The sequence below is a fragment of the Sceloporus occidentalis genome, unplaced genomic scaffold, assembly GCF_023333645.1.
Source record: "Sceloporus occidentalis isolate IW3139 unplaced genomic scaffold, rSceOcc1.0.p SCAF_64, whole genome shotgun sequence".
Taxonomy (NCBI): Eukaryota; Metazoa; Chordata; class Lepidosauria; order Squamata; family Phrynosomatidae; genus Sceloporus; species Sceloporus occidentalis.
The window spans coordinates 5,176,037-5,248,125 of NW_028317044.1; the positions used below are offsets into that span (position 1 = coordinate 5,176,037).

Below are 72,089 nucleotides of genomic sequence, written 5' to 3' on the forward strand. Positions count from 1 at the left end.
CCAGAACGCATTCACGTGAATTTGCTAATTCAGCGGATTTACGTGAATTCGAATTGCGTTCAAACTGACTTCCCATTGCCCGGAAATAGCTTGCCATTGCCCGAAATTGCATGTGATCACCTCTCACGCAATAACGTGAAACCTCATGATTGCGTTCGGACTGACTTCCCATTGCCTGAAATTGCGTGTGGTAGTCTATCACGCAATAATATTAAACCCTATGATTGCATTTGGACTGACTTCCCATTGCCCGAAATTGCGTGTGGTAGTCTATCACGCAATAACGTTAAACCCCATGGTCCTGCCATTTGTAATGTGTAGGACATGTAGCCACCTTACAGAGCAGCCACAGTCCCATGCGCATGCGCACACAAACACAGAAACAAACAAACAAAAAAGTATGCAAATTTTTCAGTGATTTTGATGGCAAAACATTTATTATCACTCTGTGCTGTTGTGTTGGACTACAACTCTGGAGACCAGGGTTCAATTTACAGCTCAGCCAGGAAATTCATTTGGTGTCGTGATAGGTTCGGCTTCGGGTCACCATGAGTAAAAAAAAACAAACCTGGAAGGTACACAACAGCAACAACAAACTGTATCCACAGAAGTAGGTTTCCATCCATGAAAGCTCATGTGAAAATAAAACCTAATTAGACTTAAAGGTGCTTCCACATTTCTATTTCTTTTTCCGCTCCCCTTCCTTCCTCCTTGACAGCAGAGAAGGCTTTCTACTGCAGTTCTGTTAACTCTGCAAAGCCAGTTTTAAATGCATTTTCTTTGCACTATTCATCCTTATCACTGTCCTCTTTTAAAATAGTGCCACCGTCTGCATGTCTTTCACTAGCAGCAATATCTTGTCACATGTTTTAATGTTTTTGTTTAAATTTAAGAAAGAAAAAGCCAACAAGTATAGTGCAAACCAGCATTTTCCAGTCTGAACAGGCAGTTCCAACGTGCTTTGGGACAGAGACCATCATCTCCAGCTTCACTGATTTTGGCTGGGACTGTCCCAACTAATCCTTTGGTCATTCCACTTTTTCAACTGCTTATAAAATGTTTCCGTTTGTCTCTCCTTCTCCCATTTCTCGTCTAGAGTTTGGCTTACTTCAGTTGTTACAAACGTAGTTCAAAGTGCAAAAGTAGTTTGCTCTCCATTAACTCAGCAGCAGGGAGAGGAGAGGAAGGGATCCTCTTGTCCTTCCCAGTGGGCTAAGGCAAAAGCAAACTGCAGCAACCTCTCCTAGTTTAGGTATTTTGCCTCATTATAAGCATTGCCATCGTTCCTTCGTCACGTGCAATTTTAATTTGTGAAATATTGGAAGGTATGAAATACAGGGAATGGTTCTTTGAATCCTTTGTGCCTCCTTTCTCTCACTTCTGGCTGTCTCTTTGTATCGCCTGCTAAATCTCTTGCAAGTGTGAGATCACAACTCTATCTTGCAACATTTCCATTGTGGACTTTCAGAGGTTCTGGGAGACTGAGGCCCGTTACAGACTGCCAAAATAAAGCTGCTTCGGGTCTCTTTGGAGGCATGCTATTTAAATGATGCATGAGTCCTAAGAGTCCAGAGGTCGCGCCAAAGCCACACTCCTTTCCTAAGCCCTGGAGTGCAGCTTTGGTGCAGCTTCCAGATTCTTAGGATGCATGCATCATTTAAATAGCATGCATCCAAAGAGACCTGAAGCAGCTTTATTTTGGCAGTCTGTAACAGGCCTCAGGTCAGTACCTGGAGGGCTGGCAATTTTCCTAGTGACCAATATGGCAGGACTTGAGGAAGGGGCCCAGACTTTGTAAAGACGGGGGGGGGGGGAATTAGCTTGGACTATCTCAACACAGTTCTGCTGTTTTGACACACATACCAGGGGCTTGTCTGCACAACTAAAATACTCCTCATTCAAAGTGAATAGACTGTGATCCGGCCACTTGCAATTCAGAGGTATTGAAGTGGAAGGGACTCCATTAAAACCACTGAAACACTGCTTCATGTTTTTTGCTGGAGTATCAGTGGGTATCCATGAGGATGTGCCTTACTGAATGAGTGGCCATCCACCCGTTTCCCATGGATCTGCATGGATTTGCATGGCTGCACATTTTCTGCAGAGGGAGGGAGTTGGGAATGTTTAGCCTGGAGGAGAGAAGATTAAGAGGTGATATGATAGCCCTATTTAAATATTTGAAGGGATGTCATGTTGAGGAGGGATCAAGCTTGTTTTCTGCTGCTCTAGAGACTAGAACATGGAACAATGGATGCAAGCTGCAGGAAAAGAGATTCCAGCTCAACATTAGGAGGAACTTCCTGACAGTGAGGGCTGTTCGACAGTGGAACAAACTCCCCCGGATTGTAGTGGAGTCTCCTTCCTTGGAGGTCTTCAAGCAGAGGCTGGATGGCCATCTGTCAATGGGGATGCTTTGATTGTGATTTCCTGCATGGCAGGGGGTTGGACTGGATGGCCCTTGCGGTCTTTTCCAACTCTACGATTCTATGATTCTATGAGAGTGAATAGATGAGGATTTGCACAGAAAAGTGAAGACAAGTGTCAATGCAAATGTGCAAAAATCTGCAGCAATGTGCATAATACACTTATGTATAGACTAGCTCTAGGATATACATGCACTCACATGTGCCATAAACAGGGTGCTGTGGCTGACCATGCAGTCCAGAGACTACTCTCCTCCAGCGCATAATATAGCCAGCAATGTCACTCGCACACAGCTGTTGTGTAGGGAGCTTGGGCACTGCAGTTGACAAGTTTTTTCTCAAGATAAGAGAAAAGCAAACAAAACTTTTAATGAGCTGCCACAATCCTGAGAACGGAGAAGCAAAAGCTATTATCCACCCTGATTATCCACCAAATTGGATCTGCTGGCGTTAAGGAACAAAGGCTCCGTTAAACAGCTCACGTTGTGAGTTTTGTCAGCAGGCCAAATCCAACACTGCGGCAGCTTCCTTGGCTTAAGAGACAGTTACCCCAGGGATGAAACCGTCCTGGCATCCAAAGCCTTGTTACACTTCCTAATGCAGTGTATGGACTTACACACACCTTCGTGAGTGTTTTCATTGCCCCACTCCCACATTTCCATCTATGTGCTCTGCTAGGGGTGTGGAAAATTCTCTGTTTTGCTGTGTTTCCCAACATATTGTGTGTTTATGTGTGTGTGTGTGTGCTTTAATGTGTGTGTTATAATTTCATTGTGTTTTTCCAAACTCCACCTCTATTCCTTTCCCATGTGTTGTCCGTACCACATTGTAAATCTTTGCTTTATTCTTCTTGCAGACAAATTAATGTGCATTTTCTGTGATAAATGAATATATACGTGTACTTTCCCCAATGCGCACAGGTTTTGTACACACATTCCCCTTTGACTGAAGCATATTTGCACATATTTTTTTCAATTTTGCACATTTTAAAAGTATGCATGGTTTTGTAGGGTGGAGGGAAGAGTTGGTTGTTCAAAAAAGTACTGCAAGCCTCACAAATTGCATTTTTTTTCCTGAAAAGAGGGGTACTGTGACAAAAAAAGTACCAGCCACAGGAAGAAACCCTTCTAGATCATGGCCACATAGCCCAAAAAATCTACAAAAAAACCTATGGATGCCAGCCATGAAAACCTTTGACTTCACCACCAACTTTCTTTTCCATCTCTACATTCCACAAGCTTGCAGTTCCTTTAAAAGGGCTCATCTATCCATTTTGCAGATAAGAAGCTCTTATCAGTGATGAGGGATTCAGAACTAATGGCAAACTGCCCACAAGCAAAGCATGATCTTAGAAGTTGCAAAAGGAAGAGGATTCATCATCTCAGTACAAAGTGGCAACTTCAGACACTGTGGCCCTTTACAAATGGGCACCCTAGTAGGTACTCTGTATGTACTAGGGTTGCCTGGGGGCATCTCTTCTAGACGCCCCCAACCCTAGTACGTACTCTGTATGTACTAGGGTTGCCTGGGGGCATCTCTTCTAGACGCCCCCAACCCTAGTACGTACTCTGTATGTACTAGGGTTGCCTGGGGGCATCTCTTCTAGGTGCCCCCAACCCTAGTGCATACAGAGTACATACAAAATGGCAGTGCCCTGTCCACATGGGCGCCACCATTACGACGTCACGGCCGTGCCGCCTCCAAACGGAGCGGTGCAGATGTGATGTCCTGGTGGCACGGAAGGGCGCCTGTGGCACCTTTTCCGCAGCACCAGAAGGAGCTCCATTTTGGAGCTCCTTGTTGGTTTTGTGTCGCTGGCACAGCCTTTACACGGGTGGCCCCTTTCTCCCTTTCCCCACAGCTGTTGGGGTGTCCTTGGGGCTTGAAGCCTTTTGCCACTTCCCTGCGGCCTGGAAAAGCAGCGGATTGGGGCCTCAGGGCTGCCGCAGTGGCAGCTGAGGCCCTGATCCGTCAGGGAAAGGGGCGGGTACAGGCCGCCCCACAGAGACGTAGCCAGGATTTTAGGAAGGGGGGGTCCAGACTAAGTGCCAACATTATAATGAGGCTTGGGCGCGGCGGCACAGCAACACGCACCATTCATTTTTCTAATGGAAGGGGGGGTCCGGACCCCAAGAACCCCCCCTTGGCTACGTCCCTGCGCCCCAAAGGAGTGGTCTGTAAACCGCCTGTATTCATTTCTCTTATTCTCTTCCCTGAAGCACCTTGCTCCTGACTTAAGGAAGTTTTTATTAAATTGTTGGTTGTTTTCTTATTTAACAAACGCTCAAATTTACATGAGATACCTTTCATTCCAGATAAAAACCCCAATGCACGCTTTCACATCCAAAGCCGAAAAGGGGGAGGCATAATCAGCTTTCTCTCTGCCGGCTTTAGTCAATTCTGATTTAAGATTAAGGGGACATAATGGAATTTAAGGCTATTGTTCACATCAAAAGTGGTTTCTATCCTCATCTCCCCTGCTGCCAACCCAAATGTTCAGGCAAGAGTCTTTCTTAGTTTATGCTGCTTTGTGGACTTTCAGCCACTCGACTGAGTTAATCTCTCTCTTCTATTATTGCAAGCCATCCTATAAAAAGGGTCTCGGAGTACAGTGTAATGTTCTATGTTGCAATGTGCGAAGTAGATGGTGAGATGAAGTTGTCTCTGACACCCATTGGCAGAACGAGTACTTGCAAACATTCAGTCTGGTAGGAAAATTTACGTGAATTCAAATTGCGTTTGAACTGACTTCCCATTGCCTGAAAATAACTTGCCTTTGCCCTAAATTGCATGTGATCACCTCTCATGCAATAACATGAAACCCCATGATTGTGTTCAGACTGACTTCCCTTTGCCCAAAATTGTGTGTGGTAGTCTATCACGCAATAACGTTAAACCCCATGATTGCATTCGGATTGCCGCAAAATTTAAAACTCTTAAAAAAAAAAAAAAAACAGCATCCATGTCATGCAATTTGAACCGTGGTCCAGGTTGTCCTCCAGAACAAAGTTTGGGATAAGGGGGTATATAATAATGACCACAGAAGATCTACATGAAGTCATCCTAGATGATGCAGAAACATGAAATAGAGATTTTCCCATACCTTGGATCAAACATGGACCAGAAGACTAGGAATGGGAAGGACAGATCTGAAAGAACGAGACAAGATCCTGAAGTGGAAAGATATAAAACTGATATAAAACTTTGGATCATCCAAGCCATTGTATTCCCAGTCACCAGGTGTGGATGTGAAAGGTGGGCAGTGAAGGAAACGAACAGAAAGAACGTTGATTCGTTTGAGATGTAGTGCTGGATACTGTGGATGGCCAAAAAGACAAATAAATGGATCCTAGAGCAAAGCAAAACTGAATCTCTTCTAGAAGTCAGGATGACTAGATTGAGGCCGTCATACTTTGGCCACATCATGAGAAGGCATGCGTCATTAGAAAAGGCAATAATGCCAGGAAAGGTAGAAGGCGGTAGGAAGAGAGGAAGACCACATGTCAGACTTAATGAGGGAGGTCTTCAAACAGAGGCTGGATGGCCATCTGTCGGGGATGCTTTGATTGAGAGTTCATGCATGGCAGGGGATTGGACTGGATGGCCCTTGCGCTCTCTTCTAACTCTATGATTCTATGAATTTGTGGGACCTGAGCTGAGAGGTTGAGGATAGGGGGTCTAGGAGGTGTCTCATTCAGAAGGTTAAAACTAACTTGAAGGCTTTAGGTAACAACAACAATAATGCTCAAGGATATTAACCAATTGGAGATCTTAGACAGATGGCTGCATGTTGTTTGAGCCCTTAGTCCAACATGCAGGCATCTGACTAACATGTCCAATTGGTTTTTCCTTCCTCTCCTGGTTGGTTTGTAACATCTTGCCTGATGAAGAAGCCCATGGAGCTTTGAAAGCTTGCAGCAAGTCTATCATGCATTTCGGTTGGTCAGTAAAGGTATCACTCAGGCAGGGACATAGCCAGGGTTTTAGGAAGGGAGGGGGGTCCAGACTGAATGCCACCATTATAATGGGGCTTGGGCACGGTGACGCAGCAACACGCACTATTCATTTTTCTAATGGAAGGGGGGTCCGGACCCCAAGAACCCCCCCCCCTTGGCTACGTCCCTGACTCAGGGATTTTTGTTTGTTTTTTGTTAAATGGCCAACACAGCTGCCCCTGAATGCGTTGTCAGTATATACAGTAATTCATCCCCTTTTGGGGTATAAAAAGAACATTTAGGAAAGTCTGTGGGGGTTTGGGAGCTGTAAAAACAGTCTTGGGGAGCTGTACACAATCCTCTGTTCACCCCAGGCTTTAAAAAGTAGCCCAGATGGGAAGGACTGGAGACGTAGAGACTTCTTGTCAGGATGCCGAGCCAGAAGATCCAGAATACGGAGCCAAATGCTCAGTATTGGGCGAGACAAGCCTATTGTGCGAAGCAGGCTGGATGGAGCAGCTTCTGCGTAGCAGCCAACAAAGCATTTCCTCCACAGGAACAAGTCATTTGACCGACACAATCGATACAGTGTGAGAATGGCCTATAAATATGCTGCAGCCGTGAAATGAATGTTTCCTGTGTCAAAAAGATTTCAAAAGACACCAGTAATTAGACTTGAAAGCTGGGGCACGGCTAACAAAATGGACTTCAACAGGGAGAAATGTAAGGTACTGCACTTAGGGAGGAAAAATGAAATGCACAGATATAGGATGAGGGACACATGGCTGAATGAGATTTATACATGTAAAAGGGATCTCAGAGTCCAAGTAGACCACAAGTTGAACATGTGTCAACAGTGCAATGCAGCAGCCAACAAGGCCAATGCGATTTTAGGCTGCATCAATAGAATTATAGTGTCTAGGTCAAGGGAAGTAATAGTGCCACTCTATTCTGCTCTGGTCAGGCCTCACCTGGAATATTGTGTCCAGTTCTGGGCGCCACAATTCAAAAATGATGTGGAGAAACTGGAGCGTGTCCAAAGGAGGGCGACTAAAATGGTGAAGGGTCTGGAAACCATGCCCTGTTAAGAGGTGATATGATAGCCCTGTTTAAGTATTTGAAGGGATGTCATATTGAGGAGGGAGCAAGCTTGTTTTCTGCTGCTCCAGAGAATAGGACCCGGAACAATGGATGCAAGCTACAGGAAAAGAGATTCCAGCTCAGCATTAGGAGGACCTTCCTGACAGTAAGGGCTGTCCAACAGTGGAACAAACTCCCGCGGAGTGTAGTGGAGTCTCCCTCCTTGGAGGTCTTCAAACGGAGGCTGGATGGCCATCTGTCGGGGATGCTTTGATTTGGATTTCCTGCATGGCAGAATGGGGTTGGACTGGATGGTCCTTGGTGTCTCTTCCAACTCTATGATTCTGTGATTCTATGATTAAAGGAAGTTGGAGAAGAGAAATAAAACGCTTGCTTCCTTTTGCTGGGTGGACATGGGCAACCACCTGGACAACTAAAACATTAATAAAATGTTTTTTTTATTATTGAAAACATTAAAAATATAAATGACAATCCAATTACTTTCACTTTTTCCAACATGTCCAGAAATAACACTATGTTATTAAACTTATGTAAATGTCTTTAAATAAACTTCCTGGTTCCCCAGATCTCTCCAAAAATAAATCCATTTTAATCTAACTGAACTCTTATCTCATTACTATCTACCACTGGCTTCTTAATACTTCTAAATAAAGGCTTGTAAACCCATTATCACATCACTTTTCTATATTTATTTTTCGCTCCACCATATACCATACATTATATGTTATCTATATCGCCACCTGCGTGGCTTATATATTTTCCTTCACTCATTTACCTTCATATATTCTATATTCCGTACATTCCAGTATCATTTCAACTTTCTATCTTTTGGGATATTCTTCATTCCTCCTCCCAAACTATATGTATTTCATTCCCATTTTCATTATTAACATGTTCCTCCGAGTTGCTTACAGTGACTAGCAGCATTTCTCTGGTCTCCTGGTTAGAGGTATTTCCTGCTACTTGCTACTATCAGACTTTCTACATGCAAGGTGAGTGTAACAAAAAATTGGACATGAAGGTGACTGATGGGAGACGGAGTCCAATGACACCTGGAGGACTCCCACATGAAAACATCAACACCTGTATTTTGGCTGAATTTCTGGGGAGTGGGTGGCTGTGTTAGTCTATCACAGCAAAAGCCGCAACAAACATTATAGTGGAACCTTAAATATGTTCATTTGGCGTACGCCTTTGTGGACAGAGGGTAACATATGCCCTTTTCCTCCATGAATTTCAGAGGGTTGGAAGGATATTGAGCAGAACTCTTGAAGACCGTTGGACTGATGGGTACTATTTTACCCCAAAAAAAGCCCCTTTTAAGAATATTAAGAATATCAGATTTGATACATGGGCTAATAAAATTAGAATCATACAATCATAGAGTTGGAAGAGACCGCAAGGGCCATCCAGTCCAACCCCATTCTGGCATGCAGGAAATCACAATCAAAGCATCCCCAACCAGCTTTAGTCCAAGATCATCTGGTGCCTCTCAAGACATCTTGGACAACAGCAGCAACAGCATGGCCAATGGTCATGGGTTGTACAGTGGTAGACCAAAACACCCATAAGATACTACATTGGTAAAGGCTGCCCTAAATGTTTGGTTTGCAATTTAAATGGCCATTTTGCAGACCTGGTGCTGAGGTCACTCAGTGGCAAGTGCTGCTGATGATCATGATGATAATGAGTTTTTTTCCTTTATCGAGGGAAAGATGTTTGGTGACAAGCCATGAATTCATCCCTACAGATTCAAAGGCGCGTTACAGACCGCCCAAAAGCGGGCGGTCTGCCGCCGCCGTCATTAGCTATGCCAAGAAGCCCCAGCGGCCAGACTGTGAGGCTTCCAGGCGCAGCTAAAAAGGAGCGCCGAAATGACGCTCCTTTTTGGCCCCTGGAAGTGGCGCTGCGAGGCGCGCACGTCCGGACACTGTGCTCAGAGACGTAAATATGGCAGCGCCCGTGTGGATGGGCGCCGCCATTTACTACGCGCTCCACGCGTATTAGGAATGGGGCCGGTTAGGAAGGTAAGACCCTTCCTAAACCTAGCACGCCCCTTTCTAATCCTAGTATGCGCGGAGCGCATAGTAAATGGCGGTTTGTAACGCGCCAAAGTCGACCAAAATAATTACTCCACGGAAGATGACACTGGCAGAAGGCGGGGGGAGCTCCCGGCGTGTGCAATTTCCTAAGCAAATCCATTAACTGATGCTTGCATTTTCTACAGATTCCTGTTTTAATGATATTCTTAAAACTGTAGAGGCAGCAATAATAAAAAAAGGCAGCATCATTTGCAGGAATAAAGCCAAGCTCATTAAACTAATAAAGGGAACGTAATGGGTATGAGGTCTGTACTTTCTGCATGACACCAAACTCTTGTACCAGCTCATCAGTATAAGATATGTGGGCTTAATTCGACTAAAAAAGATAATAATAGGAAATGCAGAATCTATTTTAGATCTTACCAATTCAGGTCCTAGGTCTGTATATTTAGTTAAACCACAAGTGAGACGTACAACCAAAGGTTACAGTGTGAGGTGGTCCTGTCCAAGGTTGCAGCCTTGTCCTCTTCCACAGGTCTCCAATCCACCCTCTCTCTTAATGGTATTCTCTCTTAATGGGTAAGTTTGGCCTGATGAAAACAACAACAACAACAACAACAACAACAACAACAACAACAACAATGTACTGATCTCGCAATTGCCACATACTGGGCACATGGCATTCCTGCACGGAAACCTTGTGAATTTGCAGGGAGTGCTACTCAGAGGGCTTTAATGCAATTTCATTTTTATACCACCTTTCTCCCAAAAAGAAACCCAAAGTGGCTCACAAATTTTAAAGAGATTTTAAAAGAGAACAGTGGAGAAGGCTAGTTTGGGTTACCTGCTATATTCCTTCCATTCAAGAGTCATGTTTGCTTTTATTCCTCTTATGCATTTGTTGTAGATGTTAGCTGACTTTGGAATTTATAAGACAAGGGAAATTGGAAGTATAATCCGATGGCAATCCGAACACAATCATGGGGTTTCACGTTATTGCGTGATAGACTACCACACGCAATTTCGGTCAATGGGAAGTCAGTCCGAATGCAATCATGGGGTTTCACGTTATTGCGTGAGAGGTGATCACACGCAATTTCAGGCAATGGCAAGCTATTTTCGGGCAATGGGAAGCCAGTTCGAACGCAATTCGAATTCACGTAAATTCGCTTCCTCTTCACTATTCCAGAACAGCCTGTTTTTGTTTATTTAACTTTGTTGAAATTTATTTTGTTGTTGTTGTTGTTGTTGTTGTTAAACCATACTAACATAACTCCAGGTTGTATTAAAAACATGCCAACACACATGCAAAAAATAAAATACACAATGACCATATAACTTGCCTTGTCCTCCAAACCCAAGACTCAAGCAGGCTTACATATTAAAACAGTTACAATATCAATAAATGTACAATAGGTACATATTAAAACGTAAATAAAGCTGTAACGTTAAAACAATTAAAAATTTATCCTGATTTGAACACTGCAGGACTAACCTGGGATTTAAAAAAAAAACAGTTTTAAAACACTACAAAAATGTGCAAAAGTAGTATGCATGTACAAACATGTACATTTGTGCATACAAATATATACATACGTATGTGTGTGTGTGTTGTGTGCCTATGAGCCGTTTCTGGTTTATGGCAACCCTAAGTCAAACCTATCATGGGATTTTATTGGCAGCAGACTGGCTCTCCTATACATAAATATCCTCTCCTCAGACCTTAGATGTTGTTGCTGCTGCTGAGGTAGCACCATTCAGATACAGCTTTACCAGCTCAGTGCGAATTTAGGTCTCTTGGCAATTGGGGATAATAAATTAGGATGTCTCTGACACCTAGTTAATGATATAACATTTTTCCAATCTAGCTAACTGTGGCCATGAGGCTAAATGGCTGCAATGCACAGGGGGAGAGAAAAGTCTAGCAAGGAGTTTCTATCCGTATTTGCAGTTACAGAGGTTCCTGAGAAAAAGCCGAATTAAACATTTCCGGTAGTTTTAGACCCAGGGCTGGAATTGTGCAGCCTAAGATGCGGTCCGTTAGAAAAATGAATGGTGCGTGCTGCTGCGCCACCGCACCCAAGCCCCAATATAATAGTGGCACTTAGTCCGGACCCCCCCTTCCCAAAATCCTGGCTATGTCCCTGGTGGGAATTGTCCACTGTTATAGGAATGCAAAACACTGCTTTATACTGAGTTCAGGGTTGTTAGCTCTGCCCGTTGGCAAAGGCATTCCAGAGTTTGAGGCAGCCTTCTTCCTAGAGATCCATAAGATAGCCTGATTGCCTCCATTCAAATATTAATCAGGTCCAACCCTATTTAGATTCCAAAATCAGACAAGATCAGGGGTATTTAGGATGGTATGGAAGTAAGGATGAGCCTTCATGGTATAGTGGTTTGAGTGCTGGACTACGACTGGAGTCCAGGGTTCAAATCCCAACTTGGCCATGAAACCCACTGGGTGATCTTGAGCAAGTCACACTCTCTCGGCATCAGAGAGCGGCAACGACAAACCCCCTCTGAAGAAGCTTGCCAAGAAAACCCTTATGTCTTAGGGTCGCCATAAATTTGAAATGACTTGAAGGCACACAACAACAGCAACGGCAATAAGGATAGAAGAGGGCTGTTCTCTGTGCCCCTCTCATACCCATTTTACATTGCTGTCATCAGTGATTCGAACTGCAGTTCTTTCCCTTCCCAAACCCAATAACTGTAGCTGATAAAACAATCCCATCCACCCTTGTTATAAAATACGCAGGAGCCTTGCTTCTGCTGGTACTGCACACATTTCCTTCCCCAGCAGGAAATCAAGCATGCACAGTAAAAAAACAACAACAACACACATCTGACAAAAATAGCAAGGCATCCTGCAGTTCCATTCCCAAAGCTCATTGAAGCTGCTGCATTTTCTCCAGACCTTGAACCCCTCCTGCTTTTAAAGGGAAAACAAACAAACAGATGTCCTTGATTCAAGGAAGCTGTGCAAGAGAACCAACTTAATTTTCGCCTCCTAGCAAGCGGATCATGACGCCATTGAAAAGATGCACGAAAACACAGCAGCATAGCAAAGGGAGCCAACATAAAAGCCTTCTCTGAAATCACCCTTAAACAAGGAGATGAAATTCAGTCCTCACACCACTGTGGATCAGTCCATGCTTTTAAATCTAGTTTAGTGGCACCATCTGCAGTCCAAGCTGGTTATTATCGAAGCCTCTGGATCTCAGGGACCCTGGCGTTCACCTCACTCCAGACCATTCCAGAAATGTACATTGCAAAAGATGTATCGGTCTGTAGTGTGGAAAGCCATGGGTTTAAATTATCCATTGTATATAATTCAGAGGGGGAAATTGTTATTGGAAATGAATATCTGTTTGGATGGGTTATCAGTGAAATACTTATAGAATCATAGAGTTGGAAGATACCGCAAGGGCCATCCAGTCCAACCCCATTCTGCCATGCAGGAAATCTCAATCAAAGCATCACCGACAGATGGCCATCCAGCCTCCATTGGAAGACCTCCAAGGAAGGAGACTCTACTGCACTCTAAGGAAGGAGTGTGTTCCACTGTCAAACAGCCTTTACTGTCAGGACGTTCCTCCTAATGTTGAGGTGGAATTTCTTTTCCTGGAGCTTGCATCCATTGCTCCGAGTCCAGAAAACAAGCTTGCTCCCTCCTCAATATGGCATCCCTTCAAGTATTTAAACAGGGCTATCATATCGCCTCTTAACCTCCTCTTCTCCAGGCTAAACATTCCCAGCTCCTTAAGTTGTTCCTCATAGGGCATGGTTTCCAGACCTTTCACCATTTTAGTCGCCCTCCTTTGGACACATGGCTCCAGTTTTTCAACATCCTTTTTAAATTGTGGTGCCCAGAACTGGACACAATATTCCAGGTGGGGCCTGACCAAAGCAGAAAAGAGTGGCACTATTACTTCCCTTGATCTAGATACTATTACTGATGCAGCCTAAAATCGCATTGGCCTTGTTAGCTGCCACATTGCACTGTTGACTCATGTTCAACTTGTAATGTACTTGGACTCCTAGATCCCTTTCACATGTAGTTTCATTCAGCCAGGTGTCCCCCATAATCCTATATCTGTTCATTTTATTTTTCCGCCCTAAGTGCAGTACCTTACATTTCTCCCTGTTGAAGTTCAATTTGTTAGCTGTGACCCAACTTTCTAGTTTATTCGGGTCGTTTTGAATTTTGATCCTGTCCTCTGGGGTGAACATGAGTCAACAGTGTGATGCGGCAGCTAAAAAGGCCAATGCAATTTTAGGCTGCATCAACAAAAGCATAGTGTCTAGATCAAGAGAGGTAATAGTGCCACTCTATTCTGCTTTGGTCAGGCCCCACCTGGAATATTGTGTCCAGTTCTGGGCACCACAATTTTAAAAGGACATTGAGAAACTGGAGCTGTTTCACTGCAGATTCACATTTGCACACACACACACACACACACACACACATACACACACACACACATATATATATAATTTGCAAAATGGATGCCTGGTGCCTCTGCACTGGGAAATAAAGCCGTTTGACCCCACTTTAATTGCCACCTCATCTCCAATGGGAGATGGGAGCCCGAGGTTTGAATGGGGTGCATGCCCATGCGTGCACCCTCCACAGATTTCCAAAGGCATGGATCCGGGTTCCTCATGTTAGAAGGGGTGACTGTACTGTACTTTACCTCTTAGAATTGAATAGAAGTTTATTATCAAAAGAGAAACCATGCCCTGGTGAAAGGTGAGAGCATAATCTCTCCATGGAGCACCTAAAAGAAACTTCAACCCCTCTACTCTCTCATCCATCCTGCCTTTAGGGTGAGCACAAGCATTTCCCTTTGCTTCATCCTTTACAACCTTTGCACATGCTGCTAAGTTTTACCCTCAACTTATCCATGGGTCATATCAAAATCCATCCATTTTGGCCCCAAAACCTATCCTCAACTTATAGTCGAGTCTATATGGTAGTTTTGTGAGATATTTAGCCTTACGTTTCGGAGAGCTCTGGGGCCACAACAAACTACCAATCTCAGGACTCTTTACGTCGGAGCCTGAGAAAGTAAAGCAGCGTCAAAGTGCATTAATTCTGCAGCCAAAATTTCGACTCCGTTTGTAACAGAAAAGTAATTTAGCATCACCCACTAAATCTGGTTTCCTTCCTCTCCACTTCTCTTTGCCTCAAAGGACGATGCTTCCTCTTCTTGCTGGAACAGAGAAACATGGCACTTTTGTACCCACAGAACCCATTCTCTGCAAACACCCCTTTCCCCCTCCCCAAGGTATTAATCTTCCCAGTGGGAAACAAAGCTGTGAAATGTAATCACCCCCATAATAGGAATTATTAGCTATTTATCTTTGCAGAAGCCCGCCAAGAAGTATAAATGGGCTTCCTGTCGCCTGGGTTATTTATGCAACTGCTTTGCAGAGACAAATTAGAGCTGTCATATTGGGGGACTTCTCTTTTCTTTCTCGCACAACCACGCTTCCCAAAGCGTGATTAAGTGGGAAAGAACGGCACATTGTCCAAGGAACAGATGTCAAAGCATTTGTAAGGGTGCAAATTAGACTCGCTTCCTAGAAAATCAAAGATAAATGAGGGTTTGGTTTAGGCTTTGTTTTCCAGACTGTGAGTTGTTGTTTTGCACCTGAGGGACTTTACATGCCCTTCAAGATTTCACAGATGAAAAGGGGGACCCATGCGGCCAAGTTACATCAGAGTGTGGTCAAGATGGGGAAAGGTATGAATGAGGAAGAACAGACAAGCTAAAATTCGAAGATATAGTAATAATAATAATAATAATAATAATAATAAATTAATTTATATTCTGCTTTTTTGCAAAGGAATCAAAGCAGATTACAACAGTCTAAAATCACACAGCATACAGTAAAAATTCCAATTAAAAGAAATAATCCCAGAACCCAGCCCGCCCCCCAAAAACTTAGATGCAAACATAGCTGCAAACCATAAAATGAGAGTAAACAGCAAAAGATATAAAAACATGCCAAGGCAAGCATAATAAAATAATAAAATTGTGGGTGGATTGTACAGAAAGGTTATCCTATAAGGGGGGCGAATGGGGGGGATAGGGATGGTGACAACAATATCGATGACAATATCAATATTAGGAGCTTTAAGAGTAATAGCTGTAGCAGTCATAGTAATAGGAGGAGGCCGATCAAGGACATGGCCCTGTTAGTCTGTAGAACCAGAGACTGGTCTTTGTGCATGGAGATGAACTGACAGATCCATAACATAGCATAGCATAATGTAGCATAGCATAACATAACATAGCATAACATAGCATAGCATAATAAAACATAGCATAGCATAACATAGCATAGAATAACATAACATAGCATAACATAGTGTAGCAACATAACGTAGCATAGCATAACATAGCATAACATAACATAGCAACATAACATAGCATAGCATAGCAACATAACATAGCATAACATAGCATAACATAATATGTTATGTTATGTTATGCTATGCTATGCTATGCTATGTTATGTTGCTATGCTATGCTATGCTATGCTATGCTATGCTATGCTATGTTATATTATGCTCCGCTTTCAGATCATGGCAGCCAAGGAGCATCTCCCATAACGCCTTTCCGTTAGGGTCATAAGGAGACAAACCTTCACCCTATAGATGCAGGACTTGCTTAGAGGCCTCTATGATCAAACAATGCCAGGGAAGAAGGGGCAGCTGATTGCCGATGCATTTTGGGATAGGTATTTGTGAGGGTATTTTTATAAAATTTCAGGCTTGATAACACTCCTTCCTTCCTTCCTTCCTTCCTTCCTTCCTTCCTTCCTTCCTTCCTTCCCTTCTTTTAACATACATCCCTTCAAGGGGGTCCAATCCCCTTTCAGCATTTTTCCAGAACGGGGAGGGGGTGGTGGTAATCTTTCTGGGGCTGAGAGTCTTTTTGCTGGTCCTCCTTCGCAGACTGGTTGTGAAGGAAAATGCAGATCTTGTGGGCCTCTAAGCCTAGATCCCAGGTTGCCAGGGGGGGGTGTCCCTCTCCCCAGAAGGGGCTTTGGGTCCCCTCCGTCTGCCTTCTCTTGGCTGTGTCTTCAATTGGGGCTCTTCTCTCCCGCCCAGACAGAGCCCCTTCCCCAAGACCCAGGGAAAACTCCTCCCACCTGAAAAATGTTGTTTCTGATGCTATCCTGTGTGATGCCCTTTATTTGGCACAAAAAATATTCTCCAAATGAGGCATCAGAATGGAGGGTCTCTCCTCTGCCCCACTTTCCAGGAGGGAGGGGGCTCCTCAAAGCCCTTTTTACCTTTGGATCCTGATCCCCTCCATGGCCATGCCTCTATACAAGGGTCCCTTCTGCTCTCTTTTCTGATAATAACCCCCCCCCCCCCAAGTACCTGGTCCCCAGGGAATCCCCCGAGGAGGAGGCAGGGAAGGAAAGAGGGAGAGGAAGCCTGGCAGGGCCCCTGCCTTTAAAGAAGAGGGGCTCATAGAAGAGGGGCTTCCTTCCTTCTTATAACCTCCCAAGAGCCCCGCGGAAAACCCTCCAGCCATTCCTCCAAAGGAACGAGGGCTCTCCCCACTTCCCTCCCTCCCTCAGAACAGACTGTGAAAGCAGCAATGGCTTCAGGTCTGAGATGGCACATGCGCACATACATACAAAGGCCCCTTCTGATCATGTACAGGGATCACCAGGGCCTTAGTGCTGCTGCTGTTTATTCCACTAGCGGCCTTTGAAGGAAGGAAAGGAGTGCGCCGGGGGTTCAGCAGCCTCCCCTTCCTTCCTTCCTTCCTTCCTTCCTTCCTTCCTTCCTTCCTTCCTTCCTTCGAGGAGATATTGAAGAGGCCACAATGGAGCCCAGGAAAGGCAGGAAAGGAAGGCTCTGCTTTGGAAATAGTCTCTCTGTGTATACTGTATGTGTATAGATAGATAGATAGATAGATAGATAGATAGATAGATAGATATAAATAGATATATGTGTGTTTGCCTCTGCTGTTCTTATGGCTAGGAATGGAGCTGAGGACTGAGGAGAGAAGAAAGGGTCAGTTTTGTGCAAATTCACAAGTTCTCTGTTCTCTGATGTCTCACTAAGTCTCCCTTCAAATAAAAACATTTTCCACATTGCTGGCATTTGTATGGCTTCTCTCTTGTGTGGATTCTTTTGTGTGTCACTAGGTAGGACTGCTGAGAAAAACATGTTCCACAATGCTGGCATTTGTATGGCTTCTCTCCTGTGTGGACTCTCTGATGTCTCACTAGGTTTGACCTCCGAGAATAACATTTCCCACAATGCTGGCATTTGTATGGCTTCTCTCCGGTGTGGACTCTCTGATGTCTCGCTAAGTCTCCCTTCAAAGAAAAACAGTTCCCACAATGATGGCATTTGTATGGCTTCTCTCCTGTGTGGACTCTCTGATGTGCCACTAGGACTGACTTCAAACGAAAACATTTCCCACAGTGTTGGCATTTGTATGGCTTCTCTCCTGTGTGGACTCTCCGATGCATGAGAAGGATCGACTTGTATGCAAAATGTTTCCCACAATGCTGGCAGTTGTATGGCTTCTCTGATGTGTGGACTCTCTCATGACTGACAAGTTCTTCTGTAAAGAAGGAAAATAATACTGAATATCAGAGTTAAGAGAGGAAAGTGTTAGCCCAAGATTTAGCCCTACGTTCACACCTCCCTATTTGATATTAAATTAATAAAGTTGGGGTGGGTGACCTGAGCAGGACCCTGTTGCAGATGCCCCAAATCCATGAAACGATTATATCCTTATCCACAGGAGCTGGCAAAGAAGAGATTGTGGGGGAACTACCTTGAGGTAATCAGTTGAAGCAGATAGTCATACAGACTGTTGAAAAAAGATTCCTTTAAACATGTGTAAAATATTTTGATTCAAAAGTGGCATCATATCCTGTGAGACGGCCAGAGAGTCCTGAGTCTGAGCACATGGCATGATGCAAGCCAACTGCAGAGGACGCTTCATGCTGTGTGGCACCAGGAGATGGATCACAACCAATACACAATACAGGACACATGTGGATTGCTGTGGATAGGATTGGATTGGAGTTGTGTACAGAAGAGATGGTGAACATGATGGAAGTCAGAGAGGAGAGCTTGCAAATATTTTGATTATATTGCAACTCAAGATAGAGAACCTCCAAAGATTCGGATGAAATCAACTGTGTCTGTGACTTATTTTTAAGTGTGAAATGTGGCCAGTGCATTGCCAATACCTGTATCTGGAACGTTGTTTCCATACTGTGCTATGTTATTGTTGAGCTGCATCTGGGAGCATCATGCTCACATTGCGCTGTATATTGGCTTGTGAACGGGACTGGAATTCAGAGCCAACAAGTACCTGAGGACCGGTGTGGTAATCCCTTATGTCTGAGGTATTGGCACCAAGCACCCATTGCATTCAATTTGATTTTGGACCATATTTTCCCCACCCAGGAAACTTTCTAAAACGATTTAAACCTTATAGAAAACTCGGGTTCTGCCCACTAGCAACCATTTCAGTATAAATATTGCAGTCCAGTTGCAGACAGACACTCTGTTGGTTTACATTGCTAAACGCCTCACTACACTCGCCAGCTCCACTTGCCATGGGAGTTACTGACTTCTCTCCCCATTGTGGACCCTCAGCAATTGGAATCAAGTTCCGTCTAGGTTATGTATTACCATTAGCAAAGCCTAACATCTATTCACCACTCCCACCTTTGTTACCTAGTTCCTGTGTGTTTGTGTGAACACCTATATGTGTGTGCATGCGTGTACAGTGCACCTGCGTCATACGCGGGCACGCCTTACGCGGATTTCAGCATACACTAAAAGCCACACTGGGAAAAGGGGCGGCATGCCCCATAAGGGTTAATGCCGCCTGTGCGGAGCCCCATTCATTTAAATAGGGCTCGAGAATAGATGGGATCCCCCTAACACCGGTGGGGGGGGGGGAGATCAGGAATGGGATGAGTCCCAAGGCCACTGTTGCCCCAATCTCTCCTTTGAGCTAAGTATGAAATTCCCCTGAAAGCATAGCACTTGGGAGTGTCCTCCCCAGACTCCAGCATTTCGGGTAACAAAGGGCCTCTGGAATCACCCATGGAGCTAAGCAAGCTCAGGTTGGAAAAGAAAAATTAGACAAAAAGGCATTTTTGTGTTGCCCTTTCTTCTCTTCATAGACATTGCTCATAATTTCTAAATGGAACCCCTTAATATGTTCGAAAACAAGGACAAGGCTGGTTCTCACAGGTTCGGTTCTTAAAATCTGTCAGGTTGGTGGCTGCCTCCCAATCCCCAAGGCCCCTCTCCTGGCCCTTCCCAGAGGTCCCTTCCTCTCCGCACAGAGCTAGGAGATCCTGGCTTTGCTCCAGCCTTCCCCTCCTGGCTCCCATCTGCCAGATCCCCTTCCCTTTCTCCGTCCGCTCTCCAACCTTCCCTCTTGCCCATCTGCACTGCTTCAGCATCTCATTTTCAGCCTCTCTTCCCTGCCTTTCTATTTTTCACTTTCCCTCCGTCTCTCTGTTACAGACACAAACCCACAGAGTGTGATGCATAAAAGGGATCATAGAGTCATAGAGCTGGAAGAAACCGCAAGGGCCATCTAGTCCAACCGCCTGCCATGCAGGAACTCTCAATCGAAGCATCCCAGACCATCCAGCCTCTGTTTAAAGACCTCCAAGGAAGGAGCCTCCACTACACTCCGAGGAAGGAGTGTGTTCCACTGTCGAACAGCCCTTACTCTCAAGAGGTTCTCTCAAATGTTGAGGTGGAATCTCTTTTCCTGTAGCTTGCATCCACTGCTCTGGGTCCTAGTCTCTGGAGCAGCTGAAAACAAGTCAGCTCCCTCCTCAGTATGACATCCCTTTTAGGCCCATTTGTTGAGAAAGGCAGGATGATCAATATACAAATAATTCATTGGCAAAGGCAGAGCAAGGGGGCTGGGACCTGGACTCCAATTTTGGTGAGGGTGAAATGCCAGGGAGCAGCCTTAAAACAGCCTTAAAACATCTATAAGACAGGCATGGACTACTGATGGGGTTTGGAGGAGATCTCAGGGGCAACCCCACATTGTATTGCCGGGGGGTGGGGGGGTGGGAGATGAAATAATATTTTTCCCCTCAACATCCCGAAACATCCCTTTGGGGAAGTGGAGGCCATTTTGCCACTGTTGGGCCCTCTCTGAGCCATTGCAGGCCCAAGGGGGGCTTTCCCCTAAGAAGACTCTCCAGAGCCTTAAAAGGATGGAAGAGGGGCCAAAAGAGGTAGGAAACTTGCTCAGGGATGTGCTGAGTACTATTTGGGTGAGAAAAGCATTAATCTCCATGGCTTCTTCCCATAAAATCCTAGAATTGGCAGTTTAGGATGGGGTTATTAGAATCCTTAGAGCCTGGAGAGCAATAGTGCCTCACTGAACTACAGATTCAAATATTCTACAGGATGTTGCTATCACAATTAATCTAGGCTTGAAAGGGATCTAGGACTCCTAGTAGACCGCAAGTTGAACATGGGCCAACAGTGTGATGAGGCAGCTACAAAGGCCAATGTGATTCTAGGCTGCCTCTATACAAGAATAGTTTCTAGATCAAGAGAAGTAATAATGCCACTCTATTCTGCTTTGGTCAAGGCTCATTTGGAATAATCCTGTGTCCAATTCTGGGCCCCACAATTCAAAAAGGATATTGACAAATTGGAGCATGTCCAAAGGAGTGCAACCAAAGTGGTGAAGGGTCTGGAAACCATCAAGCTCTATGAGGAGCAGCTTAGAGAGCTGGTTATGTTTAGCCTGGAGAAAAGAAGATAAAGAGTGGATATGATCTCCATGTTTAAACATTTGAAAGGGTGTCCTGTTGCGCAAGGAGCAGGCTTGCTTTTTGCTGACACCGAGAAAAGGAGACACCGCAATGAATGCCAGACACATTGAAAGAGGTTCCACCTAAACCTTAGGAGGAACTTTGTGACAGTAAGAGCACTTTGACAGTGGAATATATTCCCTTAGAGTTTGGTGGAGTCCTCTTCTTTGGAGGTCATTAAAGAGAGACTGGATGGCCATCTCTTGGGCGTGATTTGAATGTGTATTCCTGCATGGCAGAAGGGGGTTGAACTGGATGGCCCTTGTGGTCTATTCCAACTCTATGAGTCTATAATTCTAGTGGAACCTTAGCAACATGATAATATAGTATGAAAGGGCCCTCAGTCTTTATAGAAAGAGCCATGGATTCAGGTTCCTTACCTACAGAAGCCACATTTTCATAATTGTCCATCATTACAGAATTGTACAAAAGTTTCTGTTTCGCCGTCAACAGATTCCATTCATCCTTGGAGAAATATACTGCCACATCGGCAAAGGTCACCTGAAATAGAAAATAGCCCTCATCCAGAGAGTGACAAAGAAAAGGGGAGGAAAGCACATGGTGCTTCCCAAATGTTATTTCATCACTTCAGAAATAAACTTTAAATTCTGTTAGCAAGCAAAAAGCTACTGCCTTTCAGATCAGTTTGTCTTGAATCCTTTCAATATAACATACAATGTAATAAACAATATAATTTAGGCCATGGCTGGGATATTGAGGATGGATTAGGATACTGACTATCCCAACACATAGAGTACATTTAGCCACAAAAGAATTATGGTGCATTAGCCATTTCTTGCCACATTTCAGAGGCAAATGTCATTTTAAAAAACAGTTCTGGAAAGCATTCTGTACTTGAAGGCCACTGGGCCACCCCCAATTTAGATCCAGAGATGGTCTCCCATATCCCCAACATTTCACAGACAGGAAAAGCAAGGCACATGTGGACAAGCAACACCAGAAGGTGCTGAGGATGGCCAAGGTTGTTTAGGAGGAAGATCACACAAGCTAGGAAGGGCACAGCAGTTTGCTTTTGCTTCAGCCTCCTGGCAAGGGAAGACCCTTGCAACTTATATCCTCTCCTGTCCCCATTTTTGAGTTGATGGGATGCAAACTCCTTGGAAGTCACTTTGCAGCAACCCAAGGCAGCTGAGGAGAAGGGGCAAAGTGGGAGGAGGAGAGAGAAACCAGGACATTTTTGAAAGCCCCTGAAAAAGTGGGGTGACAGAGGATTAACCAGGACTTTCTCTGCCAAATTGGAACAATCTGTTCTCCGCTCACTTTCATGAACAGCCCCAGCAGTGACACAAAGGAAACTAATAGTCAGGATGTCAACTCACCAAAGAGTTGTTGTACTTCGACAGCCTCTTCCTCTTGGAGCCCAACTCCCTCCGCTTGGCCTCTGTGTTGGCCATTAGGTTGTCCTGGTGGCCCTGTACCTGTGTCTCTTTCAGCAAAATATGGCCCAAGGCTGTGTAGAAGGAGACTGAGATGAAGTTCCTGAGAAAAGAGACTAGGGTTAGGCTTGATTTGTCAAGACACAGAGAACAGCATGCTGCTAGTGAGATACGCAGGTGACATATGCCTTTGGGCCAATGCCGAGGTGGGTATCCCCTTCCTCCCTCTTCACCAAACAAAGCCCTCTGGACCTAGCAGGGATTCACTGCAGCTCGCCTACACAACAGATACTCCATGTTAAACACTTTTGACATTGCTGTGTTGCGCAGCACGTGAGGCAACACGTTAACGTATGGCGCCAGATTCTCCACCTTGACTGTAGTCAGTAGCTTGTGAGCTGAAGAAACACCTGTCGCTTTCTCAATGAGCAGAGACACTGTAATCTTCTCTCAGATCAGGCTTTTATTCATATAAGAAGTTCCACTGTGTACAACACTATATACATCGACACCATCCACCATCCACACCAGTAACAACCCACTCTGAGGCTCACACTGTCTGACTCTTCCTCAGTGACAGTTGAGAATGACAGTTGGCAGTTGCATCAACATTCCAATGATGCACTGTTTAAATGCTGCCACTAGAGCTGTCAATGACTTCCACAACAGCTCCACCTAGTGGCCACATGCCTGTCATTTCCTCAGACCTGTTCACCATGGTCCTGACACTCCATGCCTTGTGAGAGTGGAGGGGGGTCAGGGGATGGGAATTGGAGAGGACCCTGGCTATGTCCCTGTCGCTAGATGTGAAATGAGCGCATCCTCTGCTGAAACCTCCTGACCTCCCCAGTGGCCCTCAGAGGAGAATGCCTTCCTTTTGCTTCTGGCTAGAGAAACACAGCTGCATGCTTCTCCAACACTCTCATCAGGCATGGAATGAACATGGAGCATGGCTTCCACAATTCCCACTTTTCATTTTGTATTCCTTCTCATTTCACATCTATTTTAAACCTCTCCCTCATTCGACGATAAAGACACCATTGAAAAATCTAGGCCAGATTCTTTAAGTTTGATCTCTAGTTTTCCTTGCGATTCTTTCAGTACATCCTTGTATCTTAACCATAGAGTTTTCTGGATACTGTTCCTCCCAAAAAGTGCCTCATGTGATGAACACCATGAAGGTAGTTTCGGACATATTCTACACTTGTTTTCCCCCCAGATCTTCAACAGAGCTTTTCTTACGTAATGATTTCTGCTTTCTTTATGAACTTTCTCTTTGCCGTAAATTCGGGATCCATTCCGCCCAAATCTTAAATGTTCACCCTCCAGACATAACAATTGTTCATTCTCTAACATAAACCATTCTCTAATCCAAACTAAACAACAAGCAGCATCATAAAGTTTTCTTTTTGGTAAACCCAGCCCTCCTCTACTTTTGTCATCACAAAGTAGTTCTGTTTTTATCCTGGCTCTTTTTTTATTCCTTTTGCCATAGAGTCAATGGTTTTTCATTCTGGATGATGGGTATCGCTTGAAGCAGAAGCAGTATTTCAGGAATGAAACTCATTTGGGACTTCCGGTGGTATGGCCGATCGCGGTGGCCGCTTGTGAGTGAGGCTCATCACTCAAAGCGACAGCTGCTGGGGACCAGGCTTTGTGCGAGGCATCCAAGCAAAGCTGAAGTAGCCCCTCGATAAGGGGAACCAGAGGCGCCCACTTTGCATCCCTGTGAACTCCTGACATCCGATCCCCAAGGCTGAAAGGAGGAGAGGACGGAGAGAAGTCTGGATGAGATCTGGGAGACCGGTATGGAAAGGAGCCCAGGGGTGCGCGGGTGAGCTCGGAACCAGCAGCCAGCCTTTTGGTGTAAGCGAACCTACCACTTTATTACTCTTAAGCAACAAGAAGAAAGAAACTGAAAGAAAACGCTCTCCTCTTTGAAATAATCTCTACACCATCCTTCATTGTGACAGTTTAATTGCAACTTCGCTGAGGAGTGTGAGGGAGATAAGAAAGGAGTGTCTTTCTGAGAAGGAGTGGAGGGGAAGAGCGGAGATTGCAGGAAAGAACTCCGAAAAAGTAGGACAAAATACCTCAGGGGTTTGGAAGATCTGATACACTGGAAGATAGGCATCTCATGGATACATAAATGTACTTATTGACTCTATTACGCTAAGGATTACAAGAGAAAATCCACTTAGCTAGCTACAAAAATAAGCTGCATCCTAAAACCATTTCCTTATACCTGTGTGATTTCAAGCCCCTTGTGAAGTGAAAGAATACAGTGGAGACACCAGTGCTGGAGTTTGAAATATATCTTGACAACAAGTTGTGACTGAAACGTGCTAAACTCGGGGTTTGGGGTTTATTATTACTGTCATTGTTTTGGTTGGTGTGATGAAGAGGACAATTTTGTGCTTTGTCTCTATGGTCTCTCTATTATTTCCTTTGCCTTACTGACTTTGTCTGGGGTATAAACTTCTTGGCTTAATAGTTGGTTATTAAGGGGGATTAAAACATATATTCAGAGTAAGTTTGTAAGAAGCCTACGGGTAGCAACTGGCACTTTGTAAATGTCCGTGAGAACACCTGTAAAGTATAGATAAGAACTTGCTGGTGCAAGACTAAACTAACTTCCTGGAGATAGAGAAAGAAGGGGAAAAAAAAAGGAAAGTCAACAAGGCATAGGCTAACAAAGTGCTTTAAAAAGGGTAAGAGTGCCATCTGCTGTCATTAAGGAGAACCAGGGAAGGAAAGTGAGGAATTAATTAAATTGTAACAACATTGTATAATAATTTAAAAGGCAATAATTGGGTATATCTTCTTTTTTTTTGTTTTTTCTCCTTCCCTGTTAAAGATTAGTATAATTGAATCTATTTGAGTATGTATTAGATTAGGAAGCTGTGTATGTTTGGTTGTATTCCAGTGGATTTCATTTTTGTGTGGCCAAGCTTTGGAAAAGAAATGTCAGCAAATAAAAAAGTAACAGCACTTCCCTTATTTCCACCCCAAAAAAGACCATCTGTGGAATTAATTAATAAACCTAATGAAATTAGTGACTTAACAATGCTGGATGAAATAAGGAATTTGAGAGCTGATTTAAAAGGAGATAACCAACGATTGAAAGATGAACTGTAGGATGATAATAAAAAATTGAGAGATGATTTGAAACTGGAGATAAGGAATGAGATCCATAGAGAAATGGGAGAAATTAAAGACTCTTTGGAAAAGATTAATAAGGACATGGAGAAAATTGCTAACAAAGTAGAAGATCTGGAACTCAATGTGAAGCAAATGGAAAGCAATGCTACACAGATGGAAGAAAAGGTCAAAAAGATGGAAGAAGAGAGAAAGATTGATAAACAAACAATAATAAGACTAGAAACGAAAGTGAGACAAAATTGTATCAAACTTCGTGGAGTACCAGAGCAGGAGGAGGAGAACCTTCATCGATTTTTGATCCCACTACTAGCTGACTTTGTTGAAGAACCAGCGGAACAGTTCCCTTGGGAGATAGAGACGATGTATCGCATCAGTTCGAAAGCAGCAAGACAGAAGAAACTTCCCAGGGACATTGTGGTGTACTGTGTACGAAAACAGACTCGGGACCTAATTATACAGCAAAGTTTCAAAAAAGAATTGATAATAGGAGGACGTTTGATCCAGATCTTTAAAGACATTCCAGCTGCTGTCTTAAAATCGAGGAGAGACTATAGTTTTTTATCAGATCAGCTAAAGATTTATGGAATACCATTCAGATGGGATGAGGTTGAAGGACTGACATTAACGTGGAAACAAAAAAGATACAAGATTGACTCAATGGACAAAGCAACTGATTTTTGGAAAAGAAATAGGAAAGAAATTGAAAAGGCAAGAGACCAAAACCATTCAGAAGACGAACAAGGGGTGCGAAGAAGAGGGATGGCGGCAAGGCTGCTGGATTTAGAACAAAACAAGAAGGAACAAGTAAAGACATTGGGGGGAAATAAAAATCCAGACAAAGGAAAGGATCCAGACCTTGATAAGATGCTGGGTTAAGGAAGATTGAGTGGAGAAGTCATGGAAAGAGTGAATATTTACTTGGCTGTACTGTTTTCCTTTTGTATTGTGGGGTGATTTCAAATTGTTTCCTCATTTATTCGATTATACTGATTAAATAAAGGCGTAAGCTAATAAATAATGAAAATTTTAAGTTGGAATGTAAATGGCTTGAACTCAGCAGGTAAAAGAAGGAAAGTATTCCACTTTTTGGCAAAACAAAAATGTGAAATAATATGCTTACAAGAGTCTCATATAAAAAAGGGAGAAAAAAAATATATTGAAGGCAAAAGACTAGGGAAATGTTACATATCAACTAACCAGAAAAGGAAAAAGGGAGTAATAATTTATGCAAAGGACTACGTAAAATCTAAGGAAATTTATAATGATAATAAAGGTTATCTGTTGGGTATTGAAATTTACACTAGTGGAAAAAAAATTTATTAATGGGAATTTACACACCCCAAGAAAAAAAAGCAAAATTTTTTGAAGAATTACAAGACATATTATTAGAACAAAAATATGAAGAGATAATTGTGTTAGGAGATTTCAATGGGGTGATAAACCCAGAACGGGATAGAAATTCAAGTAAAATTATAAAAGAGAAACAGGGGAAGCTACCAAAATCACTTTTTAGGCTAATGGACAACATAAACCTATTAGATACCTGGAGATACTTGTATGATTCAGCAAGAGAATATACTCATGACTCATCAAGACACAATTCTCTGGCTAGAATTGACCTAATCTTAATTACACAAACATTAGCGAAATTTGTTAAAGGGATGGAAATTATGCCCAGGATCCTTTCGGATCATAACCCACAAGTACTGGAATTAAAGGATTTTACAAATAAGAAACCTTTCTTTAAATGGAGATTGAATCTTGACTTATTACGAAACGAAGATATAGTATTGAATACTAAAAGAGTAATAACAAATTATTTCAAAGAGAATTCAAATAAAGAAACGGCACCAGATATAGTATGGGACGCTGGGAAAGCAGTGTTTAGGGGTCATTTAATACAACAAAATATAATTTGTAGGCAAAAGAAAAATACAAAAATTGAGCAATTAAGTAAAAGTTTGAAAGGAAAAGAAAGTTTACTAATTAGAAATCCCCAAAATGAACAAGCACGTATGGAAAGTAAATGATTGAAAAATCAGATATCCTTAGAGCTGGCAGAGGAGGTAGGAAACGAACTAAGAAAGGCTAAGCTACAGTATTTTGAGAATGCAAATAAACCAGGGAAATGGTTAGCGTACAGATTAAGAAAAAGAAAGGAGGAAAGAACGATAGCAAAGATAAAAATAAATGATAAGATAGTTACCAAGCAAGAGGAGATCATAGAACATTTTAGGGAATATTATAATAAATTATACTCAAAAAGACAAGACCATCCAATCACATTAGGAGAATTCCTGAAAGAAGGGAAATTATTCAGATTTAACGAACTTCAAAAAGCAAATTTAGAAGCAGAAATTACACAAGATGAAGTAGAGATGGCAATTGAGAAAAACAAAAATGGCAAATCACCTGGCCCAGACGGCTTCCCTATAGAGTTTTATAAAGTATTCAAAAAAGAAATAACCGAACCTTTAAGATTGACTATGAATAATATCTTGATAGGGAAAATACCGGAATCATGGAAAGAATCAGAAATAATTTTAATTCCAAAAGAAGGCAAGGACAAATTAGAGATTTCAAATTATAGACCAATTTCACTTCTTAATTTGGATTATAAAATCTTTGCAACGATTATGGCCTACAGACTTAAGAATTGTTTAGAAGTATTGATAGACTCGGATCAATGTGGTTTTTTACCAAAAAGATATATGAGAAACAATATTAGATATATATTAAAGATCATAGAATATTATGAAAGACATAGTGATAAAAAGTTGGGTCTGGTATTTGTGGATATGGAGAAAGCCTTCGACTCAGTCAAATGGGTGGCATTGCTAGAAATTTTGGAAAAGATTAATTGTGGATTAAATTATAGAAATTGGATTTCGCAAATTTATACAATACAAAAGGCAAAAATTAACATCAATGGAGACCTATCAAAGTTAGTTGAGATTGAGAGGGGTACAAGACAGGGCTGCCCTCTCTCACCACTTCTCTTCTTGTTAATAATGGAAACCTTGATGATTAGGATAAAAAATAATGACACAATTAAAGGTGTGGAAATTAAACAATTTGAATATAAAATCCGGGCTTTCGCAGACGACGTCGTGATAAATTTGGAAGAGCCGCAAACTAGTATGGAACCATTACTGGATCTAATTGAAGAATTCGGAGCATTTTCGGGATGTAAAATTAACAAAAATAAATCAGCACTAATAACAAAAAATGTTAGAAAAGAAGAAGAGAAGTGGTTAGAGGAGAAATCGGGAATTGCAATAAAGAAAGAAGTAAAATATTTGGGAATTTGGTTATCAAAAAAAACTAATGAATTATTTGAAAACAATTATGTCAAACTGTGGTTGGATATTAAGAAAGACTTATCGAACTGGAATAAGTTAAAACTATCGTTTATGGGTAGAATAGCTACAATAAAAATGTCTGTTCTCCCCAAAATTCTCTTTTTGTTTCAGATGATTCCTATTATTAATTCAAAGAAACCATTCGTAAATTGGGAAAGAGATATATCAAGATTCATTTGGCAGAATAAAAGACCAAGAATTAGATTGAAGCTATTGCAGGATGCCAAAGAAAGAGGAGGAATGGGATTACCGAACCTGCAATTATACTCAGAAGCTTGTAGCCTTATTTGGCTGAAAGAGTGGATGAGTTTAGAGGAGAGAAAACTTTTGGAACTAGAAGGAGAAGGGCTTAGTTATGGCTTTCATGCCTATTTAATGTATAATAAAGAAAAAGTTAACAAAATAATCAGTAATCATTGCGTGAGAAGGAATTTATTAGCGGTATGGAATAAATACAAAAGGCGGATTATTATTAAACTCCCGATGTGGCTATCACCCCATGAGGCTATATATAGAAAAGAAATGATCAGAAGGGAAAAATGGTTCAAATATAGTGAATTGACAAAAAAATATATGGGTAAAATAATAATAAAATCACAAGTAGAATTGGAACAAGAAGGATTTGATATGGGATGGTATGCATACAGAAGGATATACGAAAGAATGATGAAAGACCTAAAAGAAATTGGAGATGAAGAAAATAAGACAGATTTGGAGGCATTATTAATCAATAATCAAGAAAAGGAAATTGGGAAAATATATAAAAAACTACTAGAATGGGAAATGGAGGGAGAAGTGGTTAAAGAGACTATGATCAAATGGGCAAATTATGTGGGACATAATATACAATTGGATCAGTGGGAATTTATGTGGATTAAAGGATTGAAACACACAGCATCGCAAAACATAAAGGAAAATTGGTTTAAAATGTTCTGTCAGTGGTATTTAACCCCTGAGAGATTAGCTAAGATATATAAAAACAAAAACAATCAATGCTGGAAATGTGGAGACACAACTGGGACGTTTATCCACTGCTGGTGGAGTTGCAAGAAAATAAATAATTTTGGGAAACAAATCAGAGATTTAATAGGGGAAATATTACACATCAAATTAGAACTAAAACCAGAGAGCTTTTTATTAGGACTTTTCGATAATGAAATAGAAATAAAATTGGGAAAACAATTATTTTATATGATGGCGATAACAAGAATCTTATTGGCACAGAAATGGAAATCAAAGGTTATTCCAAAAAAAGAAGAATGGATAATAAAATTGATGGAAATTATAGAAATGGACAAATTAACACAGGTAATAAGGGATACAGCCATGGTGGATGTTGAGAAGAAAATTAATGATGAATGGCAATTGGTGTTTGAATATATGAGGAAACAATGTAAAGGAATAATACTGTAAAATAGTGATATTGATAAATTTGATGATAGATTGTACTGATTTGTTAATAATTTGTATGTTGATTATCTGCTGAAGAAGCGTAGTATACACAATGAAGTAATTGTAATAAGATAGAGAAAGTGAAGTATTTAAAAATGGAGAATGTACTTAGGAAAACTCTTAGTATAGAATTGATCAAATAGAACATATATAAGAGATACAAGAACATTATAATTCAAGCAAAGAGGATGGAAGTCTCAGGATGTGTGAGAATCAGTTAGAGTTGTATGATAGATGATAGTTTAGATGTAGAGGTAATTAGGCGATAGTAGATGATAAGAGGGTAAATTGAGTTCCTTTTTCTTTTCTTTTCTTTCTTTTTTTCTATTCTCGTTAGTAGGTATAGGGGGTCGGGGGAGGGAAAGGGGGGTGAGGAATACGTAGAATAAATGACTTGGGAGGGGAAGGGTAGGGGTGGATGCCATGTTTGTGTATGTTTGTCGGACTGTATATACTTGTATTGTTTGCATTAAAATTTAATTAAAATAAAATAATTAAAAAAAAAAAAGGAAGGAAACTCATTTGGATCAGAGATATTTTTCCTAATAGAGATAAGTGTAATTTCCCCCATTTTTCTAGGTCTTTTCTGATTTCCTTCCTTACTGTCTCATAGTTATTGTGAAACTGATCTGCGTTTTTATTGGTGAAATTTATTCCTAGATATTTAACTTTCTTTCCCACTTTAAATCCACTAATTTCTTCCAGGATTTGTTCTTCCTTTCCTCCATATTTTTTGTTGTTGTTTTGTCTCTGTTTACTTTTAGTCCCGAAACATATTCCAATTCCAGTATTACATCCATCAATTCCCTTATGCTCTTTTCTGGGTTCTCCAGGGAATACAAAATGTTGTCTGCAAAGACTCTCATTTTAAACTCAATGTATGTTAATTTTTATTCTATTGATCTTATTTTCTAGTCTTATCCTATTATTCACGCTTCAAGGATCAGAATGAACAAAAGGGGTGATAGTGGGAAAGCTTGCCGTGTACCTTTAGAAATCTTAAATTCTTCTTCTTCTTTTTATAGTTAACAGTTTGGCTCTTTGATCTTTATACATTGCCCCTATCTTAAATAAGAAGCTACTATTTCGATTATTTCAAGTGTCGCAAATGACATATCCCATCCTATGTTATCGAAGGCCTTTTCTAAATCGACAAAGTGCAAATTTTTTTCCGTTGTGCCTTTCTAAATATTCAATTATATTTAAGACGTTTCGTATGTTATCACTGAGTTGTCTGTGGGGGAGAAATCCCGATTAGTCCTTGTGAATCCAGTCTTTAAGAACCTTTTTGAGTCTATCATAGAAAATAATTTATAATCCATATTTAATAAGGAAATTAGCCTAAGCTCTTTACCTCAGTTGCATCTATATCTTCCTTTAACCGCAAAGTTATATTAGCTTGTTTCCATGTTTCAGGATAATGGTTTCCTTTGATGGCATTTATCGTTAATTTGAGTGGTGTTAACAGTCGATCCTCAACTACTTTATGATAACTGGCGATGAAGCCATCATTCCTGGTGTTTTCCCTTTTTTCCCTTTTTCTTATTACTTCCATGATTTCTGCTGTTGTCATCGGTCCATTTAATATAGTTCTTTGTTGGTCTGAAAGTGGCTTTAAGTTAGCTTTTCCCAAAAACTCCTCTATTTTGGCTCTAGACGTTTGAGATCCTTTATATAATTTAGCATAGAATTTTTGGAAGACCTTCTTAATTTTATTTTGGCCAGATGTTAATGTCGAATCTTTATTTATTTCCGTAATCGTGTTTCGTTGTTTCAACTTCCTTATTTTATTGGCAAGCCATCTTCCTGGCTTGTTTGCTGGTTCAAAACTCCTTTGTTTTAGATATCTAATTTATGCTTCTTCTGTATAGGTTTATGAGGGAAGACTGCATCCTGGACTATGCTAATTTTTGAGATGTGAAGACCTATGGAAATTCATTTTATAAACCCAGTGAAACAAATATCTCACAAAGCTCTAGTAAACAACATGTACACACACAGTCCCCACACAAAGGACTCACTGGCGCACTGTGCGTCTGGGGTCTGGAAATCCAACTTCCACCTTCTGGGAGGACAATGCTGCCAGAGACTGCATTTGGGGCTTTATACCTGCAAAGCATGGCTCACTCTCTCAACTGCAACCCTTCCACACAATCCTGGACTGAAACATTTAAACAAAGGTCCTCTTTCAGCTCCAGGAATAAAGGCCTACCTTCACTGCAAAGACCCTGATTCCTGCAGCCCTCTCCTGCAGTCCTTTATTGCCGGAGCTTCCCTGGGTCAGAGGCTGTCTCCTCAACCGTAGAGAAGGGTTGCTCTGAGTGCGAAGGAGGAGGAGGTCCACAGGGCTGAGGGTGGGAAGGCAATGGGGAAAGGTCAGTGCCAATGGCCATGGAGAGCAGAAGGTGGCAATGCCTAGGAACCCCTCTGAGTCCCAGCCATTCTAGGAAGGAGTGGCAGGAGTGAGTCCAGGGGGCTGAGGGGGTCTCCTTTCCCAAAGTGGGGTGGAAAGAAGTGGTTCCCATGGGACTGTGGACCTCCATGACCTGTGAGCAAATCTATGGGAGACGCTGCCTCAAAGAGCATTGGAGGAGTCTCTGGCTGGATGGCCATCTCTTCGGAGGACTTGGAGGGCAGAATGGGGCTGACTGTTTGGCCCTTGGGGCTCCCTTCCAGCCCTAGGAGCCTACGAAGCCTACCTTACAAGGCTGTTGTGGGAGTTATTCACAAGACAATTACTACACAAGAATGGCCACCTTTTAGCAGCTTACAATAAAAATATCCATACAATACAATAAAAACATGTTTCATGATCTGCCAAACCCTAACCCTAACACTCCCATCCAAAACAAAATGCCATTAAATTACTGGATAGTTATTTAAAATTATTGGACAGTTATTGAAACAGTTATTAAAAACAGGGATAGTAGTCAAAGCCCAATGTTTGTGAAGAATAATGATAATAAGGCTTGTATTAAAACTATCCTCCCCATTTCTGATCCCTTTTAAAACCCATGTTCCCCAGAAGGAGCAGAGCTGTGTAATATGAAAACCCTCTCTGAAAAGAGACACAAAAGACACACAAAGGGACACACTTCCTTCCTTTTGGCCCAAAAAGCCTGGCCTCCTCCTGGCTCTGGAGCCTCAGGAGAGAAAGAGAGGCCTCTGCTCAACTGAGTCACAAGCAGCACAAAATGGCGTCCGGAACACAAAATGGCCGCCGGGACACAAAATGGCCTCCGGGACACAAAATGGCCTCCGGAACACAAAATGGCCTCCGGAACACAAAATGGCCTCCGGAACACAAAATGGCCGCCTCTGGCTCAGTGCTTGGCAGTTGTCAGTTTGAGGCCTTCAGGGAAGCCATAATGGAGGTTGAAAGGGCCCCAAAGTCGGAAGGGACCCCAAACAGGATTTCCAAACCTTAACAACACTTAAAATGCCAAGCCAAAAGAATATTCCTAGAGTTCCATAAGACAGAGCCATGGCCATTACGGTGGGGCACATCAAGAACGCCCAGGAAGGTGGCATTAATGATGATTAAGGTGTGGCAGCAGCTCCATCCTCTGCCCCGCAGGTCTGATAATATCATCATCATCATCATCATCATCATCATCATCATCATCATCATCATCACTACAGCATGAGAGCGACCATTAAAAGCATTAAAATCCCTTTTGGGGAGTCCCACTCTCCCACCTTCAGAGAGAGTGGCCCATGCCTAGAAGGACTGCTGGGCCTCCTTCCTCCCCGCCTTAGTGGCAGTGGCCAAAGGAAAGCATCAGCAGCAGTAGACCCAAGCCAGGCCCAGCCAGCCCTCAGTGCAGCAGTGAAGCCTAGTGGTTCCAGGCCTTGTCTCTCTGCTGACCCTCCCTGTCTGTCTGTCTCTCTCTCTCTTTCTCTCTAGGACACTCTGCTCCTCTCCTCGCTCACTCTTCCACGCATAGAGCTAAATAGAGAAGCTGAAGCCCCGCCTCTTCTCGAGGCTGGCCAATGGGGGCAGAGCAGCTAGAAGACCCTGCCCCTGCCTGCCCCAGACTCACATTTTGCATTCTGGCAGCCATTTTGTTTTCTGGCGGCCATTTTGTTTTCTGGCAGCCATTTTGTTTTCTGGCGGCCATTTTGTTTTCTGGCAGCCATTTTGTTTTCTGGCAGCCATTTTGTGTGCTGCTTGTGACTGTGGGGAATAATGTTCCAGAACCTCCTCTGACCATTGGCTTCTCTTTCTCTCCCTGAAGCTTTAGAGTGATAAGGAAGCCAGGCTCCTTGGGTCAAAAGGAAGGAAGTGTGTCCCTTTGTTGTCTTTTGTGTCTCTTTTCAGAGAGGGTTTTCATATTACACAGCTCTGCTCCTTCTGGGGAACATGGGTTTTAAAAGGGATCAGAAATGGGGAGGATAGTTTTAATACAAGCCTGATTCTTCTTCTTCACAAACATTGGGCTTTGGCTTCTAAGAGGAAGACTGCCCCCTCTTAGAAAAAAGGCCAAAAGCAGCTCCTTTGGGAGGTTTTAAAAGCCTCCCCAGTTTTCTTACTTACTAAGAGATTTTTACTCATGAAGGAAGTTGACAAAGCAGACCATCTCACATTACCAAGAATAAAACAAACAAATATAGACACAAAGAAACAACAACAAAAGTAAGGATTAGACAGAAAAAAGAGCTTATTTCTTGAAAGTAAAACCATGATTAAGAGGGTAAAAACCAGACTTGGGTGCTTCAACCCTTTTACAACCAGCTCAGGCTGTATCTGCACTGCAGAAATATTCCAGTTCGAAACTGTGTCAACTCTCCTGGCTCCTTCCTGTGGAATCCTGGGATTTGTAGTTTCTTGTGGCACCAGAGATCCAGAGCCACCCCAAGGCAAGGCTCTCCAGGGCTCTCTTGGCCCTCCTTTGCTTGCGAATACTGACTATCTCAGGGAGTCTCTATATTAGAGCATCAGGAAAACGTTTGGGTATTCTTAAGGCTGGGAAATCCTGTTTCGGGTCACTTCTGACTTTAGGGATGTTACATCCTCTATTATGGGTTTCTTGAAGGCCTCAAACTGCCAACTGCAAAGAGCTGAGGCTGGGGCAGCCATTTTGTGTTCTGGCAGCCATTTTGTGGTCCAGCGGCCATTTTGAGACTGGCCCATTGTGACCTCAGTCTGATGCTCCTTACCTGAAGGATTGCGACTGGCCCATTGTGACTTCTGGCTCATGCATCCTACCTGAATAACTGAGACTGGCTCATTGTGATCTCAGCCTAAAGTTCCTTGCCTTAAAGATTGAAATGGGACTATTATCAGTTAAGGTGCTCTTTACCTGGATTGAGAATGGCCCATTGTGACCTAAGGCTGATGCTCCTTCCCTCATGCATTGAGTCTGCACATTTTGATTTCAGGCTGGTGCTCCTTACCTGAAGCATTGAGGCTGTCCCATTGTGATCTCAGAATCATAGAATCCTGGAATCATAGAGTTGGAAGAGACCACTAGGGCCATCCAGTCCTACCCCGCCATGCAGGAACTCTCAATCAAAGCATCCCTGACAGATGGCCATCCAGCCTCTGTTTGAAGACTTCTAAGGAAGGAGACTCCAGTACACTCCGAGGGAGTTTGTTCCACTGTCGAACAGCCCTTACTGTCAGGAAGTTCCTCCTAATGTTGAGGTGGAATCTCTATTCCTAGAGCTTCCATCCACTGCTCCAAGTCCTGTTTTCTGGAGCAGCAGAAAACAAGCTTGCTCCCTCCTCAATATGACACCCCTTCAAATAGTTAAACAGGGCTATCATATCACCTCTTAACCTTCCCTTCTCCAGATTAAACATACCCAGCTCCCTGGGTAGTTCCTCATAGGGCATGGTTTAGTATAGGTGTTATATGGTCACATCTAGATCTTCCAGTGACCACTCTGGCAGCCATATTTTGGATTAGTTGAACTTTCCGGACTTAATAAAAGGGTAGCCCTATGTAGAGCACATTACAGAAGTCAAGACGTGAGGTTACCAGCGCATGCACCATAGTGTTTAGGTCTTCAGGTTCCAAGAAGGGACGCAGTTGGCGTATCAACCAAAGCTGATAACAGGCACTCTTGGCCATCCTATCTATCTGAGCTGACATCTGGAGCAACGGATTCAAGAGCACCCCTAAACTGCAAAGACAGTCCTTTAGGGGAAGTGTGACTCCATCCAGGACCGGTTTACAGACCTCCATACCGGGAATAGGACCTCCAACAATAAACACCTCCGTTTAATCTGAATTCAGTTTCAAGCTGTTTTTCCTCATCCAGCCCATTACTGCTTCAAGACATTCATTCAGAGGAAGATGACTTCTTTAGTTGACACTAAGATACCTCTGGATGTCATGAGCATACAGAAAGCACCCGCCCCATGCCTCCGGATGAACTCTCTTGGCGGTTTGATGTAGATGTTGACTAGCATTGGGGATAGGATGGCACCCTGGAGAACGCTGCATTTAAGATCCCTCATAGAGGAGCAACTGTCCCCAAGCATCTCCATCTGGAATCTGCTGGAGAAATAGGACCGGAAGCATTGCAATGCAGTGCCCCCGATCCCCAATTCCCTCAGGAGTTCCAGAAGGATGCCATGGTCAATAGTATCAAAAGCCACTGAGAGGCCCAAAAGCATCAACAGGGTCACACTTCCCCTGTCGATACTCAAGCGGAGATCATCTAAGGTAACCATAGCAATCTTGACTCTGGATCCCATCCTGAAGCCAGGTTGAAATGGATCTAGGTAATCTGTTTCATCCAAGACTGTTTGGAGTTGAAGAGAAATGGAAGACGGGAGACCGCTCTGTAATTCTTCATGTCCAAGGGATCTGGGGAGGGCTTTTTCAGAAGCAGCCGTATCACTGCTTCTTTTAAGCAAGATGGAAAATAGCCCTCCCTAAGAGATGCATCTATGATATATCTCAGATGAGTCCTCAAAGCATCTCCTCCTTGGATGACCAGCCATGAAAGGCAAGGGTTGAGAGGGCAAGTTGTCTTCTTCACACTTCCAAGGAGCTTGTCCCCATCCTCAGTACTCACAGATTCACAATGATCCAGTATGATCTTATTCACAGAGTCACTGGAATGTCTTTACTGTTTTTATTGTTGAGGTATGGAGCAGCATTGAAAATGTTCAGATGTGGCAGAGAAGCTAATGGACACTCGCTGCTCTTAACCAGGAATTGGTTGCAGCTGTGGCTCCAGACAGCAGGGGATTGTCCAAGATTGTGGCGGAGTGTGCCAGAGAGCAGCACATAGCACTTGTGTAAATATGCTGTGACATCTGGAATGATGGACAGTAATCCAGATAACACAGGAAATTAAACAGGAAGGGGTTGAGCTAGATTGCCACATGGCAAAAGTGTATATAAGCTCAGATCATCATTGTACAGTGTGGGTTTTGTAATTGGTGGATGGGGTTGGTCTAGCTCTCGTGTATGTTTTGCAACCAAAAATAAACAGTGCCTCTTGGAGAAAAGCCAGCCTACGGTGCTTTAATCTAGCAGTTGTGTTTCCTGGCAAAGCTCCAGTCTGCCAGTTTGTCTATCTACTCACAAGCTTCCAAGATTGCTCTGAGTTCACCTCTGCATTTTCTCCCAACATTTATACTCTCATTGTTTAATCCAGTTTTAGTACTGGGATCGGGGGGGGATTGATTTCTTTTGGATTTTATTGTAACCTCGATGTATTTTATTGTTGAAACCAGCACAGATTCTCCTTCATAGAGCGGGCTAGAAATAAATCTTTTCTTATTATATTATGCTGGCATCCAAGTCGGCTCTTATCTCGTGTGTGTGTTTGCCTTTGCTGTTCTTATGGCTGGGAATGGAGCTGAGGAATGAGGAGAGAAGAAAGGGTCCGTTTTGTGCAAATTCACAACTTCTGTGCATCAAAGAGTCCAGTCTGTTGAAATAGCAAAGAACTTTATTAAAACACATAGTCAGAAATTCAGTGTTTAAGCTAGAACTGCCCTCCCCAAGCCAAAGAATATCTTGAAACCCCCAAACCTAAAACTCCACCTTCTACCAAACCTAGCCCCCACCTACAATTCCCACCATCTATCCCCCACTTTGCCATCCCTCTCACACGCACAATCTCTCCCTGCCCCAGACATTCGAAGAAACTGGATCCCTTTCTGTTACTACAGGTCCCCAACTTTCTTCAGCCAACATCCCACAAATTCCGAATGCTATCCTTGCTATTCTAGCCAGCCGCAAAAAACCCCAGCCCCCCATCTAACTAACCTCAACCACGACCCATAATCCCCCGCCAAATTTATAACCCAAAGCAAGTATCTATACTAGTAGCAATTAAAACCTAAAGTTTACTAAACATAACTTTAAAACATAAACAGACATATGGACAGAGAAACTGTGCAAATAAATTCATATGGGCTTTTTAGCACCGCTGGATGGAAAAAAATATTTTTCTATTCCACCTTTACAAAAATAATGTTCATTCACTTCTTGGGTTTGTGTGGCTTCTCTCCTGTGCTGCCTCTCTGGTGACTGAATAGGCCTGACCTCCGAGAAAAGCATTTCCCACAATGCTGGCATTTGTATGGCTTCTCTCCTGTGTGGATTCGCTGGTGTGTCAGTAGGTTTGACTGCTGAGAAAAACATGTTCCACAATGCTGGCATTTGTATGGCTTCTCTCCTGTGTGGACTCTCTGGTGTGTCAGTAGGTTTGACTTACAATAAAAACAGTTCCCACAATGCTGGCATTTGTATGGCTTCTCTCCGGTGTGGATTCTCTGGTGTCTCACTAAGTTTCCCTTCAAATAAAAACATTTCTCACAATGCTGGCATTTGTATGGCTTCTCTCCGGTGTGGATTCTCTGGTGTCTCACTAAGTCTCCCTTCAAATAAAAACATTTCCCACAATGCTGGCATTTGTATGGCTTCTCTCCTGTGTGGACTCTCTGATGTCTCGCTAAGTCTCCCTTCAAAGAAAAACAGGTCCCACAATGATGGCATTTGTATGGCTTCTCTCCTGTGTGGATTCTCTGGTGTGTCAGTAGGTTTGACTGCCGAGAAAAACATGTCCCACAATGCTGGCATTTGTATGGCTTCTCGCCTGTGTGGAGTCTTTTGTGTGTCACTAGGCAGGACTGCTGAGAAAAACATTTCCCACAATGCTGGCATTTGTATGGCTTCTCTCCGGTGTGGATTCTCTGGTGTCTCACTAAGTTTCCCTTCAAATAAAAACATTTCCCACAATGCTGGCATTTGTATGGCTTCTCTCCGGTGTGGATTCTCTGGTGTCTCACTAAGTCTCCCTTCAAACAAAAACATTTCCCACAATGTTGGCATTTGTATGGCTTCTCTCCTGTGTGGACTCTCTGATGTGCCACTAGGACTGACTTCAAACAAAAACATTTCCCACAGTGTTGGCATTTGTATGGCTTCTCTCCTGTGTGGACTCTCTGATGTGCCACTAGGACTGACTTCAAACAAAAACATTTCCCACAATGCTGGCATTTGTATGGCTTCTCTCCTGTGTGGACTCTCCGATGCATGAGAAGGATAGACTTGTATGCAAAATGTTTCCCACAATGCTGGCAGTTGTATGGCTTCTCTGATGTGTGGACGCTTTCATGACTGACAAGTTCTTCTGTAAAGAAGGAAAACAATACTGAATATCAGAGTTAAGAGAGGAAAGTGTCAGCCCAAGATTTAGCCCTACGTTCATACCTCCCTATTTGATATTAAATTAATAAAGTTGGGGTGGGTGACCTGAGCAGGACCCTGTTGCAGATGCCCCAAATCCATGAAACGATTATATCCTTACTCACAGGAGCTGGCAAAGAAGAGATTGTGGGGGAACTACCTTGAGGTAATCAGTTGAAGCAGATAGTCATACAGACTGTTGAAAAAAGATTCCTTTAAACATGTGTAAAATATTTTGATTCAAAAGTGGCATCATATCCTGTGAGACGGCCAGAGAGTCCTGAGTCTGAGCACATGGCGTGATGCAAGCCAACTGCAGAGGACGCTTCATGCTGTGTGGCACCAGGAGATGGATCACAACCAATACACAATACAGGACACATGTGGATTGCTGTGGATAGGATTGGATTGGAGTTGTGTATAGAAGAGATGGTGAACATGATGGAAGTCAGAGAGGAGAGCTTGCAAATATTTTGATTATATTGCAACTCAAGATAGAGAACCTCCAAAGATTCGGATGAAATCACCTGTGTCTGTGACTTATTTTTAAGTGTGAAATGTGGCCAGTGCATTGCCAATACCTGTATCTGGAACGTTGTTTCCATACTGTGCTATGTTATTGTTGAGCTGCATCTGGGAGCATCATGCTCACATTGCGCTGTACATTGGCTTGTGAACGGGACTGGAATTCAGAGCCAACAAGGACCTGAGGATCGGTGTGGTAATCCCTTATGTCTGAGGTATTTGCACCAAGCACCCATTGCATTCAATTTGATTTTGGACCATATTTTCCCCACCCAGGAAACTTTCTAAAACGATTTAAACCTTATAGAAAACTCGGGTTCTGCCCACTAGCAACCATTTCAGTATAAATATTGCAGTCCAGTTGCAGACAGACACTCTGTTGGTTTACATTGCTAAACGCCTCACTACACTCGCCAGCTCCACTTGCCATGGGAGTTACTAACTTCTCTCCCCATTGTGGACCCTCAGCAATTGGAATCAAGTTCCGTCTAGGTTATGTATTACCATTAGCAAAGCCTAACATCTATTCACCACTCCTACCTTTGTTACCTACTTCTTGTGTGTTTGTGTGAACACCTATATGTGTGTGCATGCGTGTACAGTGCACCTGCGTCATACGCGGGCACGCCTTACGTGGATTTCAGCATACACTAAAAGCCATACTGGGAAAATTGGCGGCATGCCCCATAAGGGTTAATGCCGCCTGTGCGGAGCCCCATTCATTTAAATAGGGCTCGAGAAGAGATGGGATCCCCCTAACACCGGGGGGGGGGGGGAGATCAGGAATGGGATGAGTCCCGAGGCCACTGTTGCCCCAATCTCTCCTTTGAGCTAAGTATGAAATTCCCCTGAAAGCATAGCACTTGGGAGTGTCCTCCCCAGCCTCCAGCATTTCGGGTAACAAAGGGCCTCTGGAATCACCCATGGAGCTAAGCAAGCTCAGGTTGGAAAAGAAACATTAGACAAAAAGGCATTTTTATGTTGCCCTTTACTCTGTTCATAAACATTGCTCATAATTTCTAAATGGAACGCCTTAATATGTTTGAAAACAAGGACCTGAGCTGCTTCTCACAGGTTCGGTTCTTAAAATCTGTCAGGTTGGTGGCTGCCTCCCAATCCCCAAGGCCCCTCTCCTGGCCCTTCCCAGAGGTCCCTTCCTCTCCGCACAGAGCTAGGAGATCCTGGCTTTGCTCCAGCCTTCCCCTCCTGGCTCCCATCTGCCAGATCCCCTTCCCTTTCTCCCTCCGCTCTCCAACCTTCCCTCTTGCCCATCTGCACTGCTTCAGCATCTCATTTTCAGCCTCTCTTCCCTGCCTTTCTATTTTTCACTTTCCCTCCGTCTCTCTGTTACAGACACAAACCCACAGAGTGTGATGCATAAAAGGGATCATAGAGTCATAGAGCTGGAAGAAACCGCAAGGGCCATCCAGTCCAACCGCCTGCCATGCAGGAACTCTCAATCGAAGCATCCCAACAGATGGCCATCCAGCCTCTGTTTAAAGACCTCCAAGGAAGGAGGCTCCACTACACTCCGAGGAAGGAGTGTGTTCCACTGTCGAACAGCCCTTACTCTCAAGAGGTTTTTTCAAATGTTGAGGTGGAATCTCTTTTCCTGTAGCTTGCATCCACTGCTCCGGATCCTAGTCTCTGGAGCAGCTGAAAACAAGTCATCTCCCTCCTCAGTATGACATCCCTTTTAGGCCCATTTGTTGAGAAAGGCAGGATAATCAATATACAAATAATTCATTGGCAAAGGCAGAGCAAGGGGGCTGGGACCTGGACTCCAATTTTGGTGAGGGTGAAATGCCAGGGAGCAGCCTTAAAACAGCCTTAAAACATCTATAAGGCAGGTATGGACTACTGATGGGGTTGGAGGAGATCTCAGGGGCAACCCCATATTGTATTGCTGGGGGGGGGGGGGGAGATGAAATAATATTTTGCCCCTCAACATCCCAAAACATCCCTTTGGGGAAGTGGAGGCTCAGGGATGTGCTGAGTACCATTTGGGTGAGAAAAGCATTAATCTCCATGGCTTCCTCCCATAAAATCCTAGAATTGGCAGTTTAGGATGGGGTTATTAGAATCCTTAGAGCCTGGAGAGCAATAGTGCCTCACTGAACTACAGATTCAAATATTCTACAGGATGTTGCTATCACAATTAATCTAGGCTTGAAAGGGATCTAGGACTCCTAGTAGACCGCAAGTTGAACATGGGCCAACAGTGTGATGAGGCAGCTAAAAAGGCCAATGTGATTCTAGGCTGCCTCTATACAAGAATAGTTTCTAGATCAAGAGAAGTAATAGTGCCACTCTATTCTGCTTTGTTCAAGGCTCATTTGGAATAATCCTGTGTCCAGTTCTGGGCCCCACAATTCGAAAAGGATGTTCACAAATTGGGGCATGTCCAAAGGAGTGCAACCAAAGTGGTGAAGGGTCTGGAAACCATCAAGCTCTATGAGGAGCAGCTTAGAGAGCTGGTTATGTTTAGCCTGGAGAAAAGAAGATAAAGAGTGGATATGATCTCCATGTTTAAACATTTGAAAGGGTGTCCTGTTGCGCAAGGAGCAGGCTTGCTTTTTGCTGACACCGAGAAAAGGAGACACCGCAATGAATGCCAGACACATTGAAAGAGGTTCCACCTAAACCTTAGGAGGAACTTTGTGACAGTAAGAGCACTTTGACAGTGGAGTATATTCCCTTAGAGTTTGGTGGAGTCCTCTTCTTTGGAGGTCTTTAAAGAGAGGCTGGATGTGTATTCCTGCATGGCAGAAGGTGGTTGAACTGGATGGCCCTTGTGGTCTATTCCAACTCTATGACTCTATAATTCTAGTGGAACCATAGCAACATGATAATATAGTATGAAAGGGCCCTCAGTCTTTATAGAAAGAGCCATGGATTCAGGTTCCTTACCTACAGAAGCCACATTTTCATAATTGTCCATCATTACAGAATTGTACAAAAGTTTCTGTTTCGCCGTCAACAGATTCCATTCATCCTTGGAGAAATATACTGCCACATCGGCAAAGGTCACCTGAAATAGAAAATAGCCCTCATCCAGAGAGTGACAAAGAAAAGGGGAGGAAAGCACATGGTGCTTCCCAAATGTTATTTCATCACTTCAGAAATAAACTTTAAATTCTGTTAGCAAGCAAAAAGCTACTGCCTTTCAGATCAGTTTGTCTTGAATCCTTTCAATATAACATACAATGTAATAAACAATATAATTTAGGCCATGGCTGGGATATTGAGGATGGATTAGGATACTGACTCTCCCAACACATAGAGTACATTTAGCCACAAAAGAATTATGGTGCATTTAGCCATTTCTTGCCACATTTCAGAGGCAAATGTCATTTTAAAAAACAGTTCTGGGGAGCATTCTGGACTTGAAGGCCACTGGGCCACCCCCAATTTAGATCCAGAGATGGTCTCCCATATCCCCAACATTTCACAGACAGGAAAAGCAAGGCACATGTGGACAAGCAACACCGGAAGGTGGTGAGGATGGCCAAGGTTGTTTAGGAGGAAGATCACACAAGCTAGGAAGGGCACAGCAGTTTGCTTTTGCTTCAGCCTCCTGGCAAGCAAGACCCTGGCAACTTATCCCCTCTCCTGTCCCCATTTTTGAGTTGATGGGGTGCAAACTCCTTGGAAGTCACTCTGCAGCAACCCAAGGCAGCTGAGGAGAAGGGGCAAAGTGGGAGGAGGAGAGAGAAACCGGGACATTTTTGAAAGCCCCTGAAAAAGTGGGGTGACAGAGGATTAACCAGGACTTTCTCTGCCAAATTGGAACAATATGTTCTCCGTCGCTTTCATGAACAGCCCCAGCAGTGACACAAAGGGAACTAATAGTCAGGATGTCAACTCACCAAAGAGTTGTTGTACTTCGACAGCCTCTTCCTCTTGGAGCCCAACTCCCTCTGCTTGGCCTCTGTGTTGGCCATTAGGTTGTCCTGGTGGCCCTGCACCTGTGTCTCTTTCAGCAAAATATGGCCCAAGGCTGTGTAGAAGGAGACTGAGATGAAGTTCCTGAGAAAAGAGACTAGGGTTAGGCTTGATTTGTCAAGACACAGAGAACAGCATGCTGCTAGTGAGATACGCAGGTGACATATGCCTTTGGGCCAATGCAGAGGTGGGTATCCCCTTCCTCCCTCTTCACCAAACAAAGCCCTCTGGACCTAGCATAGATTCACTGCAGCTCCCCTACACAACAGATACTCCATGTTAAACGCTTTTGACATTGCTGTGTTGTGCAGCACATAACATATGGCACCAGATTCTCCACCTTGACTGTAGTCAGTAGCTTGTGAGCTGAAGAAACACCTGTCGCTTTCTCAATGAGCAGAGACACTATAATCTTCTCTCAGATCAGGCTTTTATTCATATAAGAAGTTCCACTGTGTACAACACTATATACATCGACACCATCCACCATCCACACCAGTAACAACCCACTCTGAGGCTCACACTGTCTGACTCTTCCTCAGTGACAGTTGAGAATGACAGTTGGCAGTTGCATCAACATTCCAATGATGCACTGTTTAAATGCTGCCACTAGAGCTGTCAATGACTTCCACAACAGCTCCACCTAGTGGCCACATGCCTGTCATTTCCTCAGACCTGTTCACCATGGTCCTGACACTCCATGCCTTGTGAGAGTGGAGGGGGGTCAGGGGATGGGAATTGGAGAGGACCCTGGCTATGTCCCTGTCGCTAGATGTGACATGAGCGCATCATCTGCTGAAACCTCCTGACCTCCCCAGTGGCCCTCAGAGGAGAATGCCTTCCTTTTGCTTCTGGCTAGAGAAACACAGCTGCATGCTTCTCCAACACTCTCATCAGGCATGGAATGAACATGGAGCATGGCTTCCACAATTCCCACTTTTCATTTTGTATTCCTTCTCATTTCACATCTATTTTAAACCTCTCCCTCATTTGACGATAAAGACACCATTGAAAAATCTAGGCCAGATTCTTTAAGTTTGATCTCTAGTTTTCCTTGCGATTCTTTCAGTACATCCTTGTATCTTAACCATAGAGTTTTCTGGATACTGTTCCTCCCAAAAAGAGCCTCATGTGACGAACACCATGAAGGTATTTTTGGACATATTCTACACTTGTTTTCCCCCAGATCTTCAACAGAGTCCGGCCAGAGAGAGTGGAAGGAGAGGAGCTGCTTGGCAGCCATTTTGAGACCGTGTGCTCGTTGCTGAAGGGGCGGAGCTTCTGTGAGTCACATCTGTGAGTCACAAGGGGGCGGAGCTAGCAGACTAGCTTTATATACCAACTTCAAGAGCCTTCCAGAACAGTCCGGCCAGAGAGAGGAGAAGGAGAGGAGCTGCTTGGCAGCCATTTTGAGACCGTGTGCTCGAGACCGTGTGCTCGTTGCTGAAGGGGTGGAGCTTCTGTGAGTAACATCTGTGAGTCACAAGGGGGCGGAGCTTGCAGACTAGCTTTATATACCAACTTCCAGAGCCTTCCAGAACAGTCTGGCCAGAGGGAGGAGAAGGAGAGGAGCTGCTTGGCAGCCATTTTGAGACCGTGTGCTCGAGACCGTGTGCTTGTTGCTGAAGGGGAGGAGCTTTTGTGAGTCACATCTGTGAGTCACAAGGGGGCGGAGCTAGCAGACTAGCTTTATATACCAACTTCCAGAGCCTTCCAGAACAGTCCGGCCAGAGAGAGGAGAAGGAGAGGAGCTGCTTGGCAGCCATTTTGAGACCGTGTGCTTGAGACCGTGTGCTCGTTTCTGAAGGGGCGGAGCTTCTGTGAGTCACATCTGTGAGTCACAAGGGGGCAGAGCTAGCAGACTAGCTTTATATACCAACTTCCAGAGCCTTCCAGAACAGTCCGGCCAGAGAGAGGAGAAGGAGAGGAGCTGCTTGGCAGCCATTTTGAGACCGTGTGCTCGTTGCTGAAGGGGAGGAGCTTCTGTGAGTCACATCTGTGAGTCACAAGGGGGCGGAGCTAGCAGACTAGCTTTATATACCAACTTCCAGAGCCTTCCAGAACAGTCTGGCCAGAGAGAGGAGAAGGAGAGGAGCTGCTTGGCAGCCATTTTGAGACCGTGTGCTCGTTGCTGAAGGGGCGGAGCTTCTGTGAGTCACATCTGTGAGTCACAAGGGGGCGGAGCTAGCAGACTAGCTTTATATACCAACTTCCAGAGCCTTCCAGAACAGTCCTGCCAGAGAGAGGAGAAGGAGAGGAGCTGCTTGGCAGCCATTTTGAGACCGTGTGCTCGAGACCGTGTGCTTGTTGCTGAAGGGGCGGAGCTTCTGTGAGTCACATCTGTGAGTCACAAGGGGGTGGAGCTAGCAGACTAGCTTTATATACCAACTTCCAGAGCCTTCCAGAACAGTCCGGCCAGAGAGAGGAAAAGGAGAGGAGCTGCTTGGCAGCCATTTTGAGACCGTGTGCTCGAGACCGTGTGCTCGTTGCTGAAGGGGCGGAGCTTCTGTGAGTCACATCTGTGAGTCACAAGGGGGCGGAGCTAGCAGACTAGCTTTATATACCAACTCCAGAGCCTTCCAGAACAGTCCGGCCAGAGAGAGGAGAAGGAGAGGAGCTGCTTGGCAGCCATTTTGAGACCGTGTGCTCGTTGCTGTAGGGGCGGAGCTTCTGTGAGTCACATCTGTGAGTCACAAGGGGGCGGAGCTAGCAGACTAGCTTTATATACCAACTTCCAGAGCCTTCCAGAACAGTCCAGCCAGAGAGAGGAGAAGGAGAGGAGCTGCTTGGCAGCCATTTTGAGACCGTGTGCTTGAGACCGTGTGCTCGTTGCTGAAGGGGCGGAGCTTCTGTGAGTCACATCTGTGAGTCACAAGGGGGCAGAGCTAGCAGACTAGCTTTATATACCAACTTCCAGAGCCTTCCAGAACAGTCCGGCCAGAGAGAGGAGATGGAGAGGAGCTGCTTGGCAGCCATTTTGAGACCGTGTGCTCGTTGCTGAAGGGGAGGAGCTTCTGTGAGTCACATCTGTGAGTCACAAGGGGGCGGAGCTAGCAGACTAGCTTTATATACCAACTTCCAGAGCCTTCCAGAACAGTCCGGCCAGAGAGAGGAGAAGGAGAGGAGCTGCTTGGCAGCCATTTTGAGACCGTGTGCTCGTTGCTGAAGGGGCGGAGCTTCTGTGAGTCATATCTGTGAGTCACAAGGGGGCGGAGCTAGCAGACTAGCTTTGTATACCAACTTCCAGAGCCTTCCAGAACAGTCCGGCCAGAGAGAGGAAAAGGAGAGGAGCTGCTTGGCAGCCATTTTGAGACCGTGTGCTCGAGACCGTGTGCTCGTTGCTGAAGGGGCGGAGCTTCTGTGAGTCACATCTGTGAGTCATAAGGGGGCGGAGCTAGCAGACTAGCTTTATATACCAACTCCAGAGCCTTCCAGAACAGTCCGGCCAGAGAGAGGAGAAGGAGAGGAGCTGCTTGGCAGCCATTTTGAGACCGTGTGCTCGTTGCTGAAGGGGAGGAGCTTCTGTGAGTCACATCTGTGAGTCACAAGGGGGCGGAGCTAGCAGACTAGCCTTATATACCAACTTCCAGAGCCTTCCAGAACAGTCCGGCCAGAGAGAGGAGAAGGAGAGGAGCTGCTTGGCAGCCATTTTGAGACCGTGTGCTTGAGACCGTGTGCTCGTTGCTGAAGGGGAGGAGCTTCTGTGAGTCACATCTGTGAGTCACAAGGGGGCGGAGCTAGCAGACTAGCTTTATATACCAACTTCCAGAGCCTTCCAGAACAGTCCGGCCAGAGAGAGGAGAAGGAGAGGAGCTGCTTGGCAGCCATTTTGAGACCGTGTGCTCGTTGCTGAAGGGGCGTTGCTGAAGGAGAATTTTCATTTTCTTTAACTCAACAACTCTGCTCAAGTGGCATCAGGTTAGAATCAGATATTGAAACAGAACCTTCCCTTTAAGTGTAAGATAGCAGCCAATACTTACCTTTAAAGAAGTATTCCCAATAGATTGACTGTTATATTTATTACTAAAGACTTTGCAGTATGGACAACGAGGGATCTGCCGCTGTCACCTGCAACTCTTGTGGGATGTTTCTCTTCTTGCCTACAGAAGTGGAGAACTTCACATGCACCAAGTGCAAGTTGGTAGCACTCTTGGAGGAGAAAGTGCAGCAGCTGGAGTCCAGAGTAGCTACACTTCAGCATATTAGTGAACAAGAGGATTTCCTGGACTCAATAGAACTAACCATCTTGGATGCGTACCACGCAGAGGAAGATGCTAGGGTGGAAGAGGTCACTTGCCAAACAGAGGAGGCAGACAGCTGGAGGAATGTCACAAAGAGAAGTAAGCCAAGAAGGAATTGTTTGGGGAGCTTGCAGCTACAGAATCGATTCGAAGCTCTTTCCCTTATCAAGGAGGATGAAGAAGAGCAGCATGGACAGACTTCTGGGACAGAGCAGAGGAGCCTGAGAGTCTCACCCGAGGGAACAGTCACTGCTAAGCCTCGGAGGAGGCGTGTGGTCGTAGTGGGGGACTCCTTGCTGAGGGGTACAGAAGCAGTGATTTGTAGGCCTGACAAGATGTCTCGAGAGGTGTGTTGTCTTCCAGGTGCAAAGATCCGTGATGTGACAGAGAGGCTGACAAGACTGGTCAAGCCTACTGACCAATACCCCTTCCTTTTGGTCCACGTGGGAACTAATGATACTGCCAGACACAGCATTCAGAACATCAAAAGGGATTACGAGGCGCTTGGTAGGAAGCTGAAAGGAATGGATGTACAGGTTGTCATCTCGTCTCTTCTGCCAGTTGAAGGGCATGGTCCAGGAAGGGAGAGGAAAATAGCAGATGTGAACAACTGGCTTCGCAGATGGTGCCGCCGAGAAGGATTTGGATTCTTCGATCATGGGCTGCGGTTCCATGAGGAGGGACTTCTTGCAACAGACGGGTTGCATCTCACGCCAGTTGGAAGAAATGTTTTTGCCAACAGTCTCAAGAACTTGATCAGGAGAGCTTTAAACTGAGTTCCGAGGGGAAGGGAGACAATATTAAGGAATGCGAAAGGGATGGCGAAAATAGTCAAACTGACACAGAGGAAACAAGGCAAACAGTGCAAGGACCCAGCAGTGGGAGGCAAAAAAACTTGCACAGGCAGCAAGTAAAAGGGAACCATGGTCTGCGATGTCTCTACACTAATGCACAGAGCATGGGAAATAAGCAGGATGAACTCGAACTCCTAGTACAACAAAGCAAATATGATATAATAGGCATCACTGAAACCTGGTGGGATGAGTCTCATGATTGGAATGTGGAAATAGAGGGGTATAACCTTATTAAGAGAAATAGGCCAAACAGGAAAGGAGGAGGAATAGCACTATATGTCAGAGATATTTACACCAGTGAAGAGATCCTGGACATCAATCATGGAAGCCAGGTGGAGAGCATCTGGATAAGAATCAAAGGGGAGGGAAACAACAAGGATGTTACAGTGGGAGTCTACTACAGACCCCCAAGTCAGACTGAGGAATTGGATGATATCTTTCTAGAACAGATGACCACACAGTCAGAAAAGAGAGATGTAGTAGTGATGGGAGACTTCAACTATCCTGATATTTGCTGGAAGTCAAACTCAGCAAAATCCTCAAGGTCTAGCAAATTCCTCACTTGCCTGGAAGACAATTTCATGGTCCAAAAGGTGGAAGAGGCAACAAGGGGGTCAGCTATTTTAGATCTGATCCTAACCAACAAGGATGTCTTGGTTAATGGGGTGCAAGTGGTGGGATCCTCAGGTGGAAGGGACCATGTTCTCCTGGAGTTTGTTATACAGTGGAAAGGAGAAGCCAGGCAGAGTCAGACACGCATCCTAGACTTTAGGAGAGCGAATTTCAGTAAACTTAGAGAAGTATTGAGGGCGATTCCATGGTCAGAAATACTAAAAGATAAAGGAGTTCAGGACGGATGGGACTTTCTCAAAAGGGAGATACTGAAGGCACAATTTCAAACAGTTCCAGTGAGAAAGAAAAGCAGGCGGTGTCTCAAGAAACCAGGATGGATGACTAAGGAACTTTCAACCGAGCTAAGTTTGAAACGGAACATGTATAAGAAATGGAAAAAGGGGGAAATCACGAAAAAGGAATTCAAAGAAATAGCAGGCATGTGTAGGGGTAAAGTCAGAAAAGCTAAAGCACAGAATGAACTCAGGCTTGCTAGAGAGGTTAAGAACAATAAAAAGGGCTTTTTTGGATATGTCCGCAGCAAGAGGAAGAAGAAGGAAACGGTAGGGTCACTGCGTGGAGAAGATGGCAAAATGCTAACAGGAGATAGAGAAAAGGCAGAATTACTCAACACCTTCTTTGCCTCAGTCTTCTCAGAAAAGGCAAAGGGTGCTCAACCTGAGGATAATGGAGCAGAGGACAGAATAGGGGAATTTCAGCACAGAATAAGTAAAGAGATAGTAGAGGAACACCTTGTTAATCTAAATGAATTTAAGTCTCCGGGACCAGATGAACTCCATCCAAGGGTATTAAAAGAACTGGCAAAAGTAATATCGGAGCCATTGGCAATCATATTTGAAAACTCCTGGAGAACAGGAGAGATCCCAGCAGACTGGCGAAGGGCAAACGTTGTCCCCATCTTCAAAAAGGGGAAAAAAGAGGATCCCAACAATTATCATCCAATTAGTCTGACATCAGTTCTAGGAAAGATTCTGGAGCAGATCATTAAACAGAGAGTCTGTGAACATCTAGAAGGCAATGCCATAATCACAAAAAGTCAACATGGGTTTCAGAGAAACAAGTCATGCCAGACAAATCTAATCTCTTTCTTTGATAAAATTACCAGCTTGGTAGATGAAGGGAATGCTGTGGATATAGTATATCTTGATTTCAGTAAGGCCTTTGACAAGGTTTCCCATCACATTCTTGCAAACAAGCTTGTAAAATGTGGGCTAGACAAAGGAACTGTTAAATGGATCTGTAATTGGTTGACCGGCCGAACCCAAAGGGTGCTCAACAATGGCTCCTTTTCATCCTGGAGAGAAGTGACCAGTGGGGTCCCACAGGGCTCTGTCCTGGGCCCAGTGCTATTCAACATCTTTATCAATGACCTGGATGACAGAATTGGGAGCATACTTATCAAATTTGCAGATGACACCAAATTAGGGGGAATAGCTAATACCCCAGAGGACAGGATCAAGATTCAAAATGACCTGAATAGACTAGAAAGCTGGGCCACAGCTAACAAAATGAAATTCAACACAGAGAAATTTAGGGTATTGCACTTGGGGCGGAAAAACAAAATGCAGAGGATGGAGCTGCTGCCACACCTTAATCATCATTAATGCCACCTTCCTGGGCGTTCTTGATGTGCCCCACCGTAATGGCCATGGCTCTGTCTTATGGAACTCTAGGAATGTTCTTTTGGCTTGGCATTTTAAGTGTTAAGGTTTGGAAATCCTGTTTGGGGTCCCTTCTGACTTTGGGGCCCTTTCATCCTCCATTATGGCTTCCCTGAAGGCCTCAAACTGAAAACTGCCAAGCACTGAGCCAGAGGCGGCCATTTTGTGTTCTGGAGGCCATTTTGTGTCCCGGCAGCCATTTTGTGTTCTGGAGGCCATTTTGTGTTCTGGAGGCCATTTTGTGTCCCGGCAGCCATTTTGTGTTCTGGAGGCCATTTTGTGTCCCGGCAGCCATTTTGTGTTCTGGAGGCCATTTTGTGTTCTGGAGGCCATTTTGTGTGCTGCTTGTGACTGTGGGGAATAATGTTCCAGAACCTCCTCTGACCATTGGCTTCTCTTTCTCTCCCTGAAGCTTTAGAGTGATAAAGAAGCCAGGCTCCTTGGGTCAAAAGGAAGGAAGTGTGTCCCTTTGTTGTCTTTTGTGTCTCTTTTCAGAGAGGGTTTTCATATTACACAGCTCTGCTCCTTCTGGGGAACATGGGTTTCAAAAGGGATCAGAAATGGGGAGGATAGTTTTAATACAAGCCTTATTCTTCTTCTTCACAAACATTGGGCTTTGGCTTCTAAGAGGAAGACTGCCCCCTCTTAGAAAAAAGGCCAAAAGCAGCTCCTTTGGGAGGTTTTAAAAGCCTCCCCAGTTTTCTTACTTACTAAGAGATTTTTACTCATGAAGGAAGTTGACAAAGCAGACCATCTCACATTACCAAGAATAAAACAAACAAATAGAGACAGAAAGAAACAACAACAAAAGTAAGGATTAGACAGAAAAAAGAGCTTATTTTTTGAAAGTAAAACCATGATTAAGAGGGTAAAAACCAGACTTGGGTGCTTCGACCCTTTTACAACCAGCTCAGGCTGTATCTGCACTGCAGAAATATTCCAGTTCGAAACTGTGTTAACTCTCCTGGCTCCTTCCTGTGGAATCCTGGGATTTGTAGTTTCTTGCGGCACCAGAGATCCAGAGCCACCCCAAGGCAAGGCTCTCCAGGGCTCTCTTGGCCCTCCTTTGCTTGCGAATACTGACTATCTCAGGGAGTCTCTATATTAGAGCATCAGGAAAACTTTTGGGTATTGTTAAGGCTGGGAAATCCTGTTTGGGGTCACTTCTGACTTTAGGGATGTTACATCCTCTATTATGGGTTTCTTGAAGGCCTCAAACTGCCAACTGCAAAGAGCTGAGGCTGGGGCAGCCATTTTGTGTTCTGGCAGCCATTTTGTGGTCCAGCGGCCATTTTGAGACTGGCCCATTGTGACCTCAGTCTGATGCTCCTTACCTGAAGGATTGCGACTGGCCCATTGTGACTTCTGGCTCATGCATCTTACCTGAATAACTGAGACTGGCTCATTGTGATCTCAGCCTAAAGTTCCTTGCCTTAAAGATTGAAATGGGACTATTATCAGTTAAGGTGCTCTTTACCTGGATTGAGAATGGCCCATTGCTGTGGAGTTGGGCAGGGCTGTATAAAATAGGGACCACCAAGACAACCACAACTGAAATAAAGACCACTAAGACAAGCAATTGGCAGAAATTGGCCACAGCTTTATTAACTATACATAACTGAAAGGAGGGTTGGCCCGAAAAGCATAAGGTCCGGATCTGTCATCCACCAACCCGCGTTGGTCAATGAACTGAATATGCCTGGACACGACCAGGCATCGGGACGACAGAGGGGTAACCGACCAGGTGCGCGACCTTGCGCCCCTTCGGCTATGCGCCCATGCACATTTTCCACCCTTGTCACCGGGGGACGCTGAATCGATGTCGCCCCCGCATTGGCGACATCGCTCTCCCTCAGCACCCCCGGGTCCCGAGATGACTCCCGATCCTGTGCTCCGCAGCACAGTAAACCACGCCCACCAGATCCGAGACCTATGCTTCCGCCACAAAGGCCAAGCCCTAGAGAGGGCCGCCTTCCGCCAACCCTCGACCTAAATTTGAGCCCCCCAAGAGTCCATGAAACTGGTCCAAGCATGGGCGGATGTACCCCTTGAACGCCCTGGACCTCCATCTCCCCAGCTTCTTGATAGATTCCTGAGTCATCCCACACTGTGCAGCAGAAGTAGCAGCCCCGATGCGGAAAGAGTGGCTGCCGAACTCCATGGCGGGGAAACCAGCTCGTCGCAGGGCCATCCGGAGCACCGACACTAACTGGTACCTAGTGAGAGGAGAGCCATCCTCGTGGGTGAATAGTGGGCCCCTCACGTTCGTGCGGGATGACAGGTATCTGCGGAGATTTTTCACAGGGCACAGGCGGTGGCCCCGCAGCTTATATAGGGTGATGGTGGCCCCTTTTCCCAGCTGGTCACCCTTAGACATTCGGAGGGTTATGAAAACGGCCTTGGATGCCAAGACCACGTCCCCCACCTGTAAGCATCTATTAGACCCGCCCACCTTGGCCGAGGAAACTAGCTCGCTGACCCTGAAAGCCCCAAAGAAAGCCATGACAAGTATCATCTGGAAAAGACTGGCTTCGGCTTTTGAGTGGCAGACATGTTTCAGGTGAGTGGAAATGGAGCAGAGGATCTCGAAGCAGATGGGCCTCCTGCCATCAGACCTCCGGGGGGCCGTTCTCCGCCACCCTTCAAGGGCCCTGCGCACCAGGAACGACGAGCAGGGGTCTTGGACGCCGCTCGCCTTAGAAAAGAAGGAGATCCCCGCCAGGTGGACTGCCATGGTGCGAGGAGCGATCCCTGTCTCCCGGAGCCACACCAGGAACTGTAAGACTGTCTCAGTCTGGATAGGCCAGTGGGGGCTGAGGCCTGAAGCCCCGAAAAAGGCATGTAGCTTGGAGATGGCTCCGTCGTAGGCTCGGAGGGTGGCAGGGGCCACCGAAGCCAGGACGCCCTGAGTCACAACAAACTTCCAATGTTCCATAGTTCCTGTGGGAAGGGAGTGGGAGAGGGGTCTGCTCCCGGTGCCAACCGCCGGAACCTGGCCTCCTGAAAACGAGACAAGGCATCTGCCAAATTATTATCGAGACCAGGCACAAATCGGGCTTTGATAGTGATATTCTTGTTGAGACAAAGGAGCACAAAAGGGCGTAACAGGAGCATGACCCTTCCAGACTTGCAGGTTTGGGTGTTGATGACCCTGACAACCGCCTGGTTGTCGCACCAGAAGGTAACCTCTTTATTGGCTAACTCGCTGCCCCATAAACGAACTGCCACTAAGATGGGAAAGAATTCAAGGAAGGTAAGGTCCCTCAGGATGTCAGTGGTCAACCAGTGATCTGGCCAGCGCTGGGCGCACCAGTGGCCTTCGAAATAGACCCCGAAACCCTGGCTGCCTGCTGCATCGGAATGGATTTGGAGGCCTGGACCCAGGGCCCATGGGCGCTGCCAAAGGGAAATCCCGTTAAAGTGATCAAGAAATCTATCCCACATGAGGAGGTCTTGTTTGATACCCTTGGAAAGGCAGATGTGGTGGTGAGGGGCTCTAACACCTGCCGTGGCCCTGGCAAGCCTGGCACAGAAAGCCCTACCAGGTGAGACCACCCTACAGGCGAAATTGAGGTGACCAAGGATGGTCTGAATCTCTTTGAGGGTTGCCTTAGGGGCCGACAGGGTGGCCTTGATTAGTGTATGGAGCTTGAGGAGCTTGTCCTCGGGCAATTGGGAAACACCGGCCAATGAATCTAGCTGTATGCCCAGGAAGGAGAGGGAAGTGGTGGGGCCTTCAGTCTTTTCTGATGCCAAAGGGACCCCTAGCTCATCAGTGAGGGCCTGGAAGGTGGCGAGAAGCTTGGCACAGCCGGTGTCACCCGCCCTGCCTGCGAAAAGGAAGTCATCCAAGTAGTGGGTGACCAAAGGGGAGGTGGCCCGTCTCTTGACCTCCCACTCGAGAAAGGAGCTGAAGGTCTCGAATGCCACACAGCTGATGGAACAGCCCATGGGCATCGCCTTATGGAAATACCATTGGTTTTCAAATCGGAACCCAAGCAGGCAGTGATCATCTGGGTGGACAGGGAGTAGCCGGAAGGCTGACTGGATATCACACTTAGCCATAAGAGCTCCCCGGCCACATGATCTGATGAGCCTAACTGCATGATCGAATGATGCATAGCGGACCGAGCACAGCTCGGGCGGGATGGCATCGTTGACGGACCTACCTGGTGGGTAGGAGAGGTGGTGAATTAGGCGAAATTCACCGGCAGTCTTTTTGGGCACCACTCCCAGTGGGGAGACCCTGAGGTTAGGGAAGGGTGGGGAGGGGAAGGGGCCCGCCACCCTGCCCGCTTTGATTTCCTTGTCCAGTTTGGCTTTGAGAACCTCAGGCATGTCCCTGGCGGACTTGAGGTTGTGGGCATCAGAAGCCTCCCGGGGGCCCTGGGCAGGAATCCTGAACCCTAGAGAGAAACCATCAGCCAGGAACTTGGCTGACTCCCGGAGGGGGTATCCCTGAAGGAGCTTGATTAAGGCGGCCGGGCGGAGAGGTGTAGGAGCAAGGGAGTAAGGAGACAGAACAGCCCTGGGGAGCTCATTTTGGACCCCCCAACCCCCCGGTGGTGGTTGTGGGGGAAACGTCTCGTTTACCAGAGGCTGCAGGGGTGGGGCGTCCCTGACGAAAGGGCTGGTGGGCACCCGAGGTGCGGGTGCAAGCTAGCTTGGCATGAGGGCCCATGCATACCTCACAGCAGTGGTCATACTTGCACACCGACCTGACACATCTACCTAGATTGAACTCCCAGCAGAGAAGCCTGAGGGAGTCTTTTTTGGACGCCCACCTGGAGTATTTGGGATCGGACTTTCCCTTGATGTGAGGGCCCACCCGAAGTAGCCAGACATCGCTGTTGATTTGGTCCCACCTATCCATGCTGCTCTCAGAGGCCCGCTTACGGAAGGCAGCATCATAGGCGATGGCGGCTGCCTCGCCAGCTATAGCTCTGGCTTTGTGAACATTGGACATGTGGTTAACTAGATGCCAAGCCCTGTCTGGGTAAGCCATGGAAACAACCCCTAGAAAAGTGCAAAAACCCTCGGTCCAATTGGAGAAATTGCGCTCCGCTTGGCGCGGCCTATGCTTCTTGTCACCTTTTTTCCGTGATGGGGAGGCGGCCTCCTCACCCAGGGGCTCCAAAAGGGAGAAAACATCAACATATTTCCCCATAAGAATCCGCTTTCTGGTGGACTTGGGAAGGTGAAGGCCTGGATAGGTATCGCCCTTGGCTGGGAGTGGGAAGGGAGGAGCTTGACCGTCGACCCAGACCCCTTCTATCCCCTGACGCCTGGACCTGCGTCTGGCAGCCCAGGCCGGCACGCCTGGGATATCAGCACCTGCAACCCAATAGTCCTGTCTTCCCCGTGGTATGGAGGACTCACCACCCCCTGTATTGGCCACTCTGTTGTCGCGCCTACGGCTCTTCTTGTTGCGCTTCTTTCTTTTGGACCTCTTCTTATGTCCTGAAGATCTATGGGATGATCTGGAACTGGACGAGGATGTCGAGGATGAAGAGGAGGAGCTAGAACCCGAGGAGCTGCTGCTGGATGAAGAGCTCGATCTAGCGGTACTGGCTCTAGATGTCTCTTCACGAGTTCATCTACGTTGTCTTCCTCGCTCGCGCTGGTCCATCCGCTGCATGAACTCGGAAAGGATGCACGAAAAACTTGCCATTGCCTGGCTGTCCAAAGCTGGAGGAGGGGGTAAAGCCGATAATTCTGCTGGCTCACCGGCGGGAGGCTGGGCAGGTGGTGATGGTGATCTTGGTGGACGTTGAGGTGCCTTGCGCTGTTGCTCCAGGAAAGCAGTGAGGGCCTGTAGGAGGCTTGTCGCAGTCTGCCCCTCCATGGCAGGTAGAGGGGGTCAATCACTGCCACGGCTGGGTCCCCAGCCTGGTGCTGGACAGACGTTTGAGCTGGCAAGGAGGGCTGCTGTGATGAGATACGCTGTTGCTCCAGAAAGGCAGCGAGAATTCTAGTAATATCTGCCGGGGTTTCTGAGTTCGTAGGTTGGGGTGGAGTCGCAGCTGCTGTCTCTGATATCTGTCCCGTGGGCAACGTGTCTGTTTGGGGTGTCTCATTTGTCTGACCCGACCGAGGGTGGAGGCTGGATGTTGCAGCCCCCCCCGGTGGCTGTGGTGGACGCTGCTTGCGTGGCTTGGGAGCCAGGTCTGCCCAAGATTTAGGTGCCTGCCCACTTTGGCCCCTGGTCGCTGGACCAGATGGGACTGAGTTGGCGGCATGCTTGGAAGAGGGCATAATGAACCTGACAGCAGCCCCAGTGCCCCACTGAACCAGAGAGGAAGATATAGTACCTGGCCGAAGTTGAGGTCAGCTGCAATGGAGAGGCAAGCCCAGGTGATCTTCCTTCTACCGCCCCTAAAATTAGGAGTGCGGGGGGGGGGGGGCAAGTGGCTCCGAGGAGTCTGGTCGCTGCTCCCGCCGCCGCTAGCTCTGCCGCTAACGCCGCCGCCGCACCCCTACAAAGTGGAGCAGGCAGCTCCAAAGTCCTGGCTGCAGCTGCTCTTGGCCCGGTTCCACGAGGGTGGAGGGCGAAGCAGTGCCGGAGAGTTGCAGCCCCACGCTGCCTCTCCGAGCCAGGAACTCAAAATGGCTCCGGCCACCGGCGATCCAGGGCCTAAAAAGGCCCTCCAGCCAATCAGCGGCTGGGAGCCCCCGAGAGGACCGCCTCCTCGGGCTCCCTGCCAATGAGAGTGGCCGACACCCCTCCCGCGCCAGCCAATGCGGGCTGCTTCCGCTCCCAAGGGATGCTGGGAGCTGTAGTCCAGGAGCGGCGGCCCCCAACGCTTCCGCTCCCAGGGCTCCTGGGAGCTGGAGTCCGCCGCCGCGGGGGCGTCCGCTGCCATGCCGGCCCGGAGGGCCGCCTGACATGTGGGCCCGCCCGCGGCCACCCCCGCATGCGCCCACACCGGGCGACCGCCCTGATCGGCCCCAGCAACTCGGCCTGCCCGGTAAGTCGGGAGGCCCCATTTGTGACCTAAGGCTGATGCTCCTTCCCTCATGCATTGAGTCTGCACATTTTGATTTCAGTCTGGTGCTCCTTACCTGAAGCATTGAGGCTGTCCCATTGTGATCTCAGAATCATAGAATCCTGGAATCATAGAGTTGGAAGAGACCACTAGGGCCATCCAGTCCTACCCCGCCATGCAGGAACTCTCAATCAAAGCATCCCTGACAGATGGCCATCCAGCCTCTGTTTGAAGACTTCTAAGGAAGGAGACTCTATCACCCTCCGAGGGAGTTTGTTCCACTGTCGAACAGCCCTTACTGTCAGGAAGTTCCTCCTAATGTTGAAGTGGAATCTCTATTCCTAGAGCTTCCATCCACTGCTCCAAGTCCTGTTTTCTGGAGCAGCAGAAAACAAGCTTGCTCCCTCCTCAATGTGACACCCCTTCAAATAGTTAAACAGGGCTATCATATCACCTCTTAACCTTCCCTTCTCCAGATTAAACATACCCAGCTCCCTGGGTAGTTCCTCATAGGGCATGGTTTAGTATAGGTGTGATATGGTCACATCTAGATATTCCAGTGACCACTCTGGCTGCCATATTTTGGATTAGTTGAACTTTCTGGACTTAATACAAGGGTAGCCCTATGTAGAGCACATTACAGAAGTCAAGACGTGAGGTTACCAGCGCATGCACCATAGTGTTTAGGTCTTCAGGTTCCAAGAAGGGACGCAGTTGGCGTATCAACCAAAGCTGATAACAGGCACTCTTGGCCATCCTATCTATCTAAGCTGACATCTGGAGCAACGGATTCAAGAGCACCCCTAAACTGCAAACACAGTCCTTTAGGGGAAGTGTGACTCCATCCAGGACCGGTTAACAGACCTCCATACCGAGAATAGGACCTCCAACAATACACACCTCCGTTTAATCTGAATTCAGTTTCAATCTGTTTTTCCTCATCCAGCCCATTACTGCTTCAAGACATTCATTCAGAGGGAGATGCCTTCTTTACTTGAAACTAAGATACCTCTGGTTGTCATGAGCATACAGAAAGCACCCGCCCCATGCCTCCGGATTAACTCTCTTGGCGGTTTGATGTAGATGTTGACTAGCATTGGGGATAGGATGGCACCCTGGAGAACGCTGCATTTAAGATCCCTCATAGAGGAGCAACTGTCCCCAAGCATCTCCATCTGGAATCTCCCGGAGAAATAGGACCGGAAGCATTGCAATGCAGTGCCCCCGATCCCCAATTCCCTCAGGAGTTCCAGAAGGATGCCATGGTCAATAGTATCAAAAGCCACTGAGAGGCCCAAAAGCATCAACAGGGTCACGCTTCCCCTGTCGATATTCAAGCGGAGATCATCTAAGGTAACCATAGCAATCTTGACTCTGTATCCCATCCTGAAGCCAGGTTGAAATGGATCTAGGTAATCTGTTTCATCCAAGACTGTTTGGAGTTGAAGAGAAATGGAAGACGGGAGACCGCTCTGTAATTCTTCATGTCCAAGGGATCTAGGGAGGGCTTTTTCAGAAGCAGCCGTATCACTGCTTCTTTTAAGCAAGATGGAAAATAGCCCTCCCTAAGAGATGCATCTATGATATATCTCAGGTGAGTCCTCAAAGCATCTCCTCCTTGGATGACCAGCTGTCCGGGAAAGCAGCCAAAGGCTGATAAGGCAGCTAGTTCCCAAACAAACAACCCTCTCCCAGCACAGCAAAGTCAGTCCTAGAGAGATGCAGTAGCTTTACCAAAAGGGATTACCAAGAGAATTGTCAGACAGTCCGAGGTTCAGGGCAACAGATAGGCAGGTCGATGAAGCAGTCCAAGGTCAAGGTTTCCGGGTATTCAAGACAAGAAGCCAAGGAGCCAGAGACAGAGTCTTTCCTCTAAAAGAGTCAGCTATCCACTGGCAAAGAACCACACATGCTCCAGGTGTTTATAAAGGCAAGGAGCTGGCCTTCAGCTGTGCCTGATTGCGAAGACGCTTCTGATAAAGCCTCCGAGATCTTCGAAGGCCCTCTCTTTCAGCTCGACGCTCATTGAAGGTAGGCACACTGCCCAGATCCTCCTCCATGTCCACAGCCTCGGCACTAGGCAAACTTGACTGCTGAACCTCTGGAGGGGCCACAAACTCTGCTCCAGCAGAACTAGGGCCAGCCTCTGGCTCCTCCATTACAGGTTCAAGCCCCTGGGGCTCTGGCTCCTCCGTTATAGGTTCAGATCCCAGAGGCTCTAGCTCATCCTCTGAGTCCTCCAAGCCATCTTCCAGGCTGGGCATGACATTACTCCCCCTCTCATCAATCTCCCTCTCACCCTGAGGAGGACGAGGCCAGTCAGGGAAGCGACGATGGAAGGCCTGAACCAGACGAGGGGCATGAACATCTGAGGCATCCTCCCAGGAGCGCTCCTCTGGCCCATAGCCAACCCAGTCAATTAGATACTGAAGGCGACCCCGATGTCGACGGGAGTCCAAAATCTCAGCCACCTCAAATTCCTCTTCCCCATTCACCAGGACTGGATCAGGCGGAGGAGTTGAACCCGCATCCGGCCGAACCCCTGAGGCAGGAAGCAGCAAGGAGCGGTGGAAGACTGGGTGGATCCGCCATGTCCGGGGAAGCTGGAGCCGAAAAGCCACAGGATTAATCTGGGCCACAATTTTATATGGCCCCACGAACCGGGCATCCAACTTGCGACACGACCGCTGCAGAGGAAGGTGTCTTGTGGACAGCCAGACTGAATCCCCCACCTGCAACGGTGGACCTTCTTGACGTCGCCGATCCGCTCCCCGTTTATACGCCTCCTTGGCTACCTCAAGCTGTTCTTTCAACAGGGACTGTGCCGCTCGGAGTTCCTGGAGCCACTGATCTGCCGCTGGGACCGTTGAGACAGGAGCCACAGCAGGGAATCCTCGAGGATGGAAGCCCCCAGTGGCAAAGAAGGGGGTCTGCTGGGTCGAGGCATGGACCGAGTTGTTGTAGGCGAACTCGGCCAGCGGGAGCAAGTCGACCCAGTTGTCCTGCCGGTAGCTGGCATAGCAGCGGAGATACTGCTCCAGGATCCCATTGTTCCTCTCCGTCTGACCATCTGACTCAGGGTGATGTGCCGAGGACAGGTGAGGCGCGATGTCCAGGAGGCGGAGCAAGCTGGTCCAGAAGCGGGCGGTGAACTGGGTACCGCGGTCTGAAATCACACCCTCGGGAAGGCCATGAAGCCGGAAGACATGCTGGATGAACATCCGGGCCGTCTCTTTCGCCGTGGGGAGGCCAACGCAGGGTACGAAGTGGGCCATCTTGGAAAAAAGGTCCACCACCACCCAAATGGTAGTGCAACCAGCAGAGGGGGGCAGGTCCGTGATAAAGTCCATAGATACTAACTTCCAAGGCCCTGCTGGTGTTGGCAAAGGCAGCAACAAACCTGCAGGTCGTCCCCTATGGTCTTTAGCCCGGTGACACACTGGGCAAGTGGCCACGTACTGAGCCACCTCTGCCCGGACTCGAGGCCACCAAAACTCCCGGGTGAGGAGGTGCAGGGTTTTACAAAAGCCAAAATGCCCAGCCGATTTTGAGTCATGACAAAGCTGCAAGACCGTCTCTCTACAAGGACCTGCTGGCACATAAAGGCGATCCCGGTGGTAAAGCAAGCCATCCCGCATCACGAAGGGAGAAGTGTCCCCCTCCGCCGAATGCTGTGCCACAAATGGGTCCTGGCCCTGGAGTTTCCGGATCTGGTCCAGCAGTGTAGCCTCCCTCAGAGCAGCGGCAAAGTTCTCTGGGCGCAGAATGGTGGACAGAATCTCCCCCTCTGGGTCTGTGTCATACTCTGGCTTCCGGGAGAGAGCGTCGGCCTGTCGGTTCTGGGCTCGAGGCACATATTGAAGCTGGAAGTTGAAGCGGGCAAAGAACGATGACCATCGCTGCTGCCTCTGGGAGAGCTTCCTCACTGTCTGTAGGTGCTCCAAGTTCCGGTGATCCGTGTGCACCCGGACTGGGTGAGCCGCTCCCTCCAGCAAATGCCGCCAGGTCTCAAAGGCCGCCTTGATTGCCAACAGCTCCTTCTCCCAGATGGTGTAATTAAGCTCTGGGGTGGTGAGCTGTCGGGAGTAAAAGGCGCAGGGCAACAGGTGTGCCTTGGGCCCCGTTGGCTGAAGCAACACAGCCCCTATGGCAACATCAGAGGCATCTGCTTCCAGGACAAAGGGCGTGCTCGGGTCAGGGTGTTGCAGGATCGGGGCTGACGTAAACTTCACCTTCAGGACCTCAAAGGACTTCTGTGCAGCAGCTGTCCACTCGAACCGGGTCTTCCCTCGCAACAGTCGAGAGATAGGGCTCACTAGGGTGGCGTAGTCCTTGATGAACTTCCGATAGAAGTTCGCAAACCCTAGGAACCTCTGAACATCCTTCCTGTTGCGAGGAGGTTGCCAAGATAGCACCGACTCCACCTTGGATGTGTCCATGGCCACACCTTGAGCAGAGACACGGTAGCCCAGGAAGTCCACCTCGCGGAGGTCGAAGGCGCACTTCTCCAACTTCGCGTAAAGCCTGTGCTCTCGGAGCCTCTGGAGAACAGCACGGACGTGGGCATCATGGGCGGCCTGGCTCGGAGAGTAAATCAAAAAGTCATCCAAGTAAATTATAACAAAACGGTCCAAATAGTCCCGGAAGACATCATTCACAAAATGTTGAAAAACAGCCGGAGCATTACATAGTCCAAAGGGCATCACGGTGTACTCGTAATGCCCATACCGGGTCTGAAAGGCTGTCTTCCACTCGTCTCCCGCCCGGATCCGCACCAAATTGTACGCCCCACGGAGGTCCAACTTGGTAAACACCTTGGCGTGGCGCAACCGCTCCAGCAGCTCTGGGATCAAAGGCAGGGGGTACCGGTTCCGGATGGTGATCTTGTTGAGGGCCCGGTAGTCGTTGCAGAGGCGCAACTCCCCGCACTTCTTGCGCACGAACAGTACAGGGGCCCCAGCAGGGGACTTGGAGGGACGGATGAACCCTCTTTGAAGATTCTTCTCCAGAAAGTCCCTCAGAGCTGCCAGCTCAGGCTCCGAGAGGGAGTAGAGTCGCCCTGCTGGAATAGGGGCCCCTGGCACCAGGTCGATGGCACAGTCATAAGGGCGGTGTGGAGGGAGCCGGTCCGCCTCCTTCTTATCAAAAACATCGGCAAAGTCCCGGTATTTCTCTGGCAACACCACCGAACATTCCTGGGCCTCCGCAGCCACTGCAGCCGGGATCCGGTCTGGCCAACAGTGCTCCTGACAATATTCCGAGCCAAAAAGAAGTTCCCTCCGAGACCAGGAGATATGTGGGTCGTGCTGCGAGAGCCACGACATGCCCAAAACCAAAGGAAAGTGCGGGACTGCGGCCAGCAAGAACCGGATCTGCTCCACATGGCCCTGGATCTCGAGGTGGAGCACGGGGGTCTGATGCGTCACAGGACCAGACCGGAGGAGCCGTCCATCAATAGTCTCCACCGGCCTGGGCTCAGCCAGAGCCTCCAGTGGGATGTGATGACGTTGAGCAAAGCTCAGATCCATAAAACAGCTGGAAGCTCCAGAGTCGATCATGGCTCCCACAGGAAGGAGCTCCATGGAGGGGAGCCTCAGGTTGGCAGCCACTAGCAAAGGGTCCTTCCTGGAAGCTGATGTGGATGAAGTGGGTTCGAGGGACAATCCCAGGTGGTGAACCCTCTCTACACCTGGGAGGATCCGTTTCCCTGCGGGGTGGGTCGGCGTCCCTTAGCAGGGCATTCCCGAGCAAAATGTCCATGGAGGCCGCAGTATAGGCAAAGACCCTCCCTCCTCTTATGCTCCTTCTCTGTAGCGGTGAGCCGTGGTCGTGCTCCTCCCAGCTGCATAGGTTCCTCAGTTGGCTGAGAGGGAACAGCCACAGGTAATGCTGCAGGAGCTGGTCGAGCAGGACGCGGCAGAGGTGGAAGGGCATTCTGACGAGCTTGTCTACGAGCAGAGAGGCGGCAGTCCAATCGGGTAGCTTGTGCAATCAACAAGCTCAGAGAATCAGGAGGCTCAGAGCGTGCCAATTCATCCAGCACAGCTTCAGAGAGCCCTGCCCAAAACTGAGCCTGCAAAGCACTATCATTCCATGTCAAGTCCTGAGCAAGCAAGCGGAAGTTGGTGGAGTACTCAGCTACAGTTCCTGTCCCTTGGCGAAGAGCCTGGATCTGACGTTCTGCAGACTCAGCCTTTACAGGATTCCCCCAGGTGGCTTGCATTTCTGCAATAAAGTCTTGCAGACTATTGAGGAGGGGGCTGTCCTGGTTCAGGTAAGGGGTAGCCCATTTGCTGGCAGGCCCAGAAAGCAAACTAATTATAAAAGCCACCTTATGGGAATCATCAGGAAAATCTTCCCTCCGGAGCTTAAAATGTAGCTTGCAATTAGCAAGAAAACTGTCCAGCATCGTAGCGTCTCCCTGGAATTTATCAGGAAGGGAAGCAAAACATTTCCGTCGGCGTTCAGGAGCAGAAGGGTTCCCTTGATTCTGCATAGCAGCTACAGTCTCAGTCAATTGCTGCACCTGAGCAGAAAGCTGCAAATTAATCTGCATCATCTCGGCCAGAGCTTGTTCGCTTGCCATGATGCTGCTATCAGCCTAATTACAAGGCCAGTGGATATTCTGTCCGGGAAAGCAGCCAAAGGCTGATAAGGCAGCTAGTTCCCAAACAAACAACCCTCTCCCAGCACAGCAAAGTCAGTCCTAGAGAGATGCAGTAGCTTTACCAAAAGGGATTACCAAGAGAATTGTCAGACAGTCCGAGGTTCAGGGCAACAGATAGGCAGGTCGATGAAGCAGTCCAAGGTCAAGGTTTCCGGGTATTCAAGACAAGAAGCCAAGGAGCCAGAGACAGAGTCTTTCCTCTAAAAGAGTCAGCTATCCACTGGCAAAGAACCACACATGCTCCAGGTGTTTATAAAGGCAAGGAGCTGGCCTTCAGCTGTGCCTGATTGCGAAGACGCTTCTGATAAAGCCTCCGAGATCTTCAAAGGCCCTCTCTTTCAGCTCGACGCTCATTGAAGGTAGGCACACTGCCCAGATCCTCCTCCATGTCCACAGCCTCGGCACTAGGCAAACTTGACTGCTGAACCTCTGGAGGGGCCACAAACTCTGCTCCAGCAGAACTAGGGCCAGCCTCTGGCTCCTCCATTACAGGTTCAAGCCCCTGGGGGTCTGGCTCCTCCGTTATAGGTTCAGATCCCAGAGGCTCTAGCTCATCCTCTGAGTCCTCCAAGCCATCTTCCAGGCTGGGCATGACACCAGCCATGAAAGGCAAGGGTTGAGAGGGCAAGTTGTCTTCTTCACACTTCCAAGGAGCTTGTCCCCATCCTCAGTACTCACAGATTCACAATGATCCAGTATGATCTTATTCACAGAGTCACTGGAATGTCTTTACTGTTTTTATTGTTGAGGTATGGAGCAGCATTGAAAATGTTCAGATGTGGCAGAGAAGCTAATGGACACTCGCTGCTCTTAACCAGGAATTGGTTGCAGCTGTGGCTCCAGACAGCAGGGGATTGTCCAAGATTGTGGCGGAGTGTGCCAGAGAGCAGCACATAGCACTTGTGTAAATATGCGGTGACATCTGGAATGATGGACAGTAATCCAGGTAACACAGGAAATTGTACAGGAAGGGGTTGAGCTAGATTGCCACATGGCAAAAGTGTATATAAGCTCAGATCATCATTGTACAGTGTGGGTTTTGTAATTGGTGGATGGGGTTGGTCTAGCTCTCGTGTATGTTTTGCAACCAAAAATAAACAGTGCCTCTTGGAGAAAAGCCAGCCTACGGTGCTTTAATCTAGCAGTTGTGTTTCCTGGCAAAGCTCCAGTCTGCCAGTTTGTCTATCTACTCACAAGCTTCCAAGATTGCTCTGAGTTCACCTCTGCATTTTCTCCCAACATTTATACTCTCATTGTTTAATCCAGGGGGATTGATTTCTTTTGGATTTTATTGTAACCTCGATGTATTTTATTGTTGAAACCAGCACAGATTCTCCTTCATAGAGCGGGCTAGAAATAAATCTTTTCTTATTATATTATACTGGCATCCAAGTCGGCTCGTATCTCGTGTGTGTGTTTGCCTTTGCTGTTCTTATGGCTGGGAATGGAGCTGAGGAATGAGGAGAGAAGAAAGGGTCAGTTTTGTGCAAATTCACAACTTCTGCGCATCAAAGAGTCCAGTCTGTTGAAATAGCAAAGAACTTTATTAAAACACATAGTCAGAAATTCAGTGGTTAAGCTAGAACTGCCCTCCCCAAGCCAAAGAATATATTGAAACCCCCAAACCTAAAACTCCACCTTCTACCAAACCTAGCCCCCACCTACAATTCCCACCATCTATCCCCCACTTTGCCATCCCTCTCACACGCACAATCTCTCCCTGCCCCAGACATTCGAAGAAACTGGATCCCTTTCTGTTACTACAGGTCCCCAACTTTCTTCAGCCAACATCCCACAAATTCCGAATGCTATCATTGCTATTCTAGCCAGCCGCAACAAACCCCAGCCCCCCATCTAACTAACCTAAACCACGACCCATAATCCCCCGCCAAATTTATAACCCAAAGCAATTATCTATACTAGTAGCAATTAAAACCTAAACTTTACTAAACATAACTTTAAAACATAAATAGACATATGGACAGAGAAACTGTGCAAATAAATTCATATGGGCGGGATACAAACCGCCATATAGTACGTATAGGATACGTACTAGGGTTAGGAAGGGGCGGTTCTTCCGCACCCCCCTAACCCTAGTACGTATCCTATACGTACAAGATGGCGGCGCCCCTTCCACATGGGCGCCGCCATCTTTACGTACTGGACGCATAGCGTCCAGACGTGTCGTGGCGCCTATGACGTCGCATATTCCCCAGCGGCGCCTCGCGACGTAATAGAGGCACCGAAAAAAGAAGCTCCGAAATGGAGCTTCTTTTTTGCTCCGCGCAGGAGCCGTGCGGTTTGGCTGCTGCAGCTCCCGCGCGGAGCAAACGGTGGCGGTGGGGAAGTGCCGCAAAGCGGCGGTTTGTATCCCACCATGGGCTTTTTAGCACCGCTGGATTGAAAAAATATTTTTCTATTCCACCTTTACAAAAATCATGTTCATTCACTTCTTGGGTTTGTGTGGCTTCTCTCCTGTGCTGCCTCTCTGGTGACTGAATAGGCCTGACCTCCGAGAAAAGCATTTTCCACACTGCTGGCATTTGTATGGCTTCTCTCCTGTGTGGACTCTCTGGTGTCTCACTAAGTTTACCTTCAAAGAAAAGCATTTTCCACACTGCTGGCATTTGTATGGCTTCTCTCCTGTGTGGACTCTCTGGTGTGTCAGTAGGTTTGACTGCCGAGAAAAACATGTTCCACAATGCTGGCATTTGTATGGCTTCTCTCCTGTGTGGATTCGCTGGTGTCTCACTAAGTCTCCCTTCAAATAAAAACATTTTCCACACTGCTGGCATTTGTATGGCTTCTCTCCTGTGTGGATTCGCTGGTGTGACAATAGGTTTGACTTACAATAAAAACATTTCCCACAATGCTGGCATTTGTATGGCTTCTCTCCTGTGTGGAGTCTTTTGTGTGTCACTAGGTAGGACTGCTGAGAAAAACATTTCCCACAATGCTGGCATTTGTATGGCTTCTCTCCAGTGTGGATTCTCTGGTGTCTCACTAAGTTTCCCTTCAAATAAAAACATTTCTCACAATGCTGGCATTTGTATGGCTTCTCTCCGGTGTGGATTCTCTGGTGTCTCACTAAGTTTCCCTTCAAATAAAAACATTTCTCACAATGCTGGCATTTGTGTGGCTTCTCTCCTGTGTGGACTCTCTGGTGTCTTGCTAAGTCTCCCATCAAATAAAAACATTTTCCACAATGCTGGCATTTGTATGGCTTCTCTCCGGTGTGGATTCGCTGGTGTCTCAATAAGTTTACCTTCAAAGTAAAGCATTTTCCACACTGCTGGCATTTGTGTGGCTTCTCTCCTGTGTGGACTCTCTGATGTGCCACTAGGACTGACTTCAAACAAAAACATTTCCCACAATGCTGGCATTTGTATGGCTTCTCTCCTGTGTGGACTCTCTGATGTGCCACTAGGACTGACTTCAAACAAAAACATTTCCCACAATGCTGGCATTTGTATGGCTTCTCTCCTGTGTGGACTCTCCGATGCATGAGAAGGATCGACTTGTATGCAAAATGTTTCCCACAATGCTGGCAGTTCTATGGCTTCTCTGATGTGTGGACTCTCTCATGACTGACAAGTTCTTCTGTAAAGAAGGAAAACAATACTGAATATCAGAGTTAAGAGAGGAAAGTGTTAGCCCAAGATTTAGCCCTACGTTCACACCTCCCTATTTGATATTAAATCAATAGAGTTGGGGTGGGTCACCTGAGCAGGACCCTGTTGCAGATGCCCCAAATCCATGAAACGATTATATCCTTACTCACAGGAGCTGGCAAAGAAGAGAGCAAAGCCTAACATCTATTCACCACTCCCACCTTTGTTACCTAGTTCTTGTGTGTTTGTGTGAACACCTATATGTGTGTGCATGAGTGTACAGTGCACCTGCGTCATATGCGGGCACGCCTTACGTGGATTTCAGCATACACTAAAAGCCACACTGGGAAAAGGGGCGGCGTGCCCCATAAGGGTTAATGGCGCCTGTGCGGAGCCCCATTCATTTATATAGGGCTCGAGAATAGATGGGATCCCCCTAACACCGGGGGGGGGGGGAGATCAGGAATGGGATGAGTCCCGAGGCCACTGTTGCCCCAATCTCTCCTTTGAGCTAAGTATGAAATTCCCCTGAAAGCATAGCACTTGGGATTGTCCTCCCCAGACTCCAGCATTTCGGGTAACAAAGGGCCTCTGGAATCACCCATGGAGCTAAGCAAGCTCAGATGGAAAAGAAACATTAGACAAAAAGGCATTTTTGTGTTGCCCTTTCCTCTCTTCATAGACATTGCTCATAATTTCAAAATGGAACCCCTTAATATGTTTGAAAACAAGGACAAGGCTGGTTCTCACAGGTTCGGTTCTTAAAATCTGTCAGGTTGGTGGCTGCCTCCCAATCCCCAAGGCCCCTCTCCTGGCCCTTCCCAGAGGTCCCTTCCTCTCCGCACAGAGCTAGGAGATCCTGGCTTTGCTCCAGCCTTCCCCTCCTGGCTCCCATCTGCCAGATCCCCTTCCCTTTCTCCCTCCGCTCTCCAACCTTCCCTCTTGCCCATCTACACTGCTTCAGCATCTCATTTTCAGCCTCTCTTCCCTGCCTTTCTATTTTTCACTTTCCCTCCGTCTCTCTGTTACAGACACAAACCCACAGAGTGTGATGCATAAAAGGGATCATAGAGTCATAGAGCTGGAAGAAACCGCAAGGGCCATCCAGTCCAACCGCCTGCCATGCAGGAACTCTCAATCGAAGCATCCCAGACCATCCAGCCTCTGTTTAAAGACCTCCAAGGAAGGAGGCTCCACTACACTCCGAGGAAGGAGTGTGTTCCACTGTCGAACAGCCCTTACTCTCAAGAGGTTTTTTCAAATGTTGAGGTGGAATCTCTTTTTCCTGCGGCTTGCATCCACTGCTCCGGGTCCTAGTCTCTGGAGCAGCTGAAAACAAGCCAGCTCCCTCCTCAGTATGACATCCCTTTTAGGCCCATTTGTTGAGAAAGGCAGGATAATCAATATACAAATAATTCATTGGCAAAGGCAGAGCAATGGGGCTGGGAACTGGACTCCAATTTTGGTGAGGGTGAAGTGCCAGGGAGCAGCCTTAGAACAGCCTTAAAACTTCTATAAGACAGGCATGGACTACTGATGGAGTTGGAGGAGATCTCAGGGGCAACTCCACATTGTATTGCCGGGGGTTGGGGGGGTGGGAGATGAAATAATGTCTTGCCCCTCTACATCCTGAAACATCCCTTTGGGGAAGTGGAGGCCATTTTGCCACTGTTGGGCCCTCTCTGAACCATTGCAGGCCCAAGGGGGCTTTCCCCTAAGCAGACTCTCCAGAGCCTTAAAAGGATGGAAGAGGGGCCAAAAGAGGTAGGAAACTTACTCAGGGATGTGCTGAGTACCATTTCGGTGAGAAAAGCATTAATCTCCATAGCTTCTTCCCATAAAAACCTAGCATTGGCAGTTTAGGATGGGGTTATTAGAATCCTTAGAACCTGGAGAGAAATAGTGCCTCACTGAACTACAGATTCAAATATTCTACAGGATGTTGCTATCACAATTAATCTAGGCTTGAAAGGGATCTAGGACTCCTAGTAGACCGCAAGTTGAACATGGGCCAACAGTGTGATGAGGCAGCTACAAAGGCCAATGTGATTCTAGGCTGCCTCTATAAAAGAATAGTTTCTAGATCAAGAGAAGTAATAGTGCCACTCTATTCTGCTTTGGTCAAGGCTCATTTGGAATAATCCTGTGTCCAGTTCTGGGCCCCACAATTCGAAAAGGATGTTCACAAATTGGGGAATGTCCAAAGGAGTGCAACCAAAGTGTTGAAGGGTCTGGAAACCATCAAGCTCTATGAGGAGCAGCTTAGAGAGCTGGTTATGTTTAGCCTGGAGAAAAGAAGATAAAGAGTGTATATGATATCCATGTTTAAACATTTGAAAGGGTGTCATGTTGCGCAAGGAGCAGGCTTGCTTTTGCTGCAACAGAGAAAAGGAGACACCGCAATGGATGCAAGGCACAGGGAAAGAGGTTCCACCTAAACCTTAGGAGGAACTTTGTGACAGTAAGAGCACTTTGACAGTGGAATATACTCCCTTAGAGTTTGGTGGAGTCCTCTTCTTTGGAGGTCTTTAAAGAGAGACTGGATGGCCATCTCTTGGGCGTGATTTGAATGTG

At 46.3% G+C, this 72,089-nt stretch overlaps 1 protein-coding gene across 1 annotated transcript; it reads right to left on the reverse strand.

The window, feature by feature from the left end:
• Positions 1-16,388: 16,388 nt before the first annotated feature.
• LOC149287148 (uncharacterized) lies at positions 16,389-33,066 on the reverse strand. Its single transcript, XM_089493517.1, has 5 exons — positions 32,946-33,066; positions 22,701-22,860; positions 21,741-21,861; positions 17,677-18,104; positions 16,389-16,469 (listed from the first exon to the last, which is right to left on the reverse strand). Exons 2-5 carry the CDS (start codon positions 22,773-22,775, stop codon positions 16,389-16,391), a joined length of 705 nt encoding a protein of 234 aa, XP_089349643.1. The 5' UTR covers positions 22,776-22,860; positions 32,946-33,066.
• Positions 33,067-72,089: the final 39,023 nt, after the last annotated feature.

Bases quoted from the DNA above. Each gene is read 5' to 3' on its own strand.
- LOC149287148 (XM_089493517.1), bottom strand. From the start codon at position 22,775: ATGGCCAACACAGAGGCCAAGCGGAGGGAGTTGGGCTCCAAGAGGAAG. The intron at 21,862-22,700 runs GTGAGTTGACAT...TTTCTATTTCAG, and splicing joins CGAAGTACAACAACTCTTTG to GTGACCTTTGCCGATGTGGC. The intron at 18,105-21,740 runs GTAAGGAACCTG...CCTTCTTTACAG, and splicing joins TGAAAATGTGGCTTCTGTAG to AAGAACTTGTCAGTCATGAG.